The sequence below is a fragment of the Prosopis cineraria genome, unplaced genomic scaffold (genome assembly GCF_029017545.1).
Source record: "Prosopis cineraria cultivar Desert tree isolate PC_DT_omini unplaced genomic scaffold, ASM2901754v1 PC4, whole genome shotgun sequence".
Classification (NCBI taxonomy): Eukaryota; Viridiplantae; Streptophyta; class Magnoliopsida; order Fabales; family Fabaceae; genus Prosopis; species Prosopis cineraria.
In genome coordinates, this window is record NW_026555335.1 from 309,316 (window position 1) to 381,113 (window position 71,798).

Genomic DNA, 71,798 nt, shown 5'->3' on the forward strand with positions numbered 1-71,798 from the left:
GCCTCACTTATTAAATTTCAGTGGAATAATGATATTTTGATCATTTTGTTTTACAGCTTTATTTCAATCTAGGCCTAATATCTTGCAGTAAAATTTTAGATTGTGTTGTGCTTGATTTGAAAATACGTGACATCCAATCCAAGGAAAATCACATCATTCAAAATAACGTTTCAAGGTTTAATAGTAAAAAAATCCTGACTAGGCTGATTATTAGCAAGGCATTTTTATTTAAACTGTTCGTTTGAAAGTCTACTGGTTCAAGGCGCTGTCAACACAACAAAAGCAAGGCTCCAAGCGCCCGTGGTGGTCCCGCTGAACGTTTGTCCGCAAGAAGCTACAATGCAAGCAGTGCAGCGGAGCAAGAGGCTGTGCAAACCTCTCTTCCTCGCATCAACTTCCTCCCTTCGACTTTCATCCGACCTTGGCATTTCTTCATCATCAATCTTCTCTTCTGCCTTTTCTGTCCTGCCTCCATCGTCGTCGAATTCTCAACCTTCTCCAGTTTCTGCTTCCTCTCTGGCCACCAGTCGCACCATCAGGGCTTCATCTACTGTCAACTTACTTAACTCTCCATGGTCCGCCATTCAGTGTCGGTGGATGAAAGTCTCCGGTTCTGATGTAAGCTATTTATACAATTTTCTCTTCCCCCAGTTTGTCTAAGCGTCGATGAGATTTTGGGAATAAAGATCTACTCCCACACGATTGTCGGGGCTACAGCTTGCTGCAACTGTACATATTTGCATACCTGCATTTCTTCAAATGCATGATCGGATAATCTTGTTTTTAATACAAAAAAGAAACATTTTTTACGAGTAGTCAATTTAAGCTTTTGGAAAAGAACTTTTGAAAACCCTGAATTGTAATTTTTTTAGTTTGTACCATTAAGTATGTTTGGTTAGATCAAAGCGTAAGGGAAAGAAAGTGAAGAGAATGTCTAATTGAAATCTAAATGAAAAATCTGTAGATGGTTGTGATGGTAAATATAAATATTTGCAGGCTCCGGCTGCTGAGCAATACTCAGATTTTGTTTGTCATTATTACATAGATGGTTTTTTCCGTACAACATAAGATTTTATCTTCTACTTTCTGTTGTGGGATATGATCAGATTCATGGATTTTCTTACTTGTGATGCAGGTCAGAGTTGGAAATATCATTGAAAAACAAGGTTTCTTTGGATCACGGAATTTTAATATGATTTAATTTGGGCGATCTCTTATAATATGTGTAGTTACTAACAATTCACCCTGCATTACTTTTTCTTTCTCTGTCTTTTGTTTTTTTGATGACATCTTCACCTTGCATTTCTATTTTGGTTGTGAATATGCTGCTTTCAGGGCGGATATATGAGGTACTTATTCACTAATTAAGGAACTTATTTATTAAAATTATAGCTGTTGAAGTTTGTTCTCCAGCATCTGTTCTGATATGGTTGTGTAACTTGGATTAGGTCCTTAAAGTAGATCACTCTCATGAAGGAAGAGGAAAAGCCACAATCAAGGTTTTTTTTTTTAATAAAAGTTTTCTCATTCCATTTTTAAGGATTCTTGATTGGATAGCTGCTTTACACAAACAATTTATTTAGATGACTTGGTCCTTTATTTTTTAGCTGCTTTTCCAAATTGAAATAGAATAGTTCATATGGAGTTGTATATTTCCAAATGTCTTGAATCAGGATAGTGAAGTAGCATGGTGAATTATTGTTGAAGGCTTCCATGTATCAACATAATGTCTACGGTAGTAAGGTTCACTGGCTGTTATGTGAAGAGAAATATTTTCGGCGCCATACTCTCTTCAAGTTATGCTTAGCCCCTACAACCAACTCCATGTTGTCACAGAGCCCTTTTGTAATACAAAGTTTGCATCAAGAGATATTTCTTTTTGCCTTTTTAACTTGTACGATAGACCATAGGGTGAGGCAAGTGAGCTGAGAAATAGTATGTCACTTTGTTTTGCATGTAGACAAATAGTAATGTTCTTGTATTGACCAAAATTCTCTTTCCTCTTCGCAATTGTTATCTTTTCTTTTCATTAAGCCAAGTAACTAGTTATTCTTAGAATTGAACAGTATATGCATAGCCATAAGGTTTTCTTTATTGATTTTTCTGCAAGTTTATCAGATTAAATCCAATTGTTGAGAATTATCTATGAACCTATCAGGAAAACATTTAAAAGCATGCAGGCTTTTCTGCTGGATAAATCGATTTCACTCTGATCATTGAAGCTACTGCTTTGAAAGATTTGAGTTGACTAATAATTAGTTAATTTTCATGACATTTGTCAATCTATCTGGATGACAACTTATTTATTCTTTTGTTTGAATGGATACGAAATTTGCTCTAGAGGGTGTTAATTTAGGTTCAATCTTTTGTTTGAATGGATATGAAATTTGCCCTAGAGGGTGTTAATTTAGGTTCAATCTTCAATGTCAAGTTTTATCAGTCAAGTGCTTATATAAGTAAATTCAATTTCTTTGCTTGGGTTGCCAAATGCATCACTTCTTTTTGCTGCTGTTTGTGATGAACTTGCAACTTATGGACTTGCTTTACTTTTTAATTTCTTTCTAAACTATAACTTCAATATGTGCTATTTTTGATAATAGGTGGAACTTCGTGACATTGGTTATGGAAACAAGGTAACCCAACGGTTTGGCACAGATGAGGATGTTGAAAGTATGCCCCTCTCTTTCTATATGTCAGTATGATTTGCTGGACAAAATTGCTATTACATATTTTTGTAGATTGATGATTTAGATGCAAGGATTAGTAACTTTATGTTATGGCTCACCCTTTTTTAAAATAAAAATCAAGTTAGTGCCAAGGAATTGGAAAGTGCTACCTCTGCTCGGGCATAATTAGTCAAAGTAAGAGAATCATGAGGAAATGAAGAGAGTGAGAGCCTAAAATCCAATCACAACCTAAAGCTGATGAGATCTCAAAATTCCAAAGAGGAAGAAATGTGTACTATAAATGGATTGAATGAACTAAAATGAGAGAGTCCTGTAATTCCCAACTGGAAGGCATCTCAGGTATTGTGTTTCTGGTTAACACGGATCTGTCCTGCTAGTTTGGAGTTCTTCCTGATCTGTCATTTCAGAGGTTTTGGGGGGTTGAAAAAAAAGGGTTCTCTACCTTCAGCTATGTGCAATGCATGCCATTGTTTATTCTGTAACAATCTGAAAGTAAAATCTGAATTTTCAGGGATGAAACTTGCTACAACATCTCTTGTAGGAAAAGAAAGTAGTTTTGGCCTCTTTATTGATTTCTATCGGTGATCAATTTAGACTAGTCTCTTTGGTAGATATGCAAATACATTGGCAAATGCTGCTTAGTTGATGTTTCTTTTCTTTTTACTCCTTCCATGGTTTTCGTGTAGTTTGACTTTAGGAGGATATTATGTTTTTTGGTGTGTGCCTGCATTTCTTAAATGATGATGTGTATCTTATATTAAGATCACAAACTTAGGAAATATCACTCTTATTTTGTTATTCCCATTGAATATTGTGCCATAACAGTTGTGTGTCCGAGTAATCTGAGTTTTCTGCTTGAATTAAGAGTTATAAATTAAGGTGAGTTAAGCTATATACAAGACATATCTATATCTTGTATAAAACAATAAGCCTTATTCTTGGGTGGGTGAGGGTTGGAAGGAGAGAAATTAGTTTTTGCGTGATTATACTTGTTAATCTTGAATTTTGCTCATTCCTGTTAAATTCAGTATAACTGAATTAGAAGGTCCTCCCCCAAATGTATTGCTATGTTAATTTGTATGTTTTCCTCCCCACAAGAAGGAACACACAAACTAAAGGAATTAATTGGTAAACAAGTGAAAGAGTGAATCTTTTGTCTTGTTTTATTCTGCTAATCTAATCCTGTTCACAGGCTGTACTTTTTCTATGCCTCGGTTAATTCGTAGTTTAGAAGATGATTGTTTGAAAGTTGAATAGTGAAAAGCATTTGTTTTCTCTGATTACTGATGACTTGGGACAGTTTGTTCCTGTTGGGCGCTGACTATTAATTGCTTTGTGTTAATTTTACATGCTTTCAAATCATATAAATATTTGCAGGAGTCTTTGTGCAGGAAAAAAATTTCATGTATATGTGCATGGATCTTGATGGCACAGTACTGTTGATGGAGTGAGTTCTTACATCTTTCATCTTAGTTTGCTTTTCTGTGCTAGAAATTGTCAAGTTGATAAATCTGGTTTCTTTGTGTAAATGTGGCCAGCCCTGATACATTGGATCAAGTGGAGTTGTCTAGAGACTTGTTTGGCAAGAATGCTGCATATCTACGAGGTCAATAAATAGTTAACACTTATTACTTGCCATCCATGTTCACTGCTCTTTTTCTTTTTCACAGTGCATAGTTGATTGATTTGGATTCCCCCCTACCCCCCAATTGAGCTTCTACTCCAAGGAAGTCTGCCTCATCCTCTTTTTGTTCAAGATCTGCCTATTTCTCTTTTTGTTCAAGTTTGATATAGATGATTGGTCCTTTCCTAGGGAAGAAGACTGGACTTCCTCCTTGCCTTGTCCTTTTTTTCCTTCTTGAGTATAGCTTTTCCTTGCTGAGATTGTTGTTTTTGTTCAGTTTGGATTAAGGCAGGTTGAGATTTCAGCAAAACCAGCCATTCATTTCATTGGTTTTGGCACTTCCCTTGAGTGGGTATTTTAGGATGCAAAGGTTGATGTTCAAAAGTAGGTAACTTTCATGGTGGTGTTGTGTTTTTGTGTTGTAGGATGGTAGCATTATTCTCCTTTTGTGTTGTCAAGTAACCAATATGCATGCATCTGAGGGATTTTGGATCAAGTCTCCCCCATTGTCAATGTGAATAAAAGATGCGCATCCAAAAACCTTCAAAGGTAAGGTGTGCATGGTTTGTAAGTTTGGGTAGGTTCCAAGTAAGCTTGTTGAGGAATCTTGGATGGCATTTGGTTGATAAGGTGTGTAGCTATTAATATGGCTGCCCTTTGCCCTAAAAAAAGAAAAAGGTCTTTGTAATCTATAAGTCCTAAGATGGAGGCATCTCCAATCTTGTGGTCGGTTACCCTTAAATCTATAATTCATAGTTGGTTAGAGTTCATTTCAATGTTGAAAACTATTGACATTTTACCTGATTGAGCAAGCGGGGCAATAGTTTTTTGGTATTTCCTGATCTCATGAAGAGTAATTTTGATATGATATTATAATAACAAAGAGTAGTTAGTTGTGATTTGGGGTAGTTAGGATAATTAGTTGATTACTGTTTGTAAAAGGGAATAAGGGGCGATTGTAATTTGTGTGTATCGGTGTATAGATCTATGGAATAAGACTTGGTTCCTTTTCTCATGTCCCTATCCTCCTCTTAATCCCTCTCCTATATCTTTCTCTATTTCCCTCTTTTCTCTCTCTCTTGTTTGAATTATAAAGACACATCAAATTGTTGCAGGGCCATAGTGATGGGGCTTTTCTATACCACCAGTTGTTGGTGAAAACTTGCATTTAACCATCGTAGCAAGTTGCTTTCTAAGAACCTTTCCACTAGTAGACCTACGAGCTATCTACTTTTTACTAGCTATCTTGAATAAACTTTTTACCTCTCTTTCTTCCTGCCTTCACTAAATTTGTGCAAGAAGTGGGTGTCTCAGATGAGGAGCCACAGCTTTTGTCTTTCATAGCTCTCATTGAGCTAAAATTGATGGCATATTGCATTGAACAAGGTATGCAAGATGGAATGAAGGTTCATAAAATGTCAAGTTCTTAGGCATTCATGATGATTCACATAACTTTGGGTTCCCTTACCTTCATGATGGTTTACACAGCTTTAGGCTTACCACCCTTTCTCATTAGGTCCTTGTCAGGTTAAGAGATACCAAGTGCAAAGATGACTTTTGATACATGGGAATTAGGAATAGGGGTAATTAAGGGAATTGGAGATATAAGAGTGGCTAGGGTATTTAGTATGTTCTCTATAAATAAATCTCTATGTTGTAATGGATGAGTATGAATGGAATTGTTATTTCTCTCTATTTCCCTTCTACCTCTCTCTTCTACCCCTATTAAAGGTATCAGAGCCTCTTCTCTAGCCATGAAGGAGCTGTTAGAGATTCGATCCTCACTGGAGCACCACCTTGATTGTAAGCAATCTATGTCTCAGCTTTCCAAACACAGAGATAAAGAGGGGGACTCTAAGATTCAGCAATGAGAATTAGACTTGGAGGATGAGGACAAGGGTGAGAGCATTACCAAAGAGTCTGACTCAATAACGCAAAGGGGCTGGGGCTCTGATGAAGGCTTCCTCTACCAACATCAGCTTCTTTTGGAGAAGTTGAATTCCATCGCTATGGGCAAGATTCTTGGGGATATGAAAACTGCGATGAAGAACTCAACCAAGTTTGCCAGTAATGGTCTCGACATTGTCTATGCACTTCACACAACTCAAACCTTGAAGTTCCTAGGTCTCAAAACTCAATCTGGCCAGTGGGAAGGTCATAACACTTTGGCATGTGAATAGGCTTGCCACAATGTAATCATTGGCATTCTTAGCATTGGGGTGTGGCTTGAATCCAAGAGCTTTGATGATATAGGGATGCGTGAGATCCCCACCTAGGGCTCAAAGAGTGTGTGAATCTAATCTTGATTCCAACAAATCATTTTGCAACAAGAAGCTCATTGGGGCCTTATAGCTTCTCAAGGGGCTTTTGCATGGCTTTTGGTGGTAGTTACATGGGGAAAGAAAAAGAAGCCATGTTCCCTTGTGACTGAGACGGACATGGCACTCACACCGCAAGTATAGTAGTTGGGTTCCTCGTCACTAATGCCAGTCTTCGGTTATGCCGGTGGAACTACCCAAATAGTTGTTGGTGCTGTTATAGTGCGGGAGGGGAAAGCGAGACTTGGTGATAGAGAACCATGAGAACAGGTTTGAGATGAAAGAAGGGGAGCTATTCATCGATGGCATGCCTACTTTCTTCACTATCTATCAAGGGAAAGGGATTTGTCACCAATGACTCTTTGGACTCTGATTGTCAATGTGAAAGACAACCCAGAGGTGAATCAAGTTGGAGAAAAGTTGTTCTTGGATTGGGTGGGGTTGAAGAAGAGAGGTCAGGTAGAGCTCTGCAAGTTATCATGGAATTAGGGTTTTTGTTAGGATTTAGTCAATCTTGTGCTATGCGAACATGTTTCTACGATAGTGAGAATTTGCTCTAAGAGTCAACGGATTCCATGTTTCAAAGCGTTCTCCAAGATCAAGTGTGCCCTGGGTGTGAAGCTAATCATCAAAACTCTATTGGACTTGGGCTTATTAAAAGTGTTGTTAGCCCTTATTTGGATTAGATTTAGGCTTCTCAAATTAGGAGCCCTAAAACTTTTCGATGGAATTGGGGCATGAAATTGGATCTGGATGGACGATGCCTTAAGTTTTGGCAATGGGTGCCATGTGGGTCCTTGTGGATTGCAATAATGGGCTCATGAATTGAAGGACAACTGCAACAATTTTGGGCTTTTGGACAACTGTAGCAAGTTTGGGTTTTTGATGTCCAGTAATTTTGTTTTCAATTTTTTTTTACAAGTATTAGCAACTTGAGGTTAAAAAAAAAACTAGAAAAGTCTTATTTTAGATATATTTTTTACTTTCTACTTTTGTATTGATCCTTGAGGACAAGGATCTCTTGTTGGGGGGAGTATTGATACGGGGGAATTGGGAATAATAGGGGTTATTAGGGGAATTAGGGATATAAGGGTAGTTTGTGTATTTAATATATTCTCTATAAATAGATCTCTATGCCCTTGTTTGGTTCACTGGAAGCATTTTGGTGGAAATAGGAGTGGAAAAAGAAATGGAACTAAAAAAAAAGAAATGGAAATGGAATTGAATTTAAAAGCATGTTTGGCATGATGGAAAAAATGAATGGAATTCTTTGAATTTTTTTTCTTGTATATATATTTAAAATGGAAAAGACAATATTGTCCTTATCTCTCTCACCTCATCCTCTCTTCCAGACCTATCATCTTTCCCTATCATGTCCAGAAAAAGCAAACAATGATTAACAAATCCTCTTACTCCAGAAAAATAAAAAAAATAAAATTTAGCCACATTGTTGGTAAACATGAGTGCTCTAGCAATGTTAAGGATATGACGATTTTTTCTCTCAGCAACTCCATTTTGTTGAGGCGTATGAGTACAAGAACTAGTATGTATAATACCGTGCACTTAGAGGAAGGTACTCAAAGATTGGTAAAAGTACTCAATGCCATTGTCGATGCGTAAGACTTGGATGGTAGTATTAAATTGAGTTTTGATCATGTTGAAGAAATTTATGAACGTGGATGCAACCTAAGACTTGTTTCGTAAAAGATAAACCTAATAAACACGAGTGTGGTCATCAATAAAGGAAATGATCCATGTTGCTTTAATGTGATTAGGTGTATGAGATGGTCCTCACAAGTCACTATGAATTGTTGTAAAAGGTTTGGTAGGAGTGTATTTGGCTTTGGGAAAAGACGTTCTATGGTGTTTGGCAAGTTCACACGCTGCACGGTGAAGTTCATGAACATTCAAGTTTGGACATAAGGTTGGAAACAATTGTTAAAGGTAATGAAAATTGGGGTGACCTATCCTTTTATGCCACAACATAAAATCATCAACTTTGGAGGTAGATACAGAATCATTGACAATTGGGAAATTACCTACTCAATCGATGAAATCAAGATAATAAAGCCCTTCATACTCTTTAGCACTTCTGATTGTCGCTCCAGATGATGGATCCTGAAACACACAATGGGATGGGAGAAATTTAGCATAACAATTTGACTACTTGGTTAATTGACTGATAGAATATAAATTGCAATCAAGTTTAGGCACATGGAGTATAGATTCCAACACTATAGAATTTGTAATTCGAATACTCCCTTTTCCCGCTACAGGTGCTAAAGAACTGTTTGCAATTTTTACTTTAATATTCTCAGCACACGAGATTTAAGTAGTAAATAACTGATGACAACTAGTCATATGATTAGATGCTCCTGAGTCAATGATTCATATAGTTGAATCTCGGGATGTCTTTAGTGCCTAAAGAAAACTCCCTCCTTTTGTTGCTAAGACCCTAACTTCGGTTCTGGTCACATGAGGAGCAATTGATAGAAGGACCCACATTAGCACCCCTAAGGCCATAAAAATTTTCTCATGACAAAGAGAAGTCAAAAGGCACAGCCCCACATATGGAGACCCTTTGCACAGTGAGAGGGAGAATAGAACAAGAAGCACATGACCAAGAAATGATGAGCAGAGACTCCTTAAACTCAGAGAATGTCAGATTCTCATCGAAAATGCCAAGTCGTCGATGAAGGAAGGCATTCCTGCTAGTCTAGTCCTTGCATGTGCCTCTATGTGCCGCCTTGCACCTTCTAATGCCAATCAAAGCTTAGGCGTGTGATCACACGCACTGCCAATGGAGACGATGCTCTGGGATTGAGCCGTTCGGAGGCTGCTGGAGGTCCTTCTATGGGTGGTGAGATCCAGATCATGCTCCTTGCCATCACTCACGTCCATGCTCAAGTCACTACTTTGGGTCCAACTTTAATGCAAACCCTAGGTGTTTTCTCTCTCAACTTTGATATCATTGGAATTTTCAAAGAAGGTATTTCTCATTGATGCTGAATACTGAAATACAACTGGGTATTTATATACTAAAATGAGAAAATAATAATGATTACTAATAAAGACTAAGAATATTTACAATAAATGCTTAACATTCTCACATGGCTCATTAGCACTTATAGCAAGAAAAGGGAGTATTCGAATTTCAGATTCCATAGTGTTGGAATTTGTACTCCATATGCCTAAGCTTGATTGCAATTTACTTTCTATTAGTCAACTGACTAGGCAATCAAATTGTTATGCTAAGTTCCTAGCACCCCATTGTGTATTTCAGGACCTATCATTTGGCATGACAATCGGAAGTGCTAAGGAGTATGAGGGGCTCTACTATTTCAAAGTCTCTACTCGGATCGGTAAGTCACCGATTGTTGGTAACTCTGCATCTATCTTTAAAGTTAATACTTTTATGTTGTGCCCAAGAGGATGGGTCACCTTAATTTTCATTACCTCAAACAATTGTTTCCAACCCTCTACCAAAACTTGAACATTAATAACATTCATTGTGAAGTATGTGAACTTGCCAAACACCATGGGACTTCCTTTCCTTGAGCCATATACACACCTACCAAACCTTTCACAACTATTCATAGTGATTTGTGGGGACCTTCTTGTACTTTCAACCATACTAAAATAACATGGTTTATTTCCTTCATTGATGATCATACCCATGTCTGTTGGGTCTATCTTTTAAGACACAAGTCAGAGGCGGCATCTACTTTCATCAATTTCTTCAACATGATCAAAATCTAGTTCAACATGACCATTCAAGTCTTACACATTGATAATGGCACTGAGTATTTTAATCAATCTCTGAGTACTTTCCTCCAAATGCGCGGTATTATCTGTATTAGTTCTTGTGCTCGTACAGCCCAACAAAATGGGGTTGCAGAAAGGAAAAATTGTCATATATTTGATGTTGCTAGAGCACTCATGTTTACCTATAATGTGTCTAAATTTTATTGGGGGGATGCCATTTTAACTACAACCTATCTTATCAATTGTATGTCCAGTCGGATTTTATCCTTTGAAACTCCTCTTCACAAGTTGCAAAGTATTTTCTCCACATCCCATATTGAAACCAATCTTCTACTTTGTGTGTCTGGTTGCACAGCCTTTGTCCTTAACCACCAGAGCACCAAACTTGAATCTTGAGCCATCAAATGCATATTCCTTAGCTATCCTCCAACTCAAAAAGGATACAAATACTTTGATCTTGTTACAAAACACATATTTGTCAGTCTTGATGTCACTTCTCATGAAGTTACTCCATTCTATCCCAATTGTTCAATTCAGAGGGAGAGCACAGGTGAATTTCAGACTTGGGAACAAAAATCTAACAAGGGATTAGTGCTTCTTAAGCCATGGTTTGCACCTATTGAACCTGAGGCATTACCTTCATCTACCCTTCCAACATCCCTTTCAGTACCATCTCCTCTTATGCCACAATCTAAGTAACACAGACCAACAAGAGGAGATGCAGAAAGACACAAAAGGAAGACTTTTAGTTTACACTTGAGAAAAGAAATCTAAAGACAATGAGCAACTTGTACTTGAAGCATCAAGAGAGTCGACATTAGAGGTAGCTCCTAAAGTAGAAACTCATGGTGACTTAGAATTTGGGGTAACTATTGAAACCCCAACACTCAATGGTGCAAAACAAGTAAGTGAATCTATTGATCTTCCTATCGCTTTGAGAAAGCAACCTCGCTCATGTACTTTCCAACTAATAGAGAGGTTTCTTTCATACAACACACTCTCTTCTCAATATTGGACTTTTATTACTAATCTTGATAAAGAGAAGGTGCTTGAGACTGTATAGGAAGTTTTAAGTATCCCTGAATGGCGAAGTGCTGTTATGGAAGAGATGAAGGCTTTAGAAAAGCATGAGACATGGGAACTTGTTCAGCTACCAAAAGGAAAGAAAACAGTGAGTTGTAAGTGGGTGTTCACCCAAAATACAAGACAGATGGAACCCTTGACAAGTTGAAATCATGCTTGGTTGCAAGGGGGTTTGCCCAGACATATGGCTTGGACTATGAAGAAACATTTGCTCCAATGGCAAAATTGAACACTATCAGAGTCTTATTATTTGTAGCAGCTAATCTTGAGTGGCCTCTTTAACAACTTGATATCAAAAATGCTTTTCTAAATGGAGAGTTGTGGGCAAAGTCTATATAACTCTATCTCTTGGGTTTGATAAAGGCAAGGCAAATCAAGTTTGTAAATTGAAAAACTCTATATATGGGTTGAAACAGTCACCAAGAATTTGGTTTGACAAGTTTTCAAGAGTCCTAAAGTTTGAAGGTTACAAGCAAGTCCTGTCGGATCATACAATGTTTGTTAAGGTTGAGGGAAGCAAGAAATGTATTCTTATTGTATATGTTGATGACATAATGCTCACTGGAGATCACCTTGAGGAGATAGAAAGAGTAAAGGCTGCCCTTGGCAAGGAATTTGAAGTCAAAAATCTTGGGAAGGTAAAATACTTTCTTGGGATGAAAGTTGCCAAATCAAGAAGAGGAATCTATGTTTCTCAGAGAAAATATATACTCGATCTTCTTACTAAGACAGGTTTGTTGGATTGTCGACCTGTTGAAATTCTTATTGAGGTCAAGAAATCGAAGAGGAAACCCAAGGACAAGAATGGAAAAGAGAGAGACTTCGAGGAGGAAGAAAACTTAGATGGGGAGTATGAAAAAGAAAAGGAAGAAGCTATTGACAAGGAGAGATATCAAAAACTTGTTGGAAAACTAATATATCTTTCCCATACAAGGCCAGATATAGCATTTGCTATTAATATAGCAAGTCAACATATGAGCTGCCCAATGAAGAGTCATATGGAAGCAGTCTATAGGATTTTGAGAGATCTAAAAAGTACTCCTGGTAAAGGGCTGTTCTTTAGAAAACATGAGCAAAGATCTATAGATGTCTATACTGATGTGAGTTGAGGTGGAACTTATAAAGATCAAAGGTCAACCTTTGGCTATTGTTTGTTTGTGTGGGGTGATCTAGTCACATGGAGAAGCCAGAAGCAAAGAGTTGTTTCAAGAAGCAGTGTTGAATTTGAGTTGAGAGCTTTAGCTCAAGGAATAACGGAGGAGTTGTGGCTGGTATGAGTCTTGAATGAAATATAGGTCGAAGCAAGTTCACTATTGAAGCTCTATTGTGATAATAAAGTTGCCATAAGCATGGCTTTAAATCCAATACAACATGACAAGTCGAAACATGTGGAGATAGACTGCCACTTCATCAAAGAATAGGTGGAAGAAGAAATTATATGTTTGACATATTTGCCTACAAAGTTGCAAGTAGCTGATGTTTTGACTAAAGGGTTGCTTGGTCTTGCACTTGAGAATTGTATAAGCAAGTTGGACATGATTAGCATTTATGATCCAATTTGAGGGAGAGTGTGGGAATATTTGGTATTTATTGTAATATTGTATAGTCTTTATTAGGCTTTGTTATAGACTTTATTAGTATTGATTTCCTCTTGTGTATATATAGTCAGCATGTACTTAGTATTCAGATGAATGAGAATGATTATTTTCTCCCAAATTCCACAGGAATCAACAAATCTAAATCCAGCTGGCTTTAGGCCCAACAATCATGATTTCTAACGCATTCTTGCCTCAATTAGCTACCAGTGCGCCACCAATCTTTTCTTTTATTTTTCTTTCTGTTTTGTCTTGTCTTGTTTTGTTTGTTTGTTTGTTTGTTTTTTCCCTTTGTCAGCGGTGCAAAGATTCATTATTAGATATATTGCTGCAAGCTACTTAAGCTTTGATGTGTTCCTAAGCATCCAAAAATTTATCAAGGCTGTTATTGTCAGCAGTGTTTATTCACATGCTTTAAGCTATCATTGCATTTCTTTTTGGTAATGGTTTCACCCTTTGCTAACTTGCAGGAAGCATTTTTAGTTTTATTAATGTAACTTCCTGTTATTTCCATCATTCCTTCGCTATTTAATCATAAATTTTTGCCTTACTAGCAGATGAAATGAAAGTTAAGGTGCAGTTTTATGATGACAAACCATTATCTGCATCTGTTCCCAAGCGTGTAACATGTACTGTAAAGGAAGAGATTGCAGCCACACCACGGTATATATCATTGCCTGAACCCCAGAAGGGGGGGGGGGGAATCTAGTTTTGCTTTTGAAAGCATCTAGTTGTCTTGTCACCTTGTCTCTCACTGCTGAGTCTATCTTCATTTTTGTTTATGTCTGTTTCGGAACATAGTCTGGTAAAATATGCAAGCAGTAACTTAGAAGCTCCCTTTTTATTGACTCAAGCATTTGCTTAATACCTTGGGGCTTATCTTCCCCTTGACAGAGTCAGAACATCAAGCCCCCACGCAACTTGTGTTGCCTAAAAAGTTGCGAATTTGAAGACTGGGTTTTTTCCTGTATCCTCCTTGAATTTTTATGGTGTTCTCAAATTGACATTCTGTCCAAAATTTCCTTCACTTAATTCCTCCTTGCTTGAGTCTACTCTAAATATTTAAATCTTAAATCCGATTTCTCAGTGGCTATTCCCTATTCAAACAGTGACCAATTGTTGTCCTGGTATACTTGCAATAATCCTTTGCTTCACATTTGAAACTTATTACTTTACTGCATCATGTATGCATTTTACTCTTTCATTTTTCATAATGAAATATGTGGCAGCCAGGGTGTTAATTTTTGAATTAAAATACCTTATTCTCTTAGTCATCTGCTCTTTTGCTAGAAAACGTAAACTTGTTATGCTTACTTTTTTTTTTCTTCTTGAATTCAGGAATAAAAAAGTAGCACTGGACAATGGCATTATAGTTGAAGTAAGTCAAGTGATTCCACACTTCTTTATTTTATAAATAGCCAACATAAAAGGTACTCGGTTTTTCAACTAACCTACAAAAGCAAAGCACAACCAGAGTTGTGCTACTCCCCCCAAGTTGTGACACGACTGGAAACCAAAGCCCAAGGTTTTGTGACTATGAAATTCATCCTATATCTTCACAACTCTATAAACAGCCCCCCTTGCCATTACACTACCGCTTCGTCTCAATTGGAATTCAAATGGACTACATGCCAGAAAATAACAATTCAAGCCAGGCAAGAACTTTGCAACTCCAAGAGGGAATTGCAACTACAAAATGCTAAAATATTTGACATCATTACAAGGAGAGAGAATGAGAAAGTGGAGATGATAAAGTCCATAGAGCATCCAACGAAGCAGAATGGGGTAGCAGGGGTTCAAAATGATCTTGGTTGGTGGGAGCATAGAATTGGGCCTATTCGAGCTTTTAATAGGCTTGATGTCTATGGAAAAAGGCCTGGACTAATTGATAGTTGCAATTCAATACTTCATCGCTAACACCTGTCAGTTGGGTTATAAACATGCTAGATTCGTGAGGACTCACTAAAAAAAATAAAATTTTGGGGTTTTTTTTTTTTTTTGAGGGGGGGGGGAGGGGGCTTATATTAATGGACTATTTAATTTACATGGACAAATTTTTTTAGGTTGTTATTATTAAATTGTGTTATCTAGTCACTTTCTATTGATCCTTGAGGGCAACGATCACTTTCAAGTGTTAAGGGGGTTTTTGTGGGAGTTAGTGTGGTGTGGTAATTAGAGTAAGGGGTAGTTAGGGGATATGATGTCTTTAGAAAACCAAGCTATGCCTCTATTATTATAAATAGGGGAGGATATGCAAGTATAATATGTGAATGAAATCATGAACTGGTATGGTGTTATTTAATTATTTTGAGGCTTGCCATGTATCGCTCTAGGTGCTTTAGGTAGTGTAGGGGAAGTTTTATTTGTTTATTTTTTAATGATGGAGGTCTTCGAGCATGTTAGGGTGATGCATGTGTATACTTCAATCTATCTATTTTGTGAAAGATTTTGAAGCAGCATATCCCAATGGCCTGCCATAAATGAAACAACAATGCTTTGGCATCTTACACCCAATTATAGTATGCATATATGCTTACGCCTTTTTAATTTCCTCACTTTGATCTGTCAAATTAACTTTTTTTTTTTTTTTTATTTCATCTCTTGGTATCGAGAGAAACTTGGGGATGCTATCACCTCCCACCCAAACTAATCCAAGCCCTTGTTGTGTGGGACAGTTATTACCACCAGCAACTCCAAGATAAGCTAATTCAACTTCCTCGATCAGTTGAACCAAATATCCCTCGCTGTCAAATTAACTTTTGCTAGAAATTTATTCCATTGTAATAACCTACTATGAAATTTCAAAGAAATAAAAAATTAATTAAATCTTCAAAGCTGATGATGCTAAACTGCCTTTGTCTTGTTTATTTTTATGACAAATGGTCATAGGTGCCTCCCCACGTTGTGGTTGGTGATGCAATAGTTGTTAATACAGAGGATGACTATTACATGGAAAGGTAACTTGCTGTATTATAGGTTGCTATGATTAAATTGATGATATTTTCTTTTCATTTTAGCGCAATCCTTTTTTCTTACTCTCTTTCATTTTCTTTAATGACTAATCAGTACAATCCTGTTTTTCATTGATGAATGTGATTCTTTTGCGTTTGATTCTATTTCTTTTCCTTTGCTATCTCTAGCCCTTCTTTTTTTTTTTCTTTTTATTTCTTTCTTCTCTCTTTGAAAAAACAGAAAGGAAGTTGTGAGCAATCTTAGATACCATGTGGAGATCTGGAATGATTAATCTGTCATTCTAATTGTAATCGTTACTGAAGTCACTTTGTTGCTCGAGCCATTTTTACATATTAGGATTCCTTTATTTATTATTTCCCTAAACCCGTCTAATTCTGTACTAGATCATTGGAAATTTACAGGACAGGAAATTTCTTTTCATGAAATGTAAGTGGGGAAAACTTTTCCGCAATCAACAAAAAATTATAACTGCATTAAACTCCCAAATCCCAGTGATGAGAGTGCTCTTTTTCCTCTCTTTTTCCGATGAATTAATAATTGGAGAATGGGTTATGAATTATTCGCCGCCTACCACAACTTACGATTCCTGTGATCCTGTTGTCTGTAAGGTCTTGAATCATTTTACGAGTTGTTTGAATCAATATTTTGTAATCCAGTGTTGCCAATAATCATGTATTATCTTTTTTCATTTCAGGGCCAAAGCATAGCTCGTCTTGATACGGGATTTGAGCAGTACAAACATCCAAGGCTAATGTTTGTCACGAGAACTGAGTCATCCCTGATTCTTCTACGCAGTTTCTGTGTTCGTTGATGAAAAGTTCCTTTGTTTTATTGGTGGAAGTTGAATTTATTTGACAGATAGATATGGGCATAAGATGAGCGTTTTGATTACACTGATAGTACTGAGAGCCCATTGAAAGGAAAATTATAGATATCCGGATTATTTGGAGTTCAGTCAAATGGCAGGATGATATGCTTGTTTTCCGAACGCTAATAGATGATGATTGTGTGTGACATTTATTCAGTAAAACTGCAGCTTGGTCTCATGGCAAATCCATGAATAGTTTTATTTATAAGTTATTTTTAACATTTTTATTTTAAATTTTATTAACTCCATTTAAAAATTCAACAAGTTTTTAATTTTACTCCTATTATTTATATTTTAAAAATAAAATACTTCAGTATTTAATAACCACCTTGACATTTAATAAAGGTAAAATGATAAAAATGAACATAATAATTATTTAGTTGTATTATACATAGAATTAAAATAAATACTTTATTTTTATTCTATAAGTAGGACCGAAAGAGTATTGCGTAGTCAGGGGTAGAGAAAAGCAAAGCAAAAAAGCTTTAAATCACCATTGCTGAAAACATTGGCAGGTAATTAAAAAGATATTATTTTGTTTTAGTAAAATTTTTAAATCTTTAATAATTTAAATATTATTATTTACAAGTATCCATATAAAATTTATAAATTTAAATATTAATAGCTCAACTATTTTTTAAAAATTTATTGGTGATTTTTAAATTAAAATAGTATGATAAATTACAAGTCTTCTAAATTTAATAAGTCCTTTAGAAATTTGTATATTTTAAAAGTTGATTTGTAAATTGTGTGTAAAAATTTGCAAATATTTAAATTATCAAATAATAAAGTATTAGTATTTTAATTAGATGTTATGTTAAAAAATTATTGTTTTTAATTACTTGTCTGTGCTTATTGCTAGCATTGTTGATGTAATAATAACCTAATAGCAAGTCAAAATGAGTGGTTAAAATAATATTTTAGTTTTTTATATGGGCAAGTAATAATATTAGTTTGTTGGAATTTATTTATAATTTAAAGGACGTAATTGATATTAATTTTTTTATAAAGATCATCTTCTATAATTTTTGAGTCTTTTTTTATAATTTTTTAAGTTTTCCTTTATAAGTTTTTGGGTTAACTAGTGGTGAAATTAATAGATATTTAATAGGGGGTAATATTTCTCCTTAAAAAAAATTGTTCAAGAGAATTGTCCCACCATTCACCACATGGTGCCCAACGTTCTGCCGAAAAAAAACATACTGTAGTATTTTTTTTTCTTGTTGAGAATTATTATATACTATGTTATTTTTTTGATCTTTATGGGCATTTTTTTTACTGTTTTAATTTTTCAATCTCTTTCAAAATTTTAAATTTATTTTTAACTTGATGGTATGTATAAAATACTTGAGAACTTTTTAACATATATAATTTAAAAAATTATTATTTTTATTATAATATTAATTTTATAAAAATATATGTTTTAAATAATAGTAGCTATATTTTTTGTTAAAGGATAATTTTTTAATATTTTTTTAAAATATATTTTGAGTTGGGCCAAACTCAACTTGAACATTTGAGCATTAAGCTAGTTCAAGCTATACATCTAGCCAGGCACCAAGCAAGGGAATGCCCAGCTCATGTGATGGGCATAACATTGTATTAACAATAAACTATAATTAGAGCGGCAACATAATTGAAATAAATTGTAAATTGTAGAGCTAGTAATCCAACCAACCCACAAAAAATTGGTAGGTTAGATTGGAGAAAATGGGTTCAATTTGATGCGAATTGATTTTGGCCCGTCTCACATAACTTAAATCTACAGCGGTTGGTTGCTTACCTCGCTTATAATTTTTTTTTGAAAAAATAGATAGAGAATAAAAAAATAAGATTAAGTTTAAAGTAAATCATTCAAAATAAGCATGTATAAAATTGTAGTCTAAGTACTTAACACTTTTACATTTATTTAATTCAAGTTTAAATTATGATAAAAAATAATAAAAACACATTGCTCATATATTTAAGCAGTGAACTAAATGAGATTAAGTTTAGACTATTTTGCTTGCAAAATAGTGCTACCCAAGCTGGCAAATAAAAAAGTTTACTTATCATTTTTATTTAAAAAATTAAGCATATTTATAAAGTGTTAAATATTTATTATATTATCATCTTAATTTGAATACAAAAGAACAAAAAAGATACAAAGATACGAATGTTTAAGTGGTATGAACTAAATGTATTATAAGTACTAATTTAATGGTTAGAGTTTAAATCATAATTACTTTCTTTCTTTTTTTGAAAAAATAATTAATATTTTAAACTAGGGCATCAATTCAAAATAGGATGAAGAAAAAATGGGATAGATAGAACATTTTTATTAATTCATGTATGTATAATACTAATCAATCATGTAAAAGATTAAAGAATAAAAAGATCATAAAATTAAAATAGTTTATATTTAAGTTGTGATATAAACATAACTTGATTAAAAAGATTTTTATTTTTATTTAAATAATTAATTTTTATGAGGAATATATGATTTTTTATCATAATTTATCAAAAAAAAATAATAATAAAAGGTAAATTTTTAATCTTTAAAACTTAAAAAAATTATAAAAAATACTTTGTTATTAGCGGGTTGGCTTGGCAGGTTGGCTTGCCAACCCACCAACCTATTACAAATTGGTAGAATTACAATTTACGTAAGATGCAAGCCATACCAACCCACCTCATCAAATCCACTGCCCACAAATTAATTCATATTACCAGCCCTAGTAAATTGGTTAAAAAGAGATTAGGGTATCTTTGGGGTGGGTGCCGGTGCGTTTCTTGATATTACCATTTTGACAACAGCATTAGCTGGAAACCAAATCGACGAATAGAGGGGACACGTTTTCCATATAAATAATTAATTATATTCCAATTCTTAGCTGAACAAAATGAGGAAGCTCATAACAAAAGAAAGATGTGCTTCTATTCTCGATCTGAGGACATCCTTCCGTAATGAAAACAAGCTGACATGTCGTCTTCGATGTAGAATATACTTATTTTTAATTCAAGAAAGCCAACTATACTATTCTACTTCAGTCACACCCTTGTATATAGATGGTGCAAGGTATGTTAAAACCCCGCCTAAGTAGCATGATTAAATCTCAAAAAAATGAACAGCTTCGTGGGTGTGAAATTGCCACCAGATTATTTAAGGCTGGGCTTGAATCAAACACAAAGGGCCCATCCCTGGAGAGATCTACAACCCAACTGATTTCTCCAATTTTTGAATCTGGTTGAGGAAAATCCATGTCATCTGCGCCAGATAATATAAAATGTTAGGAAACAAACTGGAATGAACCCTACAATCTAAAAGTGACATAGAGAAACATGCGTAGTTAGAATAGAATACCATGACATGAGGAGCAATCCTGATACAATACACAGGGAATCCAGTGTAAAATTTAAAGGGTCCTCCTGCTTTCAAAGTTTTGAGAGCACAATCTAGAGAGCCGTTGTATGGGAATTTTCCCTCAGCATCGGGCTGCATCTTCTGAATCTGTGTCTTGACATAGTCAAATGGCAAACTGCAAGCTGATGCGAAAAATCCAGAAACGGTACTCGCACCTACAAAATGGAGGAGGTTACGTAAGCTGCAAATATGTGATAAAAAAATGAGACAAGAATCAAAGCGAACTCTCTCAAAGATCTAAGGCACAGGATAGAAGTCCTTGCAGTATAAGCAGTTCCACCTGTGAGGAGGGATTCAAACTTACATCATCATCATCACCATCATAAAAACAGCAGACGGCAGTCAAAAACTGCAGCAACATAACAGCGCATTTCAACTTTCTATATACATGGATTTCTTACCTATGCTTAAGATAACATCGAACAAGGGCAAAAAGCTAACTCCTAATTTGTTCTAAAAATGCCTCTTGCAATGCAGATGTAAAAAGTTATCTTTGCATCTATAATCCTAACTAGACAAGTGCAGAAAAGGTTAATGAGCATTAAGCATCAAGCATGAGGTTGGTAAACATGAAGTATCAAATATTGCACTCAGAGGCTGTATTCCAGTAATCAGCCAAATCAATGACCAAAAATATGGTAGAAGAATGATGCTAATAGGACAATAATAAAATGAGCAAGTGCTTGTTAGGGTTGTTAGTTGGTTACCGTTAGTACCTGTACCTCATATTAGTCTATAAATAAGGAGGAAGTCTTGAAACTTGAGTTTTTGGTAGTTAATAAAATAATACATCTTGTTCCTCTAGTCCTCTTGTCCCTCTCCTATGTGTTCCTCTACTTTCTCGTTTCTCCCTGTTTTCTCTCCAATTTCTCTCTTCAATCTTATTCTTACCAACCAATGGTATCAGTGATAAAGTGACCAGTTTAGAAGTTGGTGGGGGCAGCTATAGGAAAAGGGAAAGGGGGGGGCGTTGGGTGATTGTGTCTATAGAAGGGGCAAGGGAAGTGTACTGGGAAATCATTGTATGAATGATGATTTGAGCAATAAGAGTCTCAATTTTCCTAATCTCTCTCTCACTCCCCCCGTCTCTCTGTCTCTGTTCTTTCTATTTCCCTTGCTTTCCCCCTCTTAATTCTCTCCACTTTTCCTCTTCTCCCTTTCATTGTCTATTAGTGGTATAATACTGGACAATTCTCAGCCAAAATTTGATGGAGCCAGCCTCATTCAAAGAAAAAAAAAAATCAGAAAATGACGAGATATGTTTTCAACAAAGCTGCAGATGAAGTCAGCCTTTATGATCTGACAGTGTCGAGGAGAAAGGCCATCACTTAATGAATAAAAGTTACTTTAGGGACAACAAACCTATCTTCCCCAAGAGCTCGCATCAATTGAAGGTTTGGCACCACAACGTCAACTCTTTGCCACCTGGGACTGTAGATGTTCCAAGAGCAGGACTGTTCACCCATTAAAGTGATCAAGTTGGGTTCAGAATTTGTGAGATAGTTTGACGCATATTGTTGAAGGCATCAGAGCATTGGGAGGACCTTTCCCTAGTTTGAGAGGACTGGGAAAGACACACCTTTCTCACCTGGTCAAAAGTCTCATAAAAGGCTATCCACAAAAAGGTTCTAACTAGTTGAGGGTTCAAAATTAGGAAAAAGGTCAAGTAAATTGTTGCAAAGTACATAGACTAGGATGTTGATTCTAAAGGGGGGCCAAATAAGGACATTAAGGTAGTGTAAGATGCCTAAATTCCACATTGAGTAGCACGGAACATTTCAATGGTACTTCAATTAGTTGGTTCTCCTGCTTCAATAGTTAGCTTTAAAGAGAGGATTCTTCATCCCACTTGTGTGCCCAACAATTGATAACAAAGAATTAAAATCTTTCAACCCTAATCTTCCAAAGTACTTTTGGAATCTTTGATTGCTCATAAATTTTTAAAAATTCATTTTCATAAGCATCATACGCATTGAACAACTATTAAACTATTACCTCTCACCACTACTTTGTACTTACCCAAACATTAGACTCCAAAATCTTCATTACAGCCATCAAAGCCCCTTAAACCAAGCAATGACAAAATCCCAATCTTCAATTCTCATGCAAAGTCCCTTACCACAACTTTGTACATATTATGAATTAATCATGGTATCTTGGATCTTATAACTCTGATTTCAATAGCTTCTATTTATCAGCTTTAATATCCATACAATTCATGTTTTGGTATCCAAATAATTTTAAATTGTCGTCAAGTTGCCTTTTATTTTAGCATGGTCTAACCTTTTACAACTTAAGAATGATAAAAATGGATATTCAATCTACCTATCTAAGAAAATTAAAAATTAAGTGAATATTGACAAAATAAACCTAACATATACCACATGTTTATGAGGCGTGCAGTAGCAAAAAATGGAGTTTTTCTTTTTCATTGCACCAAAAAAGAGATATGTACTATTTATCATACCGTCTATTATTACTTAGTAGTGACTCTCTTGTCATTCTTATTTGGAAAAATTACAACCAGGTCCAACATAAGAAAATTAATTACTACAAGATCCATTGACAACTGAACTAAACACTATTAGCAACTAATTGTGTTGTCAATGGTGTTTACTTTAGTTGTTAATGAACTTTATAATAATTAATTTCTTTGTATGGGACTTCAATGTAATTCTCCCTTCTTATGTTTATGCAAGCAAGCAAAAGCCATATCCAAACTACAAAATCATTTGTTTTAATTCCATTTTCTTTTCTATTCTGCATACCAAACAGGTGCTTATTAAATTGGTTCATGCCCCACCACCTATGCCTACACCACATCCCAAGCTGTACTGTTCTCTGATTAACTATAACAATTAGATGTCAAAACATGATCAACAGTTCAAGCCAAGGATAACTAGCATCCTGCACTTCCAAGCATATGGGTTTCATGTTAGATTGTTAGTCCTATTTTGACAAGCAGAGTCGTATAAACTTGTTCTATTAGCACAGTAACGAAAGCCAAAGCCAATGGCTTCAAACCAAAACATAATTCAGTCCTAGCAAAATGGTTATTTACCTAGCACGGTAGCAGCTTCACCAAAACCAAGGGAATCCTTGAAAAATTCAACACTTTGATCATAAGATGCAAGCATTCCCATGTTCAATGCCATAGCTCTTACTACAGTAGGGCCTGCGCCTTTCCAAAGTGCCAAAAACCCTTCATCAGAAACGATACGATAAAGAGCATGGAAAGCATTTTTATAATTTCGGCGCTGAGCAGCAGGTAAAGTTGCATCAGCCTGCATTCGTATGAGTGCCAAATCAGCTGGACTGCCAACAGTTGCTCCAATAGCACCAGCAGTCAGCCCACATAGAGCTTTCTGATAGAGTGGCAGTGGCTTCCCATCATTAGCCTCAGCTGCTTTGTTTGTCAATATCCTAGCAAAGAGTGAAATTAAATCAGATGATGGCTCAACTGAAAAAAGTTAACATATAGATGACGTCAGAAGATCACTCACCCCAAGAAGAATTAATTATTATTGGCATTAGATTAAACAATAATGACAGACCATTGCATCCTAAATTATATAAAAACTATCAGCCTTCCAGTTAATAAAACTACTTGTTGGAGAAACAATGGTCGGGAGCATATAATAATGCCACAAGCAGAAAAGGCTATGAAATTTTTCCTCAGTGTTTATAAAGACATACAAACGTGATAATAAAATTCTCACCTGAATGATCCCAGTCGAGCAGTAGTGTATGTAGCTTGTCTGAGTAATCCTGCAGATAGACCCTATATATAGGAATTTGGTTTAAATATCAGTAATTTTATGCATCAGTGAAAGATAAACAACAAAACATAACCAAAATTTTAAAAAAGGAACAAAAAGAGAGGCTAAACTTCGAAGAAAAGAATTATTTTCATATACTAAAAATAATAATGTATAAAATTTACTTTCGCTTGAAAGTCTAGGTCAAAAATGGGGAAAACTCATAAATACAGAAACCAGTAAGCGGGACATATAATCCCAATGAACAAACCCCTTCATTCCTCGTAAGGATTTTTTCCCCCATAATCAAGATTGACCTCGATCAGAACGGAATCAATCCGATTGAACTTCGATAACCACATCCCCAAGCCATCCCACTAAAATTAATGTAAGGATCCATCACTGATGAAGCAGCTTCAAAATCGAAGGGAATAGTTTCTAAAACCAGTCATAAAGACGTATCTTGAGCAAAATCGAATTTATAGAAATGTGCAGAATCAAACCTTGTAGAATGCAGTGACACCCTCGTTCCTGAGCATAGTGGATGTCACCTGAGCAGCTGACCCTTGACCCAATTGTATCCTCACCTACGCAAACCCAGTAAAATAAAATAAAATAATTAGAAGGGGGAAAACAGCATCCACAAAATCGAAAGATGCAACAGAAAAGTAAAACTCATGATCTAAATCCCATGGCAGACATTACAATCCATGTGGACATCTTTTCTTATTAAAGAGAATGAAACAAAAAGGATCAACTGCCATTAGGGGATTGCAGACAGACAAGCAGGAGGAAGGAAAGGGTAATGGTTTACCTTAACCATATCAATGGGCTGAATAACACAGGTGGCGAGCATACCAGAGGCTCCGCCATTGACGAAAGGTTTGACAGTAGGCCAGGCACCAGCAGGTTTGGACTTCTTCTCGTCCCCCATTACAGAGATTGAAAGAGGGACCGAAGAAAACGAGGGGGCAGAGAAGGGGCGCTAAGTAGTTGAGCACAGCAGCTGGGCAAAACTAACTAATATAGAGTCCGCCTCTGCTCAGCCAACCCCGACCCAACACAACAATTGACAAACCTCAAACGGGGCAAGCTCGAAAGATCGGCTCGGGGACTTTTAAAATATATATATATATATATATATTTCTATCCCATGATAGACCTTAGATTTCGCGTAATTTACCATATTAGTCATCCCGATATCATTCTAAAATGTTGATTAGTGTAATTGACAAACTTCTCAAATTGATGTTTTCCAGGAAAGAAATGAAACGTTTGCCAGCTAGATCTTAGATGCGTTTATATCATCGTCGTTCCCCAAAGAAGTGTGTTGTTATCCCCGCGATAATATTCCGCCCATTGTGCTATCCTTCTGTTTTTTCCCCGCCAGGACACTGAACAGTCACCCCTTGTATTCAAGCTTAAATTCATGAGTCGTGACTAGCCATGTTTTTGTTTTTGATGAAATAATATAAAGGTAAATAAGATCTCCAAAATGAAAACTCTCTTGCAACACTATGAACGAAAAAAATAAACTCCCTTACAACACACTTTTAAAGAGACACACTTTATACTAAATGTGGTCAAGTGGCTGAATCAAATTGTGATAAACAACGTTGAAGATTTATAAAGAAAAATCATTATGTTTGTCGTTGCTAAGATAATAATAAGCAATATAAAAGATATTTTTCAGGCCTTTTTTTTTTTTTATTTCCTCAAATTCATATGCATGCAGTGTGGATTATAAAAGTGATAATAAAGAAGAATGCGTAGGAGGATGGGGTGACATGCTCCGGTAGGAATAGAATGGCGTGGTTGAATTGAAAGGGAGGGCAAATATAGGGAAAGGAGGAGGGTAATATGGGGGAATCAGGTTTGTTTGGGAGAAATAAAGAATGATGGGTCTATATTTGGAGCAAGGAAGGATGGCCTCTCCTTACAGCATCCAACTTGTGGTCACCTGCTTCCACTGCCATCTCTTTCAATCTCTATCGCCACAATTCCCATTCCTCACACACGTCAATCTAAAATATACAATAAAATTGCAAATCACTTCAATCAACATTTAACTCTACACCTCTTCAATAAAAATTCCTTGTCCAACTAATAAACAAGAAACTGTGCGCTGTATGAGGTTGGACAAAAATCCACAAATTTAAATTTGTTCAGGGCCTGAAATACTAAGCAATTATTGTTAAAAAATAAATATTGACAATATTACTTAAAAAAAGAATTGCAAGAACCCCACACACGGGAACTCAATTTTTCGTTGGTCTTGATTCAAGAGTTCGCCTTCGAAAATCCATTCAATTTTCATCTAATGTTTTGACAGCCTGGACGGCCAGACCTGACTAGTAAGCGATCCAACATCCAATTCAAACATGAGGGAGAGTTGTGAAATTTGAGAATGGGTGAAATAGTTGACTTAGCTAGTATCAAGCCAATCAAAATAAATCAGAATGACACATTTTTAAATTTTAAAAAATTTTAATCTATATTTCTGACTTAAAATTTATGCTTGTCTATACCAAATAAGTACTAAGAAAAAAAAAAAAGTAGATGTGTGCATCCTAACATTATAAATCATTGATTATAAGATGATTACATCAATCTTAAATTAATTAAGATGGAGTATTGATGGATATTAATCACCTTTACTGTAAATTTTATTTCTTTAATTTAAATATTGATTTTTACTATTATGGACGACAATCATTTCTTTTTATTGTAAGCATGTATAGTTTAAATATATTAATTTATTCCAATAATTGAAGTTTCAGATTGTTTTTTGATACAAAGGGAAGGAATAAAACAAGGACAAGCAAAACAGACTAAAAAGCACCATCCCGAAGAAAACCAAAAGCAAAAGAGGGAGCCTTGCCAGTCAGACATGCAATGCGCATCAGCAGCAACTTCACGCGTGACCTGCAGGAATTTCACTTGCCAATTAATCCCTCTGAAAAAGAAGCTTGATTTCGGTAAGAATGGCTTCACCCTCATGTAGTCTAGCAGAAGTTGAATTGATTAAAGAAAACGCCTGGGAACAATCACTTGTAACTATAGCATGTCGAAAACCCATATCCCAGACCCTTAATTTTATTCCCAAGAGACAAGCCCCCACACACAATTCAGCAGAGAAGCTATCTCTGCATGAAAGCCTCCAGACATCCCGCTGCGAGAAGGCCCCGTACGTCAACATTAACAATGATCATTCCTCTTGAGTGAACAACAAGGACATTTTCTCAGGTATTAATCCCTCTCAGTTGTTGTACACAGAATAGCATTAGCATGAACCACAAGACTCTCAGAGTGCTGTCATTCTTATTTTTGAAAATCTTCTCATTCCTTCGGTTCCACAATGACCAACAAGTAACACTGTAACAGCAAACCTCCCACACTCCAATTACCGGAGCCATGTCCGTGATTGGAGCCGAGATTATACTTACACCACGCCCTCAAATTCAGGCTAAAGAAAACCCCAACTTTCCAAGGGCTCAACGATACGCAACCAAACATGGCGTGCATCCTTGAAATCTCGTAAGGCGTGCAGGGCATCTTGCTCTTTGTCATCACACCACTGTCACCACGGTTCAATGTTCAAGTGACGCTTAAATCCATCTCTTTTTATTTCAAAGATGTACTATCGTTTAAATATATTATTAATTTATTATTACACAAAATTGAAGTTTCTGATTTTTTGTGTATGGCTCTCCATGGAAGCGCGAAACACGTATTTGATATATTTGAAAGCACGGAAGAGGCGGGGCTTCGTTAAATCCAAGTGATATTTCATGGACGGATTTGTTGTTGCCGCGTAATTAACGATACGGAGGATATATAATTTTGGTTGACGCAAACATTGGGCGTGCCAGCTGTGCGTTACATATTAGATCACGTACAAAGCAGACGATTCAGTGAATTGAAAGTGTATACATGAAGTAAAGTCCAGCATAAACAGGAAGGGCAAAAGCTCAAATATAAGTAGCCACAAAAAAACAGAGACAAAGGAGACGATCGACCGAGGGAGTTAGTTGTGACCATGAAGCTTTTCCTTGACCTTGTCCATAAAACCTTTCTTGTGGTGGTGATCCTCACTGGAGCCAGCACCACCAGGAGTGGTGGTGGATGTTTGGTGGGCATGGGCTGAGTGGCCTCCCACGCCCGGTATCTTCTCCTTTATCTTCTCTTTCATTCCCTTCTTTCTCCGCACCCCATTCTCGTCCACCACCTCATCCTCCGACGAACTCGAGCTCTCTCTCAGGTGATCAGTCCCCGTCACCCCGGCGCCTCCGTATCCTGTTGTGCCGCTCCTCTTATCATAATAATTAACCGGCTTCCCATACTCATCCGTCCACCTTGCATCCCCGTACTGATGCTTCTGGTAATGTGCCATTAATTCGATCCCCACACAAATAGACGCTGCTGCTTCAATTCCTTATGTATAGGTTGTTCCTGAAACTCTCGAGATACTGTGCATGCACTATCGATTTGCTTTATATAATTAACGAGGTGCATGCAAGGCGAAGCGGTTGTGATTTTTGACGCGTGTCGGGTGATTAAGTTGAGAGTTGAGACTGTGACACCTGGTCTCCCCTCGCTGACAGCCTCTTCATGACTATCTGTAGCCATCTGCAAGTGCATGCCTGACAAAAATAATAAGTAACGATAAGCTCTGGCCTAGCTAAGAAGATAAGGCGAATTTGAAGCTTAGCACTTCACGTGCAACGTGGCCTCCTGTTTGCAACACGCGTACCCGTCCTCCGTATATCATAAATAACACAGCTAATTAATAACAAGTTCTTGATATATTTTATATATCAACCACAAAAATTCAGGCATCATCCTTTTTTCTAATAAAATTAAATATTATCCTGTTCCTTGTCCGTTAGATTGTTAGAACTTAGCAACTTTTCCACACACAAGTGAAGTAACTAAGATCATATTATCCACTTACACACTCCTGCTTTCGCTATTCTTTCCTAGTTATGGATTGGCCTTTTTATTTATCAATTAATTTGCTTCCTCCGTACGTATAAATTTGCTATAAATATTTTTCCCTACTCAATTCTCCACGCCCCAAGTGTTCTTCCAGAGAGATAGGAATCACATTTATAAACTAGGTTTGATTTGGAAGAATTTAGAGGAGCCCTGGGTTTGTTAAAATCATCATTTGGTTGAAATTAGTAATATACTCCTTTTGCATTATTTATAAGTTACTTCCAACATGTTTTACTATAATTAAAAAAAAATTTTAAAATTTATTAACTTTATTTTAAAATTTAATAAATTCTTAATTTTATCCTTATTAAATATATATACTTTAACAATATATTTTATCTTTTTAATATTCACTACATGGTAAATTAAAAGGAAAAATTTATGTAAAAAATTTAATGAAATAATTTATAATTTTTCTGTCATATAAACAGGACCAGTATTGTAGCTACAATTGCGGATGATGTGAAAAGGATGACAACGTTTTTTAAAGTTATCAATTACCAAAACGAGAATACACTCGAACTATTGGATGGATGTATGAGTCAGCTAGCTTGTTACAATTCTGTTGTAAGCTTTGCTCAATCAGTTGTAAGTCTCTGGTACACGTGTCAGTCGGAGTCGCCTGCTATTTTTGGAAGTCTCACCAGTTGGATTGGAATGATAAGATTCAGCTCATTTTTCTCGTCATTTTCTCTCTGATGTATATATTTAATTTGATAAGAACAAAGTCGAAAGAAATCCATCCCGATACAAAGGATGGTGATAGGTAAAAGCATGAGCGGTTGACAAATAAAATATAATGGACAGTGAAAGATTACTCAACAGCTGACTGGGGATATATAGAACCTATTGATGCATATAGTCCTATGTTATAGTGTTTGTACTTCCTTCCCCTCCAAATTAAAGGTGAGGAGATTTGGAGAGGGATCATTGAAATTTCTGTGTTTCTTTTTCCTTTTAACCAAACACTATATAGATATCAAGATGGAGCGTGCGAAGCATCATTCTATTTCATTCAAGGGAATCAGATTAAGATGGCTTTACCGTCAGTTCGTTTGCCTTGAAAAATTTAGCGGCATCATGTGCATGAAGCTACATTTTGTTAGAAGGATTTGGGTTTTGGCGATGTATTTTTTAAATTAGATTAAGATGGCCTGAAATTGCAGACATTATTTTAATGGCACATGTTTTTCCTGATTCAAATTTCAAATATTACCGATGAACCGTAATATTATTTTACTCCGTGCAATGCACAGATTGAATTTCCTAGCCAGTTAACCGTAGTTTGGCTTGAGCGTGCTGCCCCTCCGCATTATAACTTGTGCCGGTTGATGGTCTTATTCAGAAAGCATCAAGGTCATCACAAAATATGATTGTCCTTTGCAAGCCAATGCATAATTGAAGTGTCAAGCGAAAGAGTGATCTATGTGTTATAGTTTTGGCTTTACGGAATTCAGCGGCCATCACGCATACAATAACATCAAGTTTTGCTCAAAGAATCCAAAGACCACAAAGAACAATTAAATATGAAACACAAAAGGGACGAAACAAATAGCAGTTCAGCGACCAGAAAAGAGCCTAGCACAGAAACAAGAAAATTCCAGGTGCTTAGTGATTATCATTTAGCATTAAAAAGCAACCATATGAATCATGAAGATGAAAATACATTAATACATCAACAAGTCATCGGCTGAGGCCAAGATCAATTGATGGACAGAGACAGACACAGAGTTCCATGGGTTGGTGAAGCCGAAATCATTAATCCGGGCGTCTCCATTGCCATCCAAGAGGCGATTTCTCGAGTGTATGAAATCTATGATTTCATCAAGAGACTGCAATCTTGCTGTTTAACTCTGCCATCTGAACCCGGAGAAGCGCATCCTCGGCCTCAACACCCAGGCACAGCTTGGCGGTGATGTGAATGCTTGCAATGATCTGGAGGCTGTCACTCTTGAGCTGACCTAATTGGGCAACCAGATGATCGAGGTGGTGTTGTTTCCTCATCGTGGATCGACGGGAAGATTCCCGATTGGAGACCAACCTCTTCCTCTTCCTCTCCTCCGTGACATCTCCCTCAGAGCCAGAGCTCTGACGATACACAGCACGACCCAGCACTGCCACTGCTGGAAGCCATGCCTGTCTTTGAACTCGGCTTCGCAAGACGGGATAATTAATGGGGCTAATTAAAGAAGCGAAGGTTATAGAGAGTCAGGTTTGGAGAGGAATGAGATGGAGTCAATGAGAAAACGCAGAACCAGTAGAGGAAAACAACAGAGAAAGATTGCAACATGTGGATCCTACACTCGAGAGACTACAGGAGATACGGAATATGGATGTTGTCCAGCGTCAGGTTGCGGAAATGAGGTCTAAAAAGGATGATGAAGGGGCAAGGAGATGATGGGGATATATATGGAGAAGAGGACTGCGGAGATGGAGATTCAAGTAAGATGCATGCCCACTGGATTGATTGGACCTGAATATGGCGCAGTCGTTGATCCAACAAAACGCCCGCCCATAAATAAAATGCTGAAAAATATATACAGCTTGCCCGTTAAATGCTGGAAAATATGGTTGTGGCGTTGTGGGCATATCCAACGAGTAAAATAAAATTACAACCCCGTCTTCCATGAGTATTCAATGGTTAAAAACTTAAAACCCTCAAGCGTTAGGAGCCAACCTTCCCAGCCTTATCTATCACAAGCTTCGTTCGTTTATAATTAATTAATTGAATGTCTAATGCTAACAAACTTATCACTCACGTAACCTGATACTCGTTCAAAACAGCTCCGTTCCTTTTGCTTTCGGCTTCCTTCACCCCAAATGGTTTTCACGTGTTGAATTCAATTGTCATGCGACACAGCTGCTGTTTCTGCCCCCAGTTAAATTTGGGTCTAACTAATAATCTCCTGCCATCCTATCGCCCCAAATTTGGTGTAGCACTCTTTTAATTGCTGATAAATATATTTTTATTACAGATAATTTTATTTGAGGCACGATCATACAGTAAAATTTCATTTAGTTGCTAAAAAATAATGAAATAAAATGAATTGAAAAAATTAATATAAAAATGAGTTAAATTATCCTTCCTCCTTATATTAAGCACGAAACTCATTAATATATATTATAAATATAAGAATTATCACACATCCTCCAAAAATATCATGAGTCATGATTTCCAACCTCATGAACTAAATTACCTCTTTCATTTATAAATGTGGTTTACTAATCTTTTTGATCATATTATTTTTACCTTTATTTTTTCAATCAATTTTATTCCATTTTTTCTAGTCCTAAATGTAGGCACATTTTCCAACCAAAATTCAAATTTTGGTTCCCTATATTGTAAGGAATTAACCTCCTTCACTAGGGGTGGGACTAGGATACCCCTGTCTCGTGTCTTATCTCCAAAAAAAGATTAGGATTAAATTTTTGTTCTGTGTCCCGTCCCATCTCAAAATTCGTCCCATTTTGTTAAGAATTTGGATAGGAACGGGACGTTCCACTGTCCCAATAAATCAAACAATGTTGGATAAAGATCTGGAAAATGACATTTATTAAAATTTTAAATCATATAATTTATTAAGTTTAAAATTAAAACAATGCAAGTACATAAATTGCAACAATTTAAAGTCAATTATTGAATTACATTAATCACAACTACATATTATGGTAGCAATTACAAGTGATCTCTAGGCTATAAGAGTAGCAACAACAAGTAAGCTAATCACAATATTAAATTATTATGCTTCTACTTTAGTTGAAATGTGCTAAGCTAATTACTCTTCCAAAAATAAAACAAAAAATATGATATAAATAAAATTTATTAAATAGATAGATGTAAAAATAAATTGTATTAATATAATTAATATATTATAAAGAAAGATATCACTCTGTTTACTCTATGTCATTAAAATTATCAATATAAAAAACTTTAGTTTTATATAAGAATTGCAAGTATTAAAATTATAATTGATACAATTAATATAAGTATAAATTATACTCCCTCCATTCAAAACTATAGGACATTTTTAACCAAATCTCACCTCCCAATAAAATGATTACCTACTTTCAAGCTAATTCTATCTTTTCATATTTACCTCTAGTAAACACTCTACAATAAATATAAAGTCATTATTAACAGGGGCACTTTTGAAAAAAAAGATAATGATTGCACCTCGAAAGATTAAAAATACATTGGCCTTACATTTTTGAATGGAGGGAGTGTTAATATAATTAATATATTTAATGTATATTTTTAAAATAATAAATATATATATATATATATATATAATATTCGAGACGGGACAGGATGTCCTGATGATAATCCTATGTTCCATCTCGTCCCGAACCCATTTTTTATCCCATTTTCCAAAGGCTTGTCCTGATTGTTGTCGAGTCGGGACAAGACCTTTCCCGATATGATTGGGATGATACCAAGCTAATTGAGATGGGTACTAGCTAAACACCCCTAGCTTTCACTAAAGTACTAGTGTACTACTCTTTTGAAATATGCATCACAATTAACTCATTCTAACGTGATACCTTTTTCTAATCTCATTTTTCACTAACGAATGAGGTATGCTCAATTTTTTTAAAAGTAAAAGGGAATTTCATTGACTTAAAAAAACTATACAAAAACCAGGAAAGAACTGAAAACAAATTACATCAAGGACTTGAAAGTAGAAAAGGCGTTGAGTGTATTGTTGACAATGGCTCGTATCTGTATAAAAAGAGAGTCCACCATAAAATCAACACTAGTGAAAATGTGAAGGTTTCTTGTTTCCCAAAGTTTCTAACAAACAACAGTTACCTCAACTTTCCAGGAGGTATCAAGTTGTGGAGAGTTAATGATGCTAAGCACCCAAGTATCAATAATGGTCTTGGAAAAATCTTTGTAAATATCATTTGGCAGAATCTTTCTCCAGACATTTGCAGAGAAGGGGAATTCCTTAAGGCCATGATTAATGCCTTTAGTAGCAATAGAAATGTTACAAAGGAGTGCATCTTATGTCTTGGGTCATCTTTCTCCTAAATCTCTCCTTATTAGTGAGGAGTTTGCCTTTAAACATGAGCCAAATGAAAGTCCTGATTTGTTGAGCAATGGGCAACTTCCAAATATGTTTCCATTTCACATCAGGGTCATTCCAATCCAGAGATTGATAGGCTGTGTATGCTGATTTAATAGAGAAATTCCCTTAAGAGGTTAATTGCTAGTAGCACAATGGAGGATCAGCTATGTTAATGTCAATAATTGTCTCTCTGATTTTTTCAAGAATGGATTAGGGCAGGAGATTCTGAAATAAATCTCATTTCCATTGTCCAGCAGTATCGATAAAATTAAAAATTGGTTTGGATTGTGTAAGTTGATCAATTTCAATATAAGCTAAAAGATGAAGAGGTTTAAAGTCACCAATCTAAAAATCACTCCAAAATTTTGTTCCTCTACCATTTTCAAGATTCCATCTAACATGCATCATTTTATCTTGCCAACTTTCATAAATATTCCTTTAAAGAGAAGAGGAGTTTGACTTATGCTTTAAGGTAAGAGCCATGCCTTTGATCTCATATTTGCCTCGTAAAACACGAACCAAAAGTAGCTCTGGCTCAACAACAATTTTAAAGGCCAATTTGGAAAGAAAAGCCTTATTTTGAACTTCTAAATTTATAAGCCCACCTTCACCATTCAGTAGTGGTTGACATAAATCATTCCACTTAACTAAACTAATTCCTCGATGATCATTTAAATATCCCCAAGTAAACTTTCTGATAAGCCTTTTGATAGTTAAACAATAAGTGGCAGGGAGCTTAGCACTTTTCATGGTATAGAAGGGAATAGAAGTGAGGGTTGATTTAGCTAGAGTGATTCTCCCAGCAAGTGAGAGAGTTTTATTCTTCCAACCCGCTATTTTTTGGTGAAGTTTCTCAAGGATGTAATTGTAAGTTCTGCTTGTAATTTTGCTATTAATTAAGGGCACCCCAAGATACTTGCCTAGGGAATTAGTTTTCATGAAGCCCAACTTATCACAGATAATCTTGCAAGTAGTGGCATTAACATTTTTTTTGAAATAAATCTGAGTTTTGGCATGACTAATAATCTAACCAAAGGAATTGCAAAAACATTGCAATACACTATGAATCACATCAATTCGAGCATATGAAGTTTTCCTAAAAAGAACCAGATCGTCCACAAAGAAGAGGTATGGGAGAGGGACCCCTTGACGACCTAGTTTAATAGGATGCCATCTGCCTTTATCAACTTCCTTCATGATAGCATGTGAAAGGCATTCCATACAAAACATAAAGATGTAAGGGGATAGAGGGTCCCCCCTGTCTAATTCCCCTCTTAGGAGAAAAAAGGTCTGAAGGCTTACCATTCTAAATAACTTGCATTAAAGGGACAGAAATACAACTCATAATTAATTCCACCATTGCCTCAGTGAGTTTGATATCTTGAAGAGCATCTTTAATAAAGTCGCACCACAACTTCTCAAGAGCTTTTTTGAAATCCACTTTAATAGCCATCCACCCTGTTTTGGAAGTTTTCTTTCTCATTGAGTGAATTACTTCTTGAGCAATAATAATGCTGTTAATAATATTTCTACCCTTAATGAAGTTAATTTGATAAGGCATCACAATTGTTGGCATAATTTCATAAAGTCTATTTGCAAGCACCTTAGTTATAGTTTTATACACCACGGAGTAGAGATTAATTGGGCAGAATGCTTTCATATAATGAGGTGTGCTAACTTTAGAAATAAGGGCAATGAGTGCTCTGTTCATCCATAGATCAATAGGTTTACCAAGCCAGAGTTCTTTAATAAAATTGAAGATGCTTTCTCCAACAACCTCCCATTGGTTTTGAAAAAAAGAAAGCATTGAAGCCATAAGCTCCAGGTGCCTTAAGTGGCTTCATATCAAAGGTTGCATGTTTAACTTCTTCAAAAGTGATAATTTTCCCTAAAAGAGCAAGAGAGGTATTTGAAAGAATGGGAAATGCACCTTGAACAATGTAAGGAGTGAACATTGTGTCATCAAGCGAGTACAAGTTCTAGAAAAAGCTTTGAGCCATCTCTGAAAGGTGTTGCTCATCAGTAATCCAGGCTCCTTGTTTAGATTTGAGCTGGGTAATATGATTTCAATGGCAATGAAGAAGTGCCTGAGTGTGGTAGAAAGAGGTATCTCTATTCACTAAGCAAATCCAATTTGTAGAAGATTTTTGAAGCCAAAGAAATTCTTCTTGAAAGCAAATCTCTTCATATTCTTCTTGTAGATGAATGTCCAGATTGAGAAGAGACGGCGATAGAGGTGAAGCTTCAAGTTTTTGCTGCACACCTAAAAGTCTCACAAGCATTCGCCTTTTCTTTTTACCAATATGACCAAAAGTAGTTCTATTCCAAGTAATGGCCTCATTCGTGAAAGCTTGGATGTTGTGAATAATATCTCGATCTGGAACCTAATTTTGTTAGACCAATTAGGCAAAGTCTAGATGTGTAGCCCAACAAGCAAGGAACTTAAAGGTATTGGCTTGAGAAGAAGGTTTATGTAAACCTAAGTGAATCATAATAAGTCTATGATCTAAACCTATCTTTAGAAGGTGTTCTACCAAATTAGAACCATATTGATTGAGCCATCTTGGTTACATAGAGCTCTATCTAAGCGCACCATAATTGTTGCCCTTCTTCATGTAAATTTTAGGCCCTTAAAGCCCATATCTAGTACACCTAGATTTCGCACAAAAGAAATGAAAAGCAAGCAAACATTAATCAATTTTACAATCCCCCTATTAATCAATTTTACAATCCCCCTATTTTGATCATCACTATGTAAGGTAGCATTGAAATCTCCAGCCAAGAGCCATGGGAGATTCAAGGCTAGAGCAACTTTAGCTAAATCTTGCCAAAAGAATTTATGAAATTGAGCTTGTGGGCTCTTCTATACTGTTGTGAATAAAAATTTTGTCTTATCCTCCATAAAACAAACTTTCATGTGGACAAATTGGAAGTGATTATTAATAATTTTAACTTGAACCACCTTGTCTGTTCAAAGAATCCAAATACCACCAAAGAACCCTATGGCCTCAATCTTATGGGAGTAAGGGAGACTAATTTTTTTATGACTATCAACTTTTACTCTAGAAATCCTAGGTTCTACAACAACAAAAATATCAAGCTTATAATTACAAATAAATGATCTCATAATTAAAGGGAACCTATTTTTAAAGGCCCCTTGACAATTTCAAGTTATAATAGACATAAAAAAACAAGGAAATATTTGCTCAAAAGCTGAGCTAAAGTCCACTCCTTCTACTAACATAGCTATTGCTTCATCATTTACGAGCTGGGGTTGTTCCTCTTGAAGACCTAGTGCAATTTCCTTTATCTTTCTTATAGAGGGGCTTAGAGAACTTTCTTTGGGCTTTTCCTTAAAATTGTGAATTAGGAGCCCAAAAGAAAGTGATATTCCTTTTTCCACAGTTAATGGATTTGGTAGTTTGGGCTCATGCTCAATCTGCCCATTTGGTGTTAAGTAGGCTAAGATAGTGGCATGGTGAGCCCAAATTCGAATGAGAAAATGGACCTGGGGGAGTCTTCATGTGGATCCTAACGTTTTGTATAGTGATGACCTGGTTATTGTCCTTATTCAAAGAGGTGGGTGCTTGAAATGCTTTGTAGGCAACATTGTTGAAAAGGCAGTCCTCATTAATATGTGTCCCAGAATTATCTTTTTGTTGCTTTCCCCCATCCACCCTTTTATATCCTTTTGTCTCCTTCAGTTTACGCCTTGAGGAAGAGGTCTCACCATTAGCGGTATGTCTGACATAATCGTAAACTTCATGGCTTTGTTCCCCTCTGTCCTCTATTGTAGCGAGTGCGTCAAAACGTGAGTGTGTTGTGATCCCCCTGCCAGAAACGACCTTATCATTTCTCTGTACTCTATCGTACCTACGCTTTGGCTTTGGCGCGTGCATCCACTCGCCATACTTCGATGCCTTACGATTGTTCGTCGTTGCCGAAGGTGGAGCAATTATCTCTGGCTGTGGTTGGTCCGTTACAGCATCATTTTTCTCTGGGCAATTGCTCTCAAGATGCCCATATCGACCACAGTGATAACAAATAAAAGGAAGACCTTCATATTCAATGTAAATATCTTCACCATCAACTTGAATCATTGACATAAGTGGCTTGTTTAAATTGATAATGATAGCAAGTCTAACAAACTTTCTTCTATCCCCTGATTGTGTGTTATAATCCACTCGAATAACTTGCCCAAAGATACTACCGATGGAGCGGATTATACTCTTGTGGTAATACCTTGCCGGTAACCCTGGAAAATGAACCCACCCAACAACGTGGTTGATTACATGGTCTTGGGGTTTAACAGATGGTGTCCAAGACTGAGCTATTAAATAATGCCCAAAAATCATCCACGGTCCACTAAGAAAGACTTTTTGAAAGTCCACTTCGTCTTGAAATTACTAGAAAGCATTCTTCGTCTAATGGTTCGTCCCAATAGCTTGATAACCACTACAAATCCCATTTTCTTGTTGAGCACCTCCAGTACCTGTGCTGAGAAGAATATCAAAGGAATGCCATCAACAATCCCAATGGCCACCTTTTCAAGCTTTATGTCCTCTTCATCATCGTGAACTATGACTTCCTTACTTAACAGCTTATCTTTGAACGAAGGCACTGGAGGTACAATCACCTGCGGAGCTTTAAGAATCGGCGTAGCCTCAGCAGCAGGTGGACCTTCATCTGTGGACATGAGAACCTCCGCATCATCTTGCATCTCAGGAACCACTTCAAGAGGGGTGGTGTCCGAGAGGTGGGTAGCATTATCAGCAGAATCAGTATCCCAGTCAGCATCCATAGCGTCTTCATCACTCACAATTTTCTCGAATCTTCACCTTCTTCGTTGAACGGGAGGTGGTTCTTCTTTAGGGCAGCTCTGAAAGACAGAGCATTCCTCCATAGCGTCTAAAAGCTTAGTACTTGTATTCAAGCCTTAAAGCCATACCTGTGAAAAAATATTCTCGCAACCGCACTGCTACGCTGCGCCAATACATGGACACGCCCTTATTTTATTTTATTTTTCCTTTTTTGATATGCAGAAGACTATTACAAATAACGTAAAAGTAATTTTAAAAGTAAAAAAAAAAATCCTTACATCCTTACTCTCGAAAATTATAAAAAGAAATAGAAATTGTTGAATAATAATTATAATCCTCTTTGTCTTCGTGGGGTCCTTCCTGTTGAAGTCTAGCAGAATCCTCAGCTAAATTTTGGTCCAACAGATTGGAACACTCATATTTGGAAAACAGGGCTAAACAATAAAAGGGAATGTACTTTCAAAAGTAATTAGGGGATTCCTGTACGAATTGAACTTGTCTGGACACTTGAATTTAACAAGGTGAACCGTGCCGCATTAATATTCCGCATTAATACCAGAATATGGCATAGACAGTTTAGATGAATCTGCCTCAGGCCACCTTACTTGCCAGTAGTTTCTACCTTGGATATCCTTTCCTTTCTAGTTTCTATCTCGATGCATTTTCATTCGCATTTACCTATCACATTTTCCAGATAGAGACGGTAAATTAACTACTATCAAGTGGATATCTCTTATTAAAAAAAAAAATCAAATAGATATCATATGATTTAAAGAAATCACGAGAATGGACAAGAAAAATATTTGTCATGACAAGTTCATGTAAGGTTCGGCGATACCTGTGGAGTACTGTAGTGGTCGAAGGCAAGGCAAATATATTGTCAATGGCTATTTACAAGTCACGCGGCGCCGTGAAGTCGAAAGCAAGAAAAATAATGCAGTGCAAGTACAATATTTAGGAGTAAAGTCCTCCAAAAGAAAGTCGAAAAATAGCACAGAACTGGATCCATGCGAAGCAACAGAATGAGAAGCATTTGAAATGGCTATGCATTGGCAGAAGCTTCCGGATGATAATGAAGCATCTCATTCCACATCATTTCCCTAATCGTGGGTTCCCTCCAGTTTTCGTCTATGTCGAGATTGATTGGAACCTGGGCCGGAGGATTAGATCTGGGATCGTAAAGGCCCACCATATAGGGGTGTTGCAGCGCTTCCACGATAGTAATTCTCTTGGTTGGATCAAACACCAGCATTTTCTGCAATAAATCCATGGCTAATGGATCTGCTTGCGGGTATAGCTGAGACAAGTGCACGCCTCTTGTGTAGGGCAGTGATTTGATGTACCTCCTGGCCTTTGGATTGTCAATAAACGCGAGATCAGACTCGTCCTGGCTTCCCAGAACACGTATGATGAGTTTCAACTGGTTGAGGCATTCAGTTCCGGGAAAGATTGGTTTTCTGCCAAGAATCTCCGCAAAAATGCATCCTACAGACCACACGTCAATCGAGGTTCCATAATTCTCACAGCATAAGAGGAGCTCCGGAGCACGATACCAGCGAGTCACAACATACTCGGTCATGAATTGGCCATCACCTCCATTTGTTCGTGCAAGCCCAAAGTCACATATCTTCAGATCACAATTGGCATTGATGAGCAGATTTCCAGGCTTCAAGTCCCGATGAAGGATATTTGCGGAGTGAAGATATTTGAGACCTCGAAGCAACTAAAATGATACTTCCTAATTAGTGGCAAGCACAGAAAAATCTAGAATAAACAAATTAACAACACAGAATTACTGCCTCTACCAAGTAGATCAAACAATCAATATAATGTTGAAAATTCATAAAGATGCAGAGAAAATGCATTACAATGGACATGTTTTGACAAGAAGTTCTATTCTATCATATAATCCATCCCTTTTCTGTTTCCAGAAATTTCCTAGCTTGGCGAATAATTCCATTCCATTGCCTGCGGTAAAGAGGGGAAACAGTCTCAAACAATCACAGAAACAAAGTGAATGAAAAAAATCTATGTTCTGATATTTGGCCCAGGCAACATCCGTAGAATCTTTTAAGTAAAATGCCAATATCTGTCCTCACTGGGTAAATCATACATGCCCGCTGATTATTCCTGTGTTCAGACCACGAAACTATAGCGCTAGATAATTTGCACTAAAGCCAACCCAATGCTTGCTATGAGACTCACAAATTCACTTCAACATATGTCAAAAATTAAGAAAGGGAAAATTAACGTAAAAATAAGGAAATCTCAATTAGAACAATTGCAAGAGGGTATTAGCAAACTTCAAAGGTCAAACCCATATGTTGCATCATAGTCTAGCAAATTTATACATCATGAATTTCGCAAAATGGGAAAATTCCCAGATCACAAAGGATCAGGAAGGAAAACTGAAAGTTGACTAACAAGAGATAGTACCTGAAATATAAAATATTTGCAATGATCATTGGAAAGGGGCTGCGAAGATTTAATTATTTGATGAAGATCTGTATCCATGAGCTCATAAACCAAGTACACATCCTTGAAACTTGTTCTCTGGGCAGGCAACATAACATCCTTCAAAGCAATCACATTCTCGTGCCTAATATGTCTAAGCAACTTCAATTCCCTCAGTGTTCTCAATGCATCAACGCGATTCTCAAATATATTACCAATCTTCTTAATTGCAACTTTCTCATTGGTTTCCCTGTTGATGGAAGAACATACTACACCATATGCTCCTCGGCCGATGGGTTTTATTGGGACGTACTTTGTATCAATCTCAAACACTGTTTGCCATATGGAGTAATAATGCTTCCCCTTTGGCCCAACTTTATTGGGTGGCTCAATTAAAGTTGCCATTTTCCTGCAAATTAACAGAATATATTATCAAGGGTTGAACGAGCATACAGATAAACTCATAATAAACAATTAAAGGCCCGGTCAAGGTATTACTACTCTAACCGATTCTCTTTATCAACAGTCTGTCAGAGATCACAAAGAATCTCAGAAAAATGAGCCAAAATTTTGACACGGACAGAATAATATTGTTGCAGGACACACAGATAGTTGCAGGTTCATAAGAGATGTTTAAAAATCGACCAATCCTAGTTAAATCTACGTCGGGTTTGATCCTTCAAGTCACCTTGTCTTTGCTTTGATTAATTCTCTCCAAATTCTTCAGCAATCATAAAATTTTCAAGTCATCTTTCTTCTCCTATCCGCCTTATGCCTAACCTTTCAAATCACCAAGAGACAAAAGAACTCAGATCCCAAGATACTTAGAAAAGCATCCATACCATAAAACTAAGCTTTCATCCCAGCATTTCCTTCTCGCCCAGAATTCTTCGAAGTTCTGAAAAGGAAGCCAAGTATCGTGGAGTTGACGATGCTTCAAGCAGACGCTTTGTTGCAGCCAATTTCACACAGCAAAAGCAAAACACACCTTTTTCAACGGAAATATTGGGTAGAAGAGCGACACGGTAGATTCAAGAAGCGGGCTTGATTATACGGTTAAATCAGGATCCTGGATGAGAAATTGGGTACGAAGGCAGAGAATCCATTATGTGTATGAAGCCATAAAGCGAATCCGGTATGTTTTTTTGGGGGGGGGGGGGGGGGGGGGAGGAGATGAGGGGATAAACATACTCGTGAGTCACAACAACTACCTCCACACGGCATTCGTAATGCCTTCTGCCCAAAAACTGAAAAATGACGACTTCCAACGTGCTTCGGCCTTTCGGGGTTGGGCTTAATCCCGTCTTGTGTACCAGTGTTCTTGTTTTTCATCTTGCACTTCACAAATTGGTGGCAAAGGCAGATATTTCCAAATTTTCATAGCGTTGTTTGGTTATTAAAAAAAATAGAATAAATTATAAAAAATACAAATAAAATGATTAAAAAATAATAAACCATATTTATAAAGAAAAAAATAATTTAATTCATTAAATTAAGAATTATGATTTATAAAATTTTTAAAAAATATAATAATTTTTACATTTATAACACTTATTAATGAGTTTTACCATATTTATCATGAAGAAAAAAATTTAATTTATGTTTATATTAATTTTTTAATTTATTTTATTTTAATTTTTTTAGTAACTAAATGAAATTTATTTTTTATTTAAAAAAAATTACTTTACTTCGTCCGTGCCAACCAAAAATAAAAAAAAGTCTGGCAAGGTATTCGGTTTAATTTGGTGGGTTTTGTGTATGGGGGCCCGATTTAAATTAAAAATGAATGCAAAGCACAGCTATGATTATTTATTTTTTTTTTTATATTTTTGGGCGCAACAGATTTAAAAATTTGAAATTAATGCAGTTAGGTTAAATTTATTTTCAGACTCTTGAATCCTTTATGTTAAAGATAATATATATATATATATATTTTTTTTTTTTTCAATCAAAACACGACAAATACATAATTTATTTTTTGTGCAACCAATATATAGTTTAATTCAGGATTACATACTTTTAAGTAAAAATATATAAGTTAAAAGTGAATATTTAATTATTTAATTTTATACAAGATTTTAATTTGAGTTATTAATTTTATAAAATATGTTTTTGTCCTCTAGTTCAAATAACATTAATTTTAATAATTTTTTAAATTATTAAAATTAATGATAAAATAAAATTTAATATTTCAAAAAAATATATTTTATAAAATTAATATATTTTTCAATATTTGAAATTTAAATATTTTATTTATTTAATAAAACTAAGGATATTAGAATTAAGTAATTAGAAAATACAATATAAAATTAAAGAATTAGAATTAAATTAAATTAAATGAACTTTTTTTATTTTTTTTTGTTTCCTAAGCTATTTTCACAGTCAGCAATCATAATCTCTTAAAAAAAATTAAATATCATTTAAGAGATTATCCTTTTTTAAACTTCAAATGTACTTTCAAAAATTAAACTTTAAAATAATACTTAAGAATTAAGACTATTACTATTTAGATTAGTGCTACACCATTGGTTTCGTGTATAATGAAACCTAAACCTTTAAAAAATTGAAGGGAAAAATTCATTTAAGAACTATCATAGATAGTTATTTTCAAATCAAATCCAACAAACTAGGGGAAAAAAACACGAATGCCCAATTGAAATTAGGGAAAATCATAACCAAGAACCGCTAGAGAAATATATTCACAGCTGAAAACCAATCAAATATGAATTTACACTGTAGTTTTAGAGGTCGTAATTGTAATTAATTTGTACTAAGAAATAACAAAAACACCTCTAGTGTTAAAAATTCAAAAAAGAGATCGTTGTTTCTGGCTCCCCTTTCCACAACCTTCACATCACCTTACTCACATGATCGTTGCTTCAAAAGCAGGTTGGCTATACTGAAGGCAATTTCCCAATATTTGAGTTCGGGAGAAGCTACTAATTTAGTCAATCGAGGTATGGTATGCTGCAGAAGCTCGGGCATAGCAGTCAAATGTTGTCTTCATGAGAAGTCCATGCTCTTGGAAATATTGAAGTGTCCTATGATGTTTGAGAAGTTTTAGAATTAACAAGTTCTGTTAGTATATTGATAAGTAGTCAATTTGAAATTAATAAGTCCTCTTAGTAGATTGAGTGTTGTGCCAAATTAATGAATGTTGATAAAAGAGAGGACATATGTTGTTAGTTGTTTGTTGTTTTATTGTGATTGACAAGTATATAATGTTGATGATTTGTCAAAGTGTTCAATATGCAAATGGATGTAAAGGACAAGTCTTGTTATTAGTTTGACAAATATATAATCTGAAAATGACAAGTACTATTGTTATATTTTTTTACAAGTATATAATTTGCAAATGACAAGTCGTGTTATTATTTTGACAAGTATATAATGTGTATTATTTGTCTAAAGTTTTGGATAAGCATATAATCTTATAAAGACAAGTCATGCTATTAGTTTGACAAATATATAATTTGTAAATGACAAGTACTATTGGTATGTTTTTTTGACAAGGATATAATCTGCAAATGATAAGTACCATCATTATTTTGACAAGTATATAATGTGCATTATTTTTCTAAAGGTTTGGACAAGTATATAATCTTCTAAAGACAAGTCTCATTATTAATTTGACAAGTATATAATCTGCAAATGACAAGTACTGTTGTTATGTTTTTTAACAAGTATATAATGTGCATTATTTGTTTGAAGTTTTGGACAAGTATATAATCTTTTAAAGACAAGTCCCATTTTAATTTGACAAGTATATAATCTACAAATGACAAGTATTGTTGTCATGTATTTTGGAAAGTATATAATCTAGAAATGACAAGTATTGTTGTTATGTTTTTATTACAAGTATATAATTTGGAAATGATAAGTCCCATGATTATTTTGACAAGTATTGAATTTGAAAATGACAAGTCCTATTATTATTTTGACAAGTATATAATCTGCAAGATTTGAACAAGTTTATATACTACAAAAGACAAGTCCCGTTACTATTTTGACAAGTATGTAATGTGGAGATAACAAGTACTATTATTATTATTTTTCACAAGTCTGTAGTATACATGATTTCTTTAAGTCATGGACCTGTTAATATGTACAGTTGTAGAAAAATGGCTAACAAAAAAAACAAGGAACACGTGACAGGATTCAAGTTATTAAAGAAGAATTTCTATGTAAATAGGAAAGAAAAGTTTAAGAGCTTCTAAGGTGTAGCAAATGGTGTTAGAGAAGCATGGAAGAGAGTAAGTGAGGAATACAAGAAGATATATAAAGAAATGGCGTTGGAAGGAAGAGTAGAAATCTGTAAAAAGTATACTTTGCCGTTCCTAACTAGATGCTCACTTAGTAAGTTCATGGAAGTTGCTGAACATGTAAAGGGGAATGAAAATTAAAGGGAAAGGGTGGAGAAAATTAGGTTTAGGAGGTTGTTAGATATTGATTACAGAAGAATACCTTGAGAACTTGTTGCAAAGGGGATTAATACATATGATCCACCTATTAAAAGAATCACCATAAGATGGAAGACTATTAATATCAAGTCGGGGGATGTTAAGCTCTTATTGGGGTTATCCAATAAAGGTGAAGAAGTAAGCATAGTTGCTCATAAGGAGGTTGTAGAGAAATGAAGAAAGTTTATTCCTCTCTTTCTTATAATGAAATGAAAAGGAAGATAATGTTTAGAGAACATGATGATTCCTTTGAGTTTTTGTTTATATTATATACATTGGGTACTTTATTGTATCCAAATGTATGTTTTGGTGTAAGTGATCGTATATTGAAAGTCATGGCTTGCACCAACAATGCATGGGTACTATATGATTGTGCCACACTTGTTTTCAATGAACTAATAACTAAAATTGAAAAGTACAAGAAGGCTATTAAGAAGGGAAAGCTCTGCGGATTTAAAACTGTTAGAGGCTGTGTTCTTCTTGCTAGTACATATGTATTTATCACTTTTATAAATTAAGTTAGCCTTTTTAAGTTGTGTGTGATGTGTGTTTTGTTTTAATATATTGTTCCTCTAATATTTCCCATTGATTGAAGGTGGCTCATCCTCAAATGATGCATTAAAGCATTAGAATGAGGAAAGAGTGAACAAAAGAGTAGACATAGAGAGAAAGAGCTACCAGACAATTATATATGTTCCAAGAATTGGTGAGGATACTTCTTTTAATAAAGATTCCACCAATAACATCATTTTATGACCAGGTTGGTATTAAAGTTGAAATTTATAATATATATTTTGATTGAAAATTTTCTTATATAGTGTGTGTCTTATGCAAGAGTTAAAGGAGACTTATATGAGGATTAACAGCTTTTTTCATGAGGAAATGATAAAGGTATAAAGATTTATTACCAAGGAACTACTGAAGCTACAGGTAAAGAGGGCTGCCTTAAAGAAAGAGGAGGATGGAGATAAGGAGGACGATAGAGATGAGAAGGAAGGAGAACATAGATTTGGAGATAGTGAAGAGAAAGTAGATAGTGAAGAAGAGGAGGAAGGAGAACATAAATCTAAACATAGTAAAGAGGAAATGGATAATGAAAAGGAGGAGGGAGAACATAAATATAGACAAAATGAAGAGGAAGATGATACAGAAGATAAGAACAAGTTAAAAGAAGCACATAGCAATGAGGAGAAGGAATGATTAAATGAATTAGAACACAAAGTTGGAGGCGCATTAAGGAGGTCAAAAAGGGTGAAAAAGCCTAGCATTAAATCTCCATGGTTGGCTTGTTTTACTCAAAAGAGGAAAATAAGTGAAAAAGAATGTTTATTTACTTTATGCTCTGAATTCTATGAAGAAGATGAATGAAAAAAGTAAGTTATAAATTCATGACATGTGCTTGTCCAATTTAAAGTCAATAGTTACAAGTACTGATATATTATTTTTTGCATCCAAGGTGTTTGTCCAAATGTTTGGATACCACCTTACAATGGCAGAATTGAGAGATTTTGGTCTTGGAAAGTAGATTAGTAATATGTTAATTGTAACTTAAGTTGCATAAGATACAATGTCATATAATATATAAAAGTGATATATTTGCATCATATACAGATAATGGCAATAATTATCATAACTCTAGTTGGTGAGCAGAAGGCACAATCTTTTATTGTCAAGCATCACATATTTGATTATTAGTTCATAAAGAAATGATCGCCAATCCAAAAGCCTAAAGGATGTTTAGCCATTTAACAAAATAAATCCAAAAAGTATTGGTTATAATATAGGAGATTGTGATTTAATGTTTGCACCAATAATTTTTTTCCTTTTATTGATTTTCCTTTATTATGGGTACAAGGACACTAAAATTCTATGTATTGGATTTGTTGAAAGGCAGTAAGGGGAATCCATCTAAGAAGATTGAGGGTGAAATAATCTCTACTATTAATCTTAATTAATCAAATAAACTTATGGTAATCAAAAAATTAACCTATTTAGGAGATTACTAGGTTTTTATTTCAAAATCAAGAGATCTCAAGTTTTCATAATCGAAGTGAATTTAAACCATTTATAAACTCTTATATCAAAGTAAAAATAAACTAGGAAAGCATGGGATACCTCCGAGAAGTGAAAGGAAGTGAAAATAGTTGAAAAATATCAAGTTTGTTGAAAAACAAGCCATATGCCATGGCTTGTGCATACTGTGCCGTAATATGTTGCTCTCTGCGCTACTTATTGAGGCTCAAGCACCAATGCGCCGCAGCATGTTGCACATTTTCTTGATAATTGATTCTGCTGTAATTCTCTGTCCAATATTTAAATGACATGATCTAGGTGTCTACGAAAAGCCCTTCTCATGAACTAGCTAATAGCATAGATTTCACTCTTAAAATAAGAGTTGGACACCCAAACCCATGTTTACTAGTTTTCATAACAAAAAGGTGTCCAAAATCTAAAATAAGTGCTAAAAACATTTCCTAACACTTGGACTATAGTTATTGGACCTAAAATTATCAGTATAACACATTATACCCACTCAAATACCAATATAACATAGAACTACTCCTCGATCCTTTTGATACAAAAAACAGAAGGAGGAGGTAACTTGCATTGCAATGCATCAAAATCAATTATAACATGTTTGAAACATCATTTCTACACTTGCACTAGTATTTTAGCCATATCACCATATATAATTTATCACATATAATTTTTTAGGGCCTAAAATACAATCCTAACATTGAAATACCCATATGGTGCAAGTGAAACCAGAAATGCAACCTAGAATTGACAATAATATCCTTTTACACAAAATAAACATAAACTAGAGGCATACAATAAGAATGTACTAATTCCTAAGCCTCCTAAGCTTTTTCCCTTTCAGCACCAGAGTTAGAACCTATAAAATTTTAAATGAAAGGGGTGAGTCCAGCCACTCAATAACTAAGGTAAAACTCACCTTATGTAGTTATATATTAATTGTAATCAAATGCATGCATATGAAATCAAGTTCTTAAAATATACTTGTACACATATCATACCTTATCATTTCACATTTAACTCATTTCTATCTCATATACATTAAGTACATTGTCACAAGACACTTAGACATGTGACTATGACTCAATATTCACTCAACTTGCTATATCACAATCATGTGACACATCATAAATTTATATAGGTAATGATCAACTAACTTTATACTCTCCTTATTTGCTCTAACTGAAACTGTGGGCTATAACACTAAATTAAGCTCTGTTCATGTGACTGGATTACCTAACCTCACTAATTGTGAGGTATGACCCAACCAAAAATCACATGACTCACTCTCAAACCATGGTTTCTCCCACTCTTAAATCTATAAGGTGTCGTATACCTTGAGCTATTCTCCTCAATAAATTGATAGAGAAAGTTAGGTTTTAGTCCCTTGACAAACTATGGGACAATTCCTCAAAAAACTATAGGATAAGGCTATTACCCTTATATTGGAGGGTAGCTTAAGTACCATATGAATTTTCTCTACTATAATTCCTAGGCAAATTTTAACTCACTGATTATGCCATGTAAGATGCTCACTCATTTTTTCACAATCTCATTTAGTCATTATCGAAAATAAGATATTGGGTTCACGATCGTGTGCCGCCCAAGTCAGTATCAATACTCCTTTTCATATTTATCACATATTTCACTATTTTCAAATTCAACCATCCCTCTGTATCACATTCATCATCAACTATTCAATTTCACATATCTTTCCAGTTGCTATTCATTTCAAAAATCACCCTTGCAATATTAACAATTCATTTTAAAGCAAGTATCTAAACATAACTTTTCATTGCATGATACACACAATTTCAATCACAATTCACATGTACAACACACATTTAACACCACAATACAGTTAACATATAATCACTTAAAGTAAGGTTTTCTCGATTATCTCAAACCTTTGAGAAGTTAAATGTTTACCCCTCAATATTATACCTTCCAAGCTTGAATTCCCTAGCCAACTTAGTGTCTAAGAGCTCAATCTATAATAATCAATTCTTTAACTCATCAATATTTCTAAACATACACATATCAATTCTCATCTTTCACTTCTAGATTATTCAATGCCCACTTTATATAAGTTTAGGCCTACTCATTGGGTTTATTAACTATCTTTAATATTATATAGTTTTCTTAAATACCCACATTGTTAGTAATACCTCAACAACTATCATAACTATAGATTTAGTATTCATTTTTGGACATTTATGAAACTCACCATCCAACAACCATTAAAAACATTAATACTAGATTTAAATATTCTAAACAACTTCCACTAACTCCATTTAAGTAAATGAGTTTAGACCCATAACTTATATAGACCAGAAATCATCCTCATTCAAACTCTAACTTAAATCTTTGAAAAAGTGAAAGAGAAAGGAAGAAAAGGATTTAGGAATCTTTATGATAACAATCATTTGTTCATATTCTTTTTGTATTATTTTTTCTAGCTTTTGACACTTTTTAGGGGTATTTTATGCATATTAGAAGCATTTAAAATCATTTGGGTACTTTTATAATTTCCAAAACTTTTAGGCAAAAGTGTAAATTTCTAAAAGTTTAAGGGCAAAATTGTAATTTTTGAAAATAATTTCTGAAAAATAGAAAAAATTTCTCATTTGCTAATTTATAGTTCTTCATTAATCCCATGAGTTTAATTTAATTTAATTTAACTTAGATTATGAGTTATTCACTAAAACATCCTTTAAAGTCTACACTTTTTATACTTTAATTGTAGTTTCCATGAACTTTGAAAGTATACTAGATTTAGTTTTTGTAATCAAGAAATTCTAGGAAAATTCTCATAACTAAATTAATCTCCTATTCTTCCATTTAATCACTTTAATTCACTTCACCACATTTTCATAATTTACACCTTAATTAGATAAATTCATAAGACACATAAAATTATTTGTGCACAACTTATTATTTAATAAGTTCATTATGTGTTTTAGGTCATAGGAAGCTCTTGGATAATTATGGCAGCCCCTTGCAAGAAATTGGAGCCCTTGGATAAGTATTTGATTATTAAAAGGTCATAAATGATTGGTGAAATTTTAAGAAAGCACAAGGATAGTCATGGCAATTCTATCTTCTAAAATTAATTCCCTTTTTTCTTATTTTTGCTATGTATTTTTCCATCATCTCCATCATGTTATTTTTAAAATTTTCAAAATTTTCCATCAATTTTCAGATTATTAGATGCTTTTATTTCCATTTATTACCATTTAAATAATTTATTCCCAAAATTTATGGCTATACATGAAACACCATGTGAAAGGACCCTTAAATACACACAAGGCTCATATCACTTTTAGGCATTTAGTAGGCATGATTTCTAATCATTAGATTGATCTAAATCAGCCTCAAACAGCCCCAAAACATCAAAATTTCGTGCTCCCTATCAACAACCCATTTATTCAGATTTTTCACTCATCTTCCACCTCCATTCATCTTTATCTTTTCTCTCAAGAACACCTATAAATCCTAAAATCTCTTCTACTACTTCTCCATATTAAACTCCTCCATTTCACCATCCAAATACACCAAATACTCTCGTAACACTCCACATAAAAACCCACTAAAAAAATCCATCATCCACTGCATTTCCATCTTGGCTAAATCTTAAGGTCTTCATCCATGGTGATTTTTAAAGTTGGTTAATAAGGAGAAGCTATGGGGATGCTAATGAGATGTGACTAGGCTTGTTTTCTCTTTTTAGGATGCATAGATGATCTCTCTTTGAGCTCTTGAATTTTGAGAGTTTCTCTTATCTCTTACCTCTTGTTTAATTCCTTGAATTTTGATGCTTATGACATTGTAATGACAATGGTTGTTGGAATTAAACTTTGTGATACTTGGATGAGTATTATATGAGATTATTATGTTGTTTATTTACTAATTGAGGTGCTGTCATAGTGATTTTAGTGCTGTCTAAATCTTATTGTATTCAATCCCTTATTGTATTTAATGTATAGTTGTCTTTTGTGAGCTTGTGAGTCATGGTTGTACATTAAGCATACTTGGAGTTAGCTGATTATTTTCTTAATCACTTATCTTAAATGATTTGAAGCTTCAAACCTTCTCAAATCCTTCCCCAGATCTTGCCCTAACAGAGCAAAGATGAGTTCTTTCATTTTCCCTTCCTTTCCCTTCTATTTTTTTACATCATTTTGTGACTTATTTTTACAGAATTCATACCATGCCTACACGCCACGGCATGTGGTACAGAAAAGATAGTCTCTCACCTTTTGGCCCTATGCATCGCTGCGTTCCACACGCGTGCCGTGACATGTGGCACGAAGGTTTTTCTACTTGTTTTTCTTTACTTTTTAATCCCCAAGTGACCTAATTTTACTTTGAACCCAAATTATATCTAAAATTTTAACTAAAAACACTTATTAGTCTTTTCTAACCACACACCATGTAAATTCTATTAATGATGCTTAATTACTTAATTGTTGGAGGTTAAATTTTTAGGATATTATAGTAGACTTCATGTAATCATATAGTTAAAATGGTGGCCTTATACAATAAATGAGGACTGGTCAGGCCATACAATGCCAAAATATTCTGAAGAAGAGCTACTTGTTATGAGGTCTGACCTAATGTGGTGGTTAGTGGATCATCCTAATAATGAAGTATTCTTAGAGGTTTACTCATTGATTTCTAGCTCCAAGGCACATGCTAATAAGCAACAATAACTTATCGACTATTGTAGTGATGTTTCATTTTGGATTACCTTCTTTATAATGACAATAGCATAGGCTTTTTGAGGTAGGAAAGTTGATATGGACATATGTACATAACTGATGAGTATGTGACAATATTCAAACAAATGACAATGACTTTGATATAATAAATAAGTCACCATTCAAGAAATTACAACTCTCCATTCCCTTTTTAACTACAATTTATTTCGGGAATTCCTTACTTGAGAAAAGGTGTAAGGGTTCAAAGCTGGTAAACAACTCACTATTAGGGAAAAATAACTTCCCTTCCCATTTTAACAACAAATTATTCCGTGTGGTAAAATTTCTGACTAGAGAAAAGGTGTAAGGGTTCAGAGCTGGTGAACAACTCACCATTAGGGAAAAAAACAACTCCCCTTCCCATTTTAACAATAAATTATTTCATGCGGCAGAATTCCTAACTTGAGAAAAGGTATAAGGGTTCAGAACTGGTGACCAACTCATCGTTAGGGAAAAATGACTCCCCTTCTGATTTTAATAATAAATTATTTTGTATGGCAGAATTCTTGATTTAAGAAAAGGTGTAAGGGTTTAGAGTTGGTGAATAACTCACCATTAAAAAAAAACAACTTCCCTCCCCATTTTAACAATAAATTATTTTGTGTGATAGAATTCCTGACTTGAAAAAGGGTGTAAGGGTTTAGAGTTGGTGAACAACTCACAATTGAGGAAAAAAACAACTCCTTTTCCCATATTCTATGTGGTAGAATTAATTCCATTCATCAATACATAGCTAACATTAATACAGACAAAATCACACTTTTGCTGTGCAACTTCCATTACAATAAGAACAAGTTAATATTAGTATATATACAACATGAATTCCACCTAATTTCAAATTAGTACTTGTCATGGTAGCAACAAGTACCTTTATGAAATTTTTCATCCATTTAGTCCATATTGCTGCATAGACATATACAAAAGATAATAACCTATTTTAAAAAAAAATAATATAATTAGTTATTGGTACATAAAAGCTGCACTACCTAACTTTTTAAAAATCACATGTTAGGAGATTTTCATATACAAAAGTAAGTATAGCTATATATCAAACAAAAAAAATAGCATGTTTTCCTATTTTTTAAGCTGGATTTGGATTCTTACAAGTCTTATTAATGTGAATAGGCTCCTTACATCTAGAACAATGATAAACTTTTTTTATTTTGAAATTGTGACTCTATTAAATTTCCCATTGCCTCATTAAAGTTGGTATTTAGTCTAGTATATGCGACAGCATCAAGCAATTTAAGTGTAGTGTCTTTTATGCATCTACCATTCCTTTTACCCCTTATGATTTTCAAATATTTTGAGCTAAAATTCTCCTTCACATGACGATAGCAAACTATCAAATATGGTCAAAATAGCAGTAATAATTGCATGATATCTATTGAAAACAATTGCGATTTCCCTTGAGGCAGTAATTTTCTTAACATTATATAGAAACCATGATCAATCATCGAAATTTCCCCCATTTACAATAGCATATGCTAATAGGAATAACTCATTGTTCATGTTATAAGCACATGCACTAAGCAAAGTGCCTTTGTACTATTTAAACAAATGACATCCATCCATATATATAGCATCAGTTAAGCACCTTTATTAAAGCCTTTTATGAAACATTTATATGTAATAAACAACTACATAAATATATTGTTTGGTCCTGCAACCTATTTAGCCATAATTTCTAGAAAACTCTTTTTTAGTTTATCACAAATCTAAGGTATTAACTTGTAAGATTCATCTGGATGACCATACATATCAGCCAATGCGTTCTCTTTCCCTCCATATGCTTGGGCATATGAAAGCCTTACACTGTTTTCTCTATACATGTCTACCCTAATTTCATTTGCATACTTATTAATGCTTGGCCTTAGCTTATCTAACTTAATGATGTCAAAGATGCTCTGCTTTTGTGGGATACTATGAGGTTGCTTTATACAAAATGTGCATGTTCGTTGATGAAACTTCTAATAGACAAGAATTGATTTTATTTTCCTGCTCCTTTATATGCTCTAACTTTCCATAGACACCCCTTAGCCATACACTCAGCAATGACTTTGTCCCTATCATTCTTCTGAAATTTGTACGCAAACTTGTTAGTAATGCTATATTTGCGTAATGCTTGTCTGAAAACCACTGTATCAGGGAATGTCTGTCCTACACTAATAAGCAAATCCTTCCATGTTGTTACATTCATCTTTCGCATTGTAGATGGAATACTTTTCACAACTAAACTTTGCTCAACAGAGGATGTTGCCAAGGTTTAAGCCGGAGGTGGTAAGCTTAACATATCAAATTGCCATTCAGTTTCACAAAAGTGAAGGGTGCTTTATAAATTCCTTAGAAATTATCTATGATGCATTCAAATAATTAAGGCTCTATATTAAATGTCAAGAGGCTTAAAGCAATGAAATTGATTTTCAAAATTAACTTTTATTACTTACTCTTGAGGACAGTCATTTAGTGATGATTGTGTAATATCGTTTCCCCTTACACTAACATAAACATGACCATTATTGCCATTTAACTCAATAAGTTGTGCCACTCCCATATCACCTATAAGGTCTATCATTGTGGTTGTAGAAGTTTCGATATTGATTGTAAACTTTAAGCTCATCTCTTTAATTTTAGGACATACTGTAGCTAATATCAATCTTCTAGATTCATCATATGTCATACCCTCTGTTATTACTCTAGCAATTATATTCCTTTCATAGTATTTGACATTGCCTTCACTTGTCCTCTCATAAACTCCCATATAATGGATGAAACAAAATAATTTCTTTCCACCATTGCTTACCATTTATCATGTCACCCTGCAACCATTTCAAACAAATTTTACTCTATTTTCAAGTTTACAATTGCAATTCTAATATCAATAATACACTATTACTATCTTAATAACACAAAGTTTAGCAGTTTCGGATTTCAACTAAATTTTACTTTATTTTCTAATTTACAACTAGAATTTCAATATCAACCACATATTACTACTATTTTATCAAAAAATACTTTATTACTTCTATACTTTTCTTCTTAGGCTATCACAATAGATTGAAAAGAAAAATATAATCAAATCATAAAATAACAACTACATTTTTCATTTTAACAACAAGATATTATTGTATTTTAACACAACATACCATATCAGAACAGAACACTATTGTGATTGCTAAGAGAGACTCACATTAAATGAGATAGATTAATGTTACTGGATGCCATTATTATGCACCGACTATTGCTAACTGTATATGCTAAACCTCTAACCACTTCGTTCCCACATTAAACACATTTCTTTGATGGCATAAAAGTATAAATTGCAATCAAGAATATCAAAGCTAATATCAGTTAAGGCTGGATCATTTATCTCAATAACACTGTAGACTTTAGATTCAGCTGCCTATCTCTTCAAGTAACTTGACGACAAGCCTATAATAGCTAGAAAACAGAACCAGTTACACATTAGCTAAAAGAAATAATGCAAAACTAGTTCACTAAGGAATATAGGGATGGAGGAAGGAAATCTACAATTTTCAGCTCATTAGCTCGCGCTAGCTAAGCCTTTGAATGTTTTCACACGAATTACAGCTTATTCTCTTGAGTTCTTTGCCTCATTTTCTTTTCAGTATGAGCGCATTTTAGTCTTTTCTCAGTGCAAATTAATTACAATTAAGACCTCTCAGACTACAGTGTAAATTCAAAATTAATTGATCCTCATTTGTGAATATGTTTCTCCAACAGTCCCTAGCTGTAGTTTTCCCTTGAAATTATCTTTCTTTACAAAATGACCAAAATGTTCAATTTGAAAGAATGAGCTTTGGAAAACATTCTCTCTCCTTTTACGCAAAATCTCACCTAATGCAGCTAAACAAGCTCTTTATCGCCAAACGCAAAGTAGACCAATCTTTCCAACCCTTTCTTTTCAAAATGGGCACTAAACGGCCAACCCCATTCACATAATTCACTCTACCCTCAAATTGGAGCTGAATCAAGAATGGCGAGGGAGAAAATATGGTGGGTTTAGGGGTTACAGGTGATGATGTACCAATGAGGCGAGGAGGTATGGGTTGTTGAGGTCTTACTTGAGCTGGAGGAGAGCCTTCTTGTCTACTGGCTTGTAGAGCTCCAACAAAGCAACAACTTTCTTTATCCTTTATGCCTCAACGAGTGTAGAGTTTTACTGTGGAAAGATTTAATTCGTAATTGTTTACTGATTTCTTATTCTGTTTTGTTTGACTTGGATATTGTTATGACTCTTCTCAAGTTTTAAGCTTTACCTCTTTTTCTTAAAAAATGTTTAAAACATGAATTCTATCTTTTAGTGTTGTGCTATTCTTTCTTTCTATTTTCCCTCCAGTTTTTTAATCATTCTTCACCCAGTGGAAGAAACTCACACACACATTGAAGCTTTGATGCATACATTTTCTTTCACGCTGTGACATCCCAAAGTTCAAGGAAGTGACTTGCAGAGAATATTTTAATAGAACGTTAAAAATTATGCAATAATGATTCATCAATGTGGATGCCAATAGTTTGGCCTATGACTGTGTTGGAGAAATAGTGCTTGTTTAGTTAGGTTAGGGCCTTAAGGGTGAGATTTTGCTCAAAGGGAGAGAGAATGTTATCATGAGCTTATTTTTTCAGATTAAACATTTGGGCTTTTTGGTCATTTTTGTAAAGAAAGATAATTTTAATTAGGTATCCATATCTTTTTTTTCCCCAATTTGTTGGGTTTGGTTTGAAAAAAAGGTCTACAGTGGTCTTTAAAGGAAATTTGCCCAAAAATGAAGGCCCAGCTCAGCCCATAATCCACTGAAAAGCACTAAGTAGAGGAGAACCTGATATGTATTATCAAAATAAAGGCCTAGCCTAGTCCATTACCCATTGAAAAGCCCTAAAAAGAGAGGAGTAGCAAAAAATTTGCGAAGAAAAGCTGTGGGCATTTTGATATTCTTCCGACCCCAACACCGCTCCAGAGAATCAGAGTTCTGTCCTTTGCTGCCGCCTCTTGGGTCGTGGCCGGCGCCACCCTTCTGTCTCGGATCGTCCTCATTTCTGCGCTCTCCCATTACTTTCTTTCATGGCCACACCTTTCCACTTCGTTCTTCCTCGGACCACCCAAGCTACTGTTCATTGCGTTTTGATGAGCTGCTAGCTACCACAATGAGTTCCACGTCACAAGCTTTCTCTTGTTCCCGTCTGCTTCTCGGCCAACTCCTCCGAGATTCCATCAAATCTCAAATCTATATTTCCCGTACACTCGGCCCGTTATCTTCCCTTCCTCTTCCTCCCTGCGCGAGCAATGTGTCGATGCTCCCTTTTCTAGGGAAAGCCTATTATTCCACTTCATCAGCCGGCGACCCTGACTCTGACTTTCTCCCTTCCACTTTGGTGCAAGACCTTCTGGCTGAGGTCGAGAAGGATAGGCTCAGAGAAAGACAGCAGAGAATAAGGGCTGGTTTGGATACCAAGGATATCGATGCAGAAACTCGGCAGGACTATATGGGCGTTGGACCCATCCTAAGGAAGCTTCGAAGGCAGAAAATCAAGGATTCTAAGGAGTTGGACGAATACGAAGAGCCTACTGACTCCGATAGTGATGACGATGACGAGAGATTTAGCCCGGAGGCAATCCAACAGAGGTTTGAAGACTTTGAGAGGAAGTTCAAGAAGCATGAGGAGTTACTTAAAAACTTCACCGAAGCTGGTATCTCTTCCTTCTCTTTATTTTACCTTTATATTATATTATATTATACTTTGATTAATCACGGTTTTGCTAGACTGTGGGGTTCTTACTTCCTAGAGGATGTGACGGAGTAATGCTAGTTAAAACATAACCTAGGAAATGGATCTGCATCTGTTCCAGACTTCCAGTTCAGTGTAAAGTTAGTTGTTTTTCGTCGGACCTCTGAAATTGTAAACATCAATCAAATAAACTGTCACACCTTCCTCATCTTTATATGCCGTATTTTGTTTTGTTAAGATTTTCATGCCTAGTCTTTCTGGGTATCTGATCCCTTGATCACTTTTCATATTGCTTTGTTCTTTAAAACCATATCTTTCTGTAAAACTGGTATAGAGAATTCTGGCTATCGAATTGAATAGTATGGTTTGTTGTTGGAAAGCATTTCCATTGGTTTCGTAGTTTTGTCCAATTTTTGTGACTGTTCATCCAATTGCGTATTTATTGGTGTTCAATTATGCTTTCATTAGGACTAAACTATGTTATATTACTTGGACCTGTGTAGTATTTATGTAAATTTTTCATACCTTTTCGCTTCCACGTTTTCTTATAGATACACTTGATGATGCTTTCAAGTGGATGAATAGAATCGACAAGTTCGAGCAAAAGCATTTCAGGCTTCGTCCTGAATACAGGGTTATTGGAGAATTGATGAATCTCCTGAAAGTAGCTGAAGGAAAAGATAAATTCATTTTACAACAGAAACTAAATAGAGCCATGAGATTGGTGGAGTGGAAGGAGGCTTATGATCCTAACAATCCTGCCAATTATGGAGTTATTCAGAATGAAGAATTAGGAGGAGGGCCCTCTGATAATGCCCTGGAAAACGCTGGGTTTGAAAAGGAGGACCAACTAACACGGGGAGCTGACGATGATGAGGATCAAGATAAAAATGATGGTGATGATGATAGTGATGAGGATGATGAAGATGAAGATGATGATGAATTTGATAACATGAAAGAGAAAGACAACAAACTACTGGAGAAACTTGAAGCTATTGACAAGAAACTTGAAGAGAAGCTAGCTGAACTTGAATATACGTTTGGGAGAAAGGGTAAGGTTCTAGAGGAAGAGATAAGAGATCTTGCAGAGGAGAGGAATTCCTTAACAGAGACTAGAAGAAAGCCTCTTTATAGAAAGGTGTGCATATTGCATGCATGATTCTTTCTTCTTACTATTTGTGATGCAAAATTTTACAATTTAGTTCATGCAAATATTGAATTTGATTCTGATGCTATTCTCCATAGCTCTTTTTTGCATTATTAAGTTATATTTATAGAGGCTTTTGCATGCGTGTATATGTTACTCAATGATTTATGTGTCTTTGTATATGATGCCAGGGTTTTGATGTAAAAATGATTGATGTGAACCGCACATGTAAAGTTACAAAGGTGCTCACAAATCTCTCTCCTCTGATCGCTTCCTCCTGGTCCCCTGCTGCTGCTCTGGCAGGTTTTCTTAGTTTGTTTATATTCCTATGTGTAGGGAGGACAAGTTGTAAAGTACACCGCAATGCTAGCTTGTGGCAACTATCATGGAGTTATTGGTTTTGCGAAAGCCAAAGGCCCCGCAATTCCAATTGCTCTTCAGAAGGTACCTTCATCTATGTTATAACTTATAAGGCTTGAAAGTTCTTAAGGTGGCGTGGCACCCTTTTTTCTGTTGAACACTGGACAGCGTAACACCTTATTGAAAGGAAACTTCCATTTTGAGGTGACATATTGATTGATTTGTGATTAAATTTAATAATGAACAAATGCTGTGTCAGGTTCGTGATGATTTAAAGTGACAGGAAGCGATTAGTTTTGCTGCGTATTACAAAAACATGTCATATGACATAGTGGACTTTATCATGCTGCATACTATATTATAAATTCTACTTCTGAATGTTTTAATTTTTGTTTTGACATTGTATGCATCACCTGAAAAGAATTTATGAAAATTATGTTCAGTGCAGTTATATCTTAAAACAGTGTATTGAATATTTGATGTTTGAATTGAAAACTACTAGGCATATGAGAAATGCTTTCAGAATCTTCACTATGTGGAAAGACACGAGGAACATACAATTGCGCATGCAGTACAGACAAATTATAAAAAGACAAAGGTAGTTAATTTTAACTGTGTTTTCATGATTCATATTTTGTGAACTATACAACAACAAGCCTTATTCCACTAGGTGGAGTTGGCTACATGGATTATATAATGTCATTATACTTTATCATTTACCAATGATATTTTGTGAACTATGATTAAATAATTTTGACTTATGTTTTCCTTCAATAGTCATATCCTTGATTTTGTTTTTCATGCATCGCCCATATATATATATATATATATATTTTTTTTTTTTTCCAAAGGTGTATCTTTGGCCTGCCCCGACTAGGACCGGCATGAAAGCTGGCAGAATAGTCCAAACCATATTGCATCTAGCTGGATTTAAAAATGTAAAATCTAAGGTAAACCGACAACCAGATCAAATCCTCTTATTAAACATCGCCCTGTCATTTGAGTTTCCTCTAATTTCAACTGCGTTGATAGGTTGTTGGTTCCAGAAACCCTCACAATACGGTTAAGGCTCTATTCAAAGCCCTTAATGCGGTTAGTACTCCTCATGGTGATGTTATAGTTCAATTGACTTGATATTTTACTGGGGCAATTCTTGCTATTTCAGATTGAAACACCAAGAGATGTCCAAGAAAGGTTCGGCCGGACCGTGGTTGAGAAGTACTTGTTGTGACGGAAATGCGGTGATGGGATTGGTTGATTTCGTTGATTCCCTAAATTCTTCTCCTCGTTCACCTTTTTACGTGGAGCATGTGCTCTACTAATTGTCCATTTGATAATAATTCTTACCTGGAATTGCCATCCAAATTTCAAATTGCTGTGATCAGATATTCTCAACTCCCCGCCCTCTCCATCTTAATCCCGAAGTGAGATCCCCGAGTTGGATGAAAATTAATACTCATCCGATTAGCGTAATTGGTTTGGTTGTTTTACAAAAGAAAAGCTCTTTATTGATGTTTGGTTGGAGATCTCAGTTAATAACTAAAATAGCGTATTTTCTGTCTCAAGCTATTGCCTCCTTGACAGCACCTTTTTTGAAATTATGGTTTGCCTTGTATTCCTACGCCTATGGTTGTAGGTCGTAGAATTGGTTGTTAAGTAAAACAGGGTAAAGTACTTCTCAATAAATTGAGGAATAAACATGAAGTATTTTTAAATATATATCATAAATGCTTTACTAGATTTTGCGAAGGAGGGGTTTTACATTGGGGATTGTTAAGAGGTGACGTCCTGTTTTATTTTTTATCTTTAAAAAAATGTTTTAGTTAATAAGAAAGGAAAATGGAAGTTATTGTTTCCTTGTGATGGCTGTTGTGGCGCTAATAACCTGCATCTTCCCAGCGCCTTTATAAAGGGTGGGTGGGTTCGAGGTGCCACTGCCCTTGTCCGCAGCCAGAGGGGACGGTTAACTTGAAATTCGGCGTAAACAAGACTATAATCTCAATGGAAAAATTGCCCAAAAGTTCCTCACTGGTAAATTTATCGGTCTAATTTACTAGAATTTGTTTGAGAACTTAATCTTCTAGGGATGTACATTTTTCAGAATATTTAGTTGTATTTTCATGAAAATTAAAGATATATTTGAATATCTATAACCATTATTATGAAAACAAATTTTTAGAGTATTCAATTACGTTTTCATAAAAATTGAAGATATATTTAAATATCCATGAAAGTTATCCTAAAAATTGAAGATACATTTGAAAATGCATAATTGATATCATGAAAGCATCCTCTTGTTATATGCAACACTTTTCAATATATGCTGATTTCTTTCACATGTACAAAGAAGTTACCATTAGATGCAAAATATTGTCATAATGTTGCATATTAAGTTGGGTGCAATAAATCTTTTTGGAAATGCAATTTTCTTGTCACATACAAATATCTTCTATTGATACACTCTTTTTTTTTTAATACAAGGCTACGGTAAAAATACCGTGTAAATAGACCAAGGTCAGGTCATGTTAGAAGACATAATGCTTCTACAATCTATTGAGACATCATCAAACAAAGTAGTATTAAAATATTCGTCAGAGGCCTTATGGGCTAAAAGATCAACACAACGATTTGCTTCTCTGTGGACGTGTTCCAGAGTGACCTCTTAACTCCTCATGATGAGATTTCTAATGCTTTTGATGATTTCTGAAAGTGAATGATTCTAGATCGAGGGACCATTAATGAGGGATATGGCCTCTATGGAATCAGTATAAACATTGATTTTCAAAATCTTTGCATTCTACCAGATGTTTAGCCCTTCTAGAATCCCTATAAGCTCGGCAATGGTAATGTGTTAGTAACCAAGGTTTTTAGTGAAACCTTTGATTCAGTTACTCTTGTCATCTCTGATAAGACCTCCACAAGCTGTAGCACCATTATGCTTGAGCGAACCATCAACATCAAGTCTCACCCATCCAGGATTCAAAGGCTTCCAACTCGCTTCATGTTTGGTATTGAAATTGCTCAGACAATCAAGCTTGGATTGAAGCTGTAAGTCATTTATGATTTGTTGAGTGCTTAAGAAAGCAATGTCTTTGTCCAAATTTTCATCTTCGGAGTAAACTTCCTTGCATCTTATTTTCCAGATGTTCCTGCAGGCTTGTGCAAAAAGTTTCTTCCAGGACAATCCTCTAGTATGGCTACTGCCTGCTTCATTATTAGCATTCCAAATAATTCAGTCCTGCAAAGGAAGAGAAAAAAAGATATTATATTTGGAAGGTTTAACTAACTTTTCCCAAACCTCCTTAGCATCTTTGCAATCTCTTAAGATATGAATAGAAGAGTTAGGAGAGTTACAGCCCAGTTGACAAGAACGATGCTGTATAGTGTTTCCATTAGAGGGCATAAAGTTTATTTGTAGATGATCCCAAGCTGTTTTCCAAAAGAAGTACTTGATCTTTTAATAAGTAGGCCATTTCCAAATTTTGGACCATAAATTATTGTGTTCCTGAGCCTTTTGATTTTCTATTGCTATGTAGGCAGATTTAATAGAAAAGTTACCATTAGAAGATGATCTCCAAATAAGAGTGTCCTCTGTACTCTGAGTGTTAGGAGGTTGAACAAGAGCAATATGATTAATAACATTCGGGTGCAAGTATCTTCTTATAAGATCTAAATTCCAACCTTCATTAGGCTTGCAGAAATCTAATACTCGCACATAGAGAATAGAATCAACGTTATGAAAGGCACGTTTAACAGGAGGATCAAGGAGAGGTTCATTTATCATACCAAAAGAATATTTTGTCTCCTTTCTAAACTTTCCAACCAATGAAAGTCATGAAAGTGTCTCAAATTTTGCAAATGCTACTCCAAGTATAGGAGCAGGAATTAGGTTTAACAACCATAAGGATAGTTAGTATGCTACAATTGTATTTATCCCACAAGACCCTCACCCAAAGACAATTTGTTTTAGTGAGAATGCCCCAACATAACTTCATGATAAAAGCAATATTTTGGCTTTTAAGATTTTTAATGCCAAGACCGCCAACCTTTTTATCAAAATTGATGCAATCCTAGGAGAGAAGGTGGGGGTTTTTTTTTCTCCCATTAAAAGAGTCCTAAGAAATTTTTTAGAGATTTTGTCCAATTCTGCTAACACGTTGTCAGGCAGGAGCATAGTTTGCATGGTATAGTTAGGAAGAGCCGATAGAACATATTTTATAAGAATAGATTTTTCCACAATGTTGAGGTATCGATTTTTCCAATTTGCCAAGTGAGAGTTCTTCTTTTCAATTAAGGGCGCAAAGGTAAGCTTTGTAACTTTCTCGTGAATAAGAGGAATCTCAAGATATTTTTTAAGATTACCAGTGAGAGAAATTTTAAGATTTTCACTAATTTGCAAAGCTCTGTTAAAATTGACATTTCTAGAGCAGAAAAGTTTGGATATGCTTGTGTTGATTTTTTGACCAGATGCATTACAGGAATCAGAAAGACATTGGAGAATGATTTGTGTTTGAGAGAGAGATAATTTTGCAAAAAGCAACAAATCATCAGTAAAAAATAAGTGAGAGATAGGAGGCCCATTAGGTCTTAGTCTAATAGGTTTTCAATAGTTTCTATTGATACTATTAATAGTGCAGTGACTAAAACATTCAATACAAAGGACAAAAAGATAAGGAGAAAGAGGATCCCCCTGACGAATGCCACATGAAGGAGTGAATTCTTTTGTTGGTTTGCCGTTCCAAAGAGCTTTTATACTAGCAGTGGAGATAGTAGTAATAATTAATTTCCTGAAGTGATTGTTTATTCCAATGGAGATAAGAGTATCGTCAATGAAATTCTATAATAGTCTATCGAAAGCTTTTTCAAGGTCCACCTTAAAGGCCATAAAACCTTTTGTTCTTGTTTTTTTCCTCATAGAATGAATGACTTCTTGAGCAATAATATTATTATTGCTGCTCTACTATCCCTAAATGAAACTACTTTGGTAGTCACCAATTAAGTGGTTCATGCAAGTACGTAATCTTGTGAATAGAATTTTGGTGATTATTTTATAGCTCACGTTGCAAAGAGAGATATGTCGGAAGTCTTTCATACAAGTTGGGTGATCAATCTTAAGGATCAAGGTAATGAAAGTGTCATTAATTTCCTTCATAGAATCTAGTTCTCTGAAAACCTTTTTGACCAGATTGAAGATGCTGTCTTTAAGATCCTTCCAATAAGAGTGAATGAATCCTACATTAATGCCATTAGATCTAGGAGCTTTAAATGCCCTAATATCAAAAGCAACATTTTTAATTTCTTCATCAGTCTCATCCCTATGTAAGGATTGGAGTTGATCAGAAGAAAGAGGTGGAAAGCAAGCAGTTGTAGTGAGTTTAGGTCTATCATCTTTGTCTTCTTTAAAGAGGTCTTCAAAGAAAGAAACAGCCATGTTCTTTAGAATATTATGGTCTTCCACCTAGTTGTCATCATCATTTTTAAGAGAAATGATCTGATTTCTTTTCTTTCTAATGATAGATGTAGCATGGAAAAATTTTGTATTTTGATCTCCCCATTTAAGTCATTTACATCTAGACTTCTGGAATCAAATTATCTCTTCTAACAAAAAGAACTTTGTTATATTCTTCCCAAAGGGATTTTTCCAATTTTCAAAGGAAGTAGTTGTCTTGGTAGCTTCTGTTCTTGTCAATTCCTTCCAATCTCCTTAAAATTCTTTTCTTCTTAGATGAAATATTGCCAATTTTTTCCTTATTCCAAGTAGAAGCTGATTCGGCAAAATTTTTAGCCCCCTTTACCCAGTTATTATTGATCCACGAATCCTTGACCATAGGTTGGAAGGATTCCCCTAGCATCTAAGCAGCATGACAACGAAATGGCTTAGTTTGATTCTATAGTTGAGACTTTTTGAATAATTGAATTCTAATGAGTCTATGATCAGAACCATATCTGAGAAGATGATAGGAGATTGCTTGGTGAAATTTGAGCCTCCATTTCATATTGCAAAAAGCCCAATCAATCCGTTCTTTCACATTACCTTTTTCCCAAATAAATCTATCGCAAAAGTTGAGATCAAGAAGGTTGGAAGAATTTATACATTGCTTAAACTATCTCATAGATCTCCAATTGAAATTATCTCCATTACACTTGTCATCGCATGAAAGATAAGAGTTAAAATCACCAACAATGAGCTAAGGATCATTTATATTATGAGCAAGAGAATTGATAGAATCCCAAAGTAAGTCACGTTAGAGAGGATTAGGATCACCATAGACACATGAGAATAGATAAGAACAATTATTAGCTATGATATTAACCCTACAATGCAATAGCTGAACATTAGAATAAATATAATCAATATTAACAAAATCATTATTCCAAAGTAACCAAATACTGCCAACATAGCCAATAGCTTCAACACGAATCCAGTTAAAAAAGCCTAATTTCCTAACAATACCATTTGCTCTAGAACTACTAGCTCTTGTTTCAAGGAGAATCAGGATTTGAGTATTGTAAGTTTTAGTAATTTCTTTAATAATCTAGAAAAACTCTTAGCACAGGATCCTCTACAATTTCAACAGACTAAATCCATAATAAAGTAAATAAAATAAAATAAAAGGAGAAGATAAACCTAGTTGGAGGTTACTCTTCATGAATTTCCAGAGAATCTTTAACTTGTTCATCACTAAGTTCATCATCCTTAAGATCATCATATTAGACAGATTTGCTAAACTCTTCATCTAGGAGGCCATCATCGAGGATATGATCTTCATCATTTTCTTGGATGAATTCGTTTCTATTGACTTCCATATCAGACAGTTTGTTATCCAATTCCTTAGAGGAATCTAAATGGAATTGGGTTTCTAGAAGAATGCTAAGGTTGATATTAGGATCAGGGGGTTTATTATGATTAATTCTGGAAAGAGAAAGATTAATGAAATTTTGCTAAAGGGAAGAGATTTTTTCTTTATTTTAGTTCTGCTAGACTCTCGAATCAGGTGAGAAGCCAGTTCTAGTTGAATTCTGAACGGTTTTATTCCTTTAGGTCTTTTTTTATTCTGACTCGTTTGTGGGCTTAGCGCACAAGCCCAAACTTTTTTTGCTGCCTATTACCACGTTGTGGATGCTTTTGGAAGTTCTATTTGGGGCACTATTGAGCTCAGTTTTCTTAAGCTCGGTTTGGTCCAAATTCACAATTTTTTAGGCCATTCTATTCAAAGCTTGGTCTAGCTTTGTCTTTCTTAGGGATCTTCTCTCCTTCTTTGCAGATTCTCGTCCTTACCTCCTCATCAAACTCATCTCGTTCTCTCGTTTAGTTTCTTTTTGTACCAGCCAAATCTTTTCTCCTCCAGATTTTCCTAACAGACCTTGAAGGAGAAGGCTTAGGTGGATCGTTGGAGGTATGGTCTCTCTGATTTGCGCCGTAAGAGTCCTGATCGAGACCGACGAGGACATCAAATTGTGACCTGGAGGCAAAATTCTGTCCGCGATTGTGACGTGTAGGCTAAAAATTTGCTAAGTTTCTTGAAAATCATGAGTTTTTTTAGTGTTTGTACTTCATCCATTCTCCATATTCATCTTCCGATAGTTCATGGCTGTTTTTCGGTGAGTCTCGAGTTGCTTGATGTGGATTTCCATCTTGAGCTTTCTTCGAGCACTGTTGCTTATTGTTACTGTTCTGGCTGATAGAACTTGAGCGTTTTGTGGATCCATTTTTGTTTTTGTTCTTTGGGTTGTGGGGAAATTAATTTTGTTAGGACCATAACATCCACACCCAAACTAGATAAAGCTCAAACTTTCATATTCGATATTATATAATTCGTCTATGATCAATAGTCTGGGTACTAATTTTTTTTAGAGAACAATTTCAACACTTATCCACACGAACTTCCCTCTTTTTGTCTTGCCCTATTCATCTTTAGCATGAAACTCAAATAAGGAGTTAGTGTCGACTTTCAGAGTTTTCCCAATGCAATTTCCAAGCCTTCATAAAATTTCTTTGTCATAGCATTGTATAAGTATATTAGATAATCTAACCCATAGTGCGACTTTATCTAAGATGTTTGAGTTCAAATTGAAAGTAGGTGACCAATGTTGCACAAGAATACGAACAAATATTGTCCAGAGGCCCCCCATTCAGAATTTTGTCATAGGCAGTTTGATCCTTGGTTCTGATAATGTAGTAACTATTAACTAGATCTATCTATTCAAAATCTTTAAGTTGCCACATCCTGGCTAACCTGGGCTTTAAGGATTTAGGATTGAGATGTAATCCCAAAGTATCGATGACAATAACATCCATCCAAGGCATACATAATTTCTTCTATTCCTTGTTAGAGATTTATAGAGCTGGGTACTGGTCCATCAACTTTTTTGTTCTTTCAGTAGGTGACCAATCAGTATCCAGTTCCTTAACAAGTGCTTCATTTCTATGGCAAATTTCCTTTCCAGTATTGATTCCATAACAGCCATTATAACCAATCAGTGACTCCTTATAAGAGATAGGAGCTTTAATCATTTGAGATAATGAAGATTTATTGCGGTTGGCATCATCAACAGGACCATCGTGGGACTAAATTTCCATTTGTTGCTCCTGATGGTTCTCAGATATTTCTATGTTTTGGTTTTGAATCTGTGCTTTTGAATGCTGATGAATTTTTAAGTCTTTGTCAATCATCTCATCGTCGGGCTTGGAATTATTTCTAAGTAGTAAATCGGTTTCTTCCCTTGAGGTAGGTGGATTCATAGTCTCTTTCAAAGCTGGTGTAATTGAGAAGATAAAGTTGGGATTAAGTTTCTAATTGGAGTTCATGAAGAAGAGCAAAGGAGATGAAGAAAGCAAGAGTAAGAACAAGAAAGTAGTAAGGAAGAAGTTGAACCTTCTCTCCAGGAAACTAAAGAGAAGGTAGAGCTTCTCTCTCTAGCATTTTTTGATCTATTTTTGATAGTCAAACACCATTTGAGCACATCTCTAGGCAATGTTTGAATATTTATTGATACACATTTTCATTATTCATATGCAAGGTCCTTCTATGATATGCATTGTTCTCATGTTAGGAGCAAAACTCTACATCATAATAAGGTGGCATATGTCCTCAAGTGTAATGCATCTTCCATGATATGCAAATACTTTGGGCCTTCCATAGATTTAAGGTATTTTAGAGCAATAAATTTATTAATGAGGGATTTTCGAGCGATTTTTCCTTAATCTTAATCAAGCCTAATGAGAATTACTTGTTTATTTCACATTTGTATCTGAAGCATTGATATGGTTATAAGTATTGGATAAGATATGTCATGATATACGAACATGACAATTTTGAAAAAAAAAAATTAGAATACATGTACAATTAAATATTTAAATACACATATATTTTCAATTTCATAATTTCATATTTAAAGTCAATAAGTATAATTTGAAGATGTTTAATTCCATCACAAAATGCAATACAATAAGTAATTAAGTAATTAAGCACTATCAAATGACAAAAGATAATGATAAATTTAAATTAATTCTCATGATCTTCATCTCCATTGACACTACTATTTCTTACAAGTTCTTCTCTAAATTTGGCTCATCTAAAAATAAATTTGCAACTTCAAAACTTTCAACATCATCTATTTTCTAACAATTTACACTAATATTCTATAATTTACTTTCTCCAGTAGAATACTTCTTACTCTTTCTTGAAAGAAGACGAAGATTTGAATGAATAAAAACTAATTTTTTTAACTGTTTTTAGAAGCATCTTGTTTCTCTTTAGTAAATGAATAAAAGAGCAAGTACTCTAATTTCTTTTTTAGCAAGATGATGAGTATGTTAGTTAAGAAGTTTCAATGCAATCTTTTGAAGTTTAGGAATGTTGGCACCATAATTGAGCCACCAAACTTTAGGCTCTAATTGCCATTTATCTTGTAAAAAATTAACTAAAGAGTACTCATCTGAACATTTAAAAAAACTTTGAAAACTCATTTCTACCCATTTTCCTTTCTTCTTCATTTGGAAGCATTATTCCAAGGCATTTTTTCTTCTCAATTGATATTTCAATATCTTGATATGGAGAGACTCTATTAGGTGCACCTTAATAACATCAATGGGACTTGTGATGTAAAAAGGTAAAGAAAAGAATTTTATGAATAAAGATAGGAATAACACATTTAGGTTTTAATGAGTGGGCAAGACAATAAAGCGGAGTGGCACTCTTTGTCCAACAATCAATGATGATGTTATAAATAACATAAAATGAAGAGTATTCAAAAAGTGATTTTCTCTCATCCTTATAAATTGATTCCTTGACTTGTTCTATCATTAAATCCTACATCTCATAAATCAAATGAAGCGTGGGTTTATCTGTGTCAGCAAACCTCAGCATATCATAAATTGGTGTAGTGAAAGAGAGAATATAATCAACTTTCTCCCACTAAAGATCATTAAGAATTATGTCTTTAATTGTAGTAGTCTTTCCAAGTTCATCATCTTTATAAAGACTCCAATGTCCAAAAATAACCAATATACGAAGAGAAGTTTTAATAAATTTAAATCTCTTCAGTATTACAATTGTTGATGCAAATCTTGTATCGGCCATAGCAATCAACTTTAATGGCACAAATTCATTAAACATGGCCAATCTCATAAAATGATTCATGATAAATGTTTTGATAAAGACTATATCTTCCCTCACCTCAGTGATCCAATGACATTTTCCATATACAATTTCATTTGTCTCTATATTTTTTGTTGCATATATATTCTTCAAGACAAGATTAAGTGTATGCACAATACATGGTGTCCAAAAGATATGAGGATACTCATCTTCTATCATCTCACTTGCAAATTTATAAACAGGTGTATTATCAGTGATTATTTGGATAACTTTATGAGATCTCACTTCTTTAACTACTTTCTTTATCAAGTTTGTCATATAAAATCTATCTATATGCTCACTAGTTGCATTAATTTCCTTAAAAAACATGAGACTCTCATCAATTGTAGGTATAAAATTAATTAATGGCCTTCTTTGTACATTTATCCAACTATTGTAAATATACTTACCCCCTTTTGATTCCAAGTTCCTTTGATTAGTTTAAGTAACTTCTCCATATTGGCCCTTTCTTTTTCAACAAAATGGATCTTAGTGCATTATCACTAGAAAGTTTAAAACCAGGAATTATATTATTGGCAACATATTGAAATGCACTAATAAAATATGGATTACGTGCTAAATTAAAAGATAAGGCTGGTTGAATAGAACATTCTAGCAATTTTAGTTGTTAAATTCTCTCTAGCTCCTTGATGGAAAGATCTTTCTATAGTGTTTTGGAAAGATCTTCCTTGATACAGGCTCTCAACTGAAGTTGGTAATCGAACTTATTTTGGTTTTGTTCTATTCTCAGCTACCTTTTAAGCTTTTCGCATTTCAATTAAACAACTATCATCAACTTTCAAACATATAACAACACCCTTTGTAGATATAGAGATCCTCAACAAATAAAATTTAACCCTAAAATAAGAGTTGTTGTATTGCTTATTATAATAGTTACACTTTTAAGTTCTATTTCCATCTTTCTCTTCATTTTTTTGAGATACCAAAGTCACATAAACCTACAAAGTAGTACCATGTTTCTATCTTTTATTACTAGATTGATACCAAGAATTCAAACTCCTTGAGCTACTACTTTGTCTAGAATTAGAAACAATTGCAAATTTAATTTATATTAAAAAATTGTACAATTTTTTGAAATTTTAACATGAAAAAAGTTAATAAAAATTTAAAATAAACTAATGTTTAACTCAATAAATAATCCATCGAAATGAAAAAAATTAAATTAGTAACATCATCACATTAACAATAAGTCAATAACATTTAAAAAAAT

The 71,798-nt window shown here is 34.8% G+C and overlaps 5 protein-coding genes across 8 annotated transcripts; 2 read left to right on the forward strand and 3 right to left on the reverse strand.

Annotated features, from left to right (window-relative positions):
* The first annotated feature begins 266 nt into the window (after window positions 1–266).
* On the forward strand, window positions 267–17,091 carry LOC129309806 (uncharacterized). Its single transcript, XM_054951524.1, has 11 exons — window positions 267–618; window positions 1,136–1,166; window positions 1,336–1,349; window positions 1,449–1,499; window positions 2,601–2,670; window positions 4,065–4,134; window positions 4,226–4,293; window positions 13,630–13,735; window positions 14,411–14,450; window positions 15,962–16,029; window positions 16,740–17,091. The coding sequence occupies exons 1-11, from the start codon at window positions 340–342 to the stop codon at window positions 16,750–16,752; spliced, it is 810 nt and encodes a 269-aa protein (XP_054807499.1). The 5' UTR covers window positions 267–339; the 3' UTR covers window positions 16,753–17,091.
* A 2,644-nt stretch (window positions 17,092–19,735) lies between these two features.
* On the reverse strand, window positions 19,736–25,184 carry LOC129309487 (mitochondrial dicarboxylate/tricarboxylate transporter DTC-like). Its single transcript, XM_054951084.1, has 6 exons — window positions 24,889–25,184; window positions 24,578–24,661; window positions 24,036–24,097; window positions 23,378–23,739; window positions 20,257–20,471; window positions 19,736–20,160 (listed from the first exon to the last, which is right to left on the reverse strand). Exons 1-6 carry the CDS (start codon window positions 25,006–25,008, stop codon window positions 20,104–20,106), a joined length of 900 nt encoding a protein of 299 aa, XP_054807059.1. The 5' UTR covers window positions 25,009–25,184; the 3' UTR covers window positions 19,736–20,103.
* A 2,800-nt stretch (window positions 25,185–27,984) lies between these two features.
* On the reverse strand, window positions 27,985–28,548 carry LOC129309856 (dehydrin DHN1-like). The gene has a single exon (XM_054951604.1). The coding sequence runs from the start codon at window positions 28,465–28,467 to the stop codon at window positions 28,102–28,104; it is 366 nt and encodes a 121-aa protein (XP_054807579.1). The 5' UTR covers window positions 28,468–28,548; the 3' UTR covers window positions 27,985–28,101.
* A 10,642-nt stretch (window positions 28,549–39,190) lies between these two features.
* LOC129308748 (mitogen-activated protein kinase 7) lies at window positions 39,191–42,762 on the reverse strand. Of its 4 annotated transcripts, XR_008592716.1 has the most exons (5): window positions 42,627–42,762; window positions 42,258–42,484; window positions 41,398–41,824; window positions 39,800–40,684; window positions 39,191–39,639 (listed from the first exon to the last, which is right to left on the reverse strand). XR_008592716.1 is itself a non-coding variant. In XM_054950090.1 (3 exons), the coding sequence occupies exons 2-3, from the start codon at window positions 41,818–41,820 to the stop codon at window positions 40,004–40,006; spliced, it is 1,104 nt and encodes a 367-aa protein (XP_054806065.1). In that variant the 5' UTR covers window positions 41,821–41,824; window positions 42,258–42,578; the 3' UTR covers window positions 39,749–40,003. The 4 variants fall into 4 exon arrangements, 1 of the variants encoding a protein (XP_054806065.1); XR_008592715.1 differs by lacking the exon at window positions 42,627–42,762 and having other exon boundaries at window positions 42,258–42,578; XR_008592717.1 differs by lacking the exons at window positions 42,258–42,484; window positions 42,627–42,762 and adding an exon at window positions 42,104–42,251.
* Window positions 42,763–57,564: 14,802 nt separating this feature from the next.
* On the forward strand, window positions 57,565–61,492 carry LOC129307672 (transcriptional regulator IFH1). The gene is made up of 8 exons (XM_054948528.1): window positions 57,565–58,382; window positions 58,972–59,558; window positions 59,759–59,809; window positions 59,904–60,011; window positions 60,430–60,525; window positions 60,779–60,877; window positions 60,960–61,019; window positions 61,093–61,492. The coding sequence occupies exons 1-8, from the start codon at window positions 57,839–57,841 to the stop codon at window positions 61,156–61,158; spliced, it is 1,611 nt and encodes a 536-aa protein (XP_054804503.1). The 5' UTR covers window positions 57,565–57,838; the 3' UTR covers window positions 61,159–61,492.
* The last annotated feature ends 10,306 nt before the right edge of the window (window positions 61,493–71,798 follow it).

What these genes read in the sequence shown, in the direction of transcription:
- LOC129309856 (XM_054951604.1), bottom strand. Translation starts at nt 28,467, where the DNA reads ATGGCACATTACCAGAAGCATCAGTACGGGGATGCAAGGTGGACGGAT.
- LOC129307672 (XM_054948528.1), top strand. Translation starts at nt 57,839, where the DNA reads ATGAGTTCCACGTCACAAGCTTTCTCTTGTTCCCGTCTGCTTCTCGGC. An exon ending in TAAAAACTTCACCGAAGCTG is followed by an intron (nt 58,383 to 58,971) that starts GTATCTCTTCCT and finishes GTTTTCTTATAG; the next exon opens with ATACACTTGATGATGCTTTC. An exon ending in GCACATGTAAAGTTACAAAG is followed by an intron (nt 59,810 to 59,903) that starts GTGCTCACAAAT and finishes TCCTATGTGTAG; the next exon opens with GGAGGACAAGTTGTAAAGTA.
- LOC129309806 (XM_054951524.1), top strand. Translation starts at nt 340, where the DNA reads ATGCAAGCAGTGCAGCGGAGCAAGAGGCTGTGCAAACCTCTCTTCCTC. An exon ending in TGAAAGTCTCCGGTTCTGAT is followed by an intron (nt 619 to 1,135) that starts GTAAGCTATTTA and finishes CTTGTGATGCAG; the next exon opens with GTCAGAGTTGGAAATATCAT. An exon ending in GAGATTGCAGCCACACCACG is followed by an intron (nt 13,736 to 14,410) that starts GTATATATCATT and finishes TCTTGAATTCAG; the next exon opens with GAATAAAAAAGTAGCACTGG.
- LOC129308748 (XM_054950090.1), bottom strand. Translation starts at nt 41,820, where the DNA reads ATGGCAACTTTAATTGAGCCACCCAATAAAGTTGGGCCAAAGGGGAAG. An exon ending in GCAAATATTTTATATTTCAG is followed by an intron (nt 40,685 to 41,397) that starts GTACTATCTCTT and finishes GTATCATTTTAG; the next exon opens with TTGCTTCGAGGTCTCAAATA.
- LOC129309487 (XM_054951084.1), bottom strand. Translation starts at nt 25,008, where the DNA reads ATGGGGGACGAGAAGAAGTCCAAACCTGCTGGTGCCTGGCCTACTGTC. An exon ending in AGCCCATTGATATGGTTAAG is followed by an intron (nt 24,662 to 24,888) that starts GTAAACCATTAC and finishes GGGTTTGCGTAG; the next exon opens with GTGAGGATACAATTGGGTCA. An exon ending in GTGTCACTGCATTCTACAAG is followed by an intron (nt 24,098 to 24,577) that starts GTTTGATTCTGC and finishes TCCTATATATAG; the next exon opens with GGTCTATCTGCAGGATTACT.